Raw genomic sequence first — 72,089 nt, forward strand, 5'->3', positions numbered from 1 at the left:
AAAAAAGGTAAAGGGCAAAGAAGTAATTGAAGAAAAGGCCAAGTGTACTTGGAGACTCCACGCATATAGGGCAAATGATAATGAGTACTGGTTTGTAAAGACATATAATCACAATCACATCTGCCTTTAGTCCCAAAAAATCAAATCTTGCACTGCCACCTTCATTTCCAAACAGATTATGGATCAGATTGAATCAAATCCTGGAGTGCCAATTCGTTCAATTCAAGAGGAGCTACAGAGGAAGTATGAGGTTAGTATTTCGGGTGACAAAGTTTTTAGGGCTAAATCTCTCGCAACAAAATGGTGGTCGGAGACTATACTAAACAGTATGCAGTTTTAAGAGATTATGTGTTAGAGTTACAAGCAACAAATGTGGATACAACTGTAAAAATTCAAGTGGAGTCTGAGACTAACTGTAACAACTCAACCAGGCAATTCAAAAGGATGTATGTGTGCTTAGGAGCTTTAAAGAAAGGGTTTAAGATTGAGATGAGGGATTTTTTTGGGTTTGGATGGTGCATTCATGAAAGGACCATTCCCAGGTCAGATTCTTACAGCTGTTGGGGTTGATTCCAGCAATGGAATCTAACCCCTAGCATATGCAATTGTGGAGACTGAGAACACCGATAGCTGGAAATGGTTTTGGGAATGTCTTGGAGATGACTTGGACATGCATGCTAACTCAAACTTCGCATTTATCAGTGACAGACAGAAGGTACTTTTGTGGTTAACATATTTTGCTAGACAACTAACTTATGCTTATATACTAATTTAGCTATTTCCTTCATGTAAATAGGGTCTCATACCTGGTATTGCACACATATTTCCTTGTGCTGAACATAGATATTGTCTAAGGCATATCTATGAGAATATGAGAAAAGTATGGAGGACTACGGAGTACAAGGAGCATTTGTTGAATTGTGCTAAAGCCACAACCATCCCGGAGTTTGAAACACTGATGAGAGAGTTCATATCCTATGACGTGGAAGCATATGCATGGCTTATGAAAATCCCTCCCCATCATTGGGCTAGAAGCCATTTCTCAGGTAATTACTTATTTGTATAATTTTATATATTTTCATTATTTCCCATTGATTTTACTTACCAACATGTACTATATAATAACAGGCAGGGCAATGTCAGATATGTTGTTGAATCATTTGTGTGAAGTTTTCAACAGTAAGCTCGTAAAAGGAAGGGATAAACCAATAAAAACCTATTTGGAGTTCATAAGGGAATATCTTATGAAAAGAGTTTGTAATGTGATGAAGGTGATAAACAAGTGCACAGGTCCACTAACACCTACTGGTGAAAGGTTGTTACAGGCAAACATATCAAGTGCTTTACAATACACTGCAAGATGGAATGGAGTGAGTAAGTACCAGGTTAAAGGGCCATGGCATGATCAACATGTTGTGGACATGGGGCAGATGACTTGCAGCTATAGGAAATGGGAGTTGACAGGCATGCCTTGCAAGCATGCAATTGCAACAATCAATGAAATGGCAGACTATAACACCCTGTTCTGGATTATTTTGTGATTTAAGGACCGTGGGCCTTAATCCAAGTATGAGAAGGTTTTGAGGCGTTGAAAGAGAAAGGTTATGCCCTTTTGGGATGTATATAAGGTAGGTTGTGTATTAAAAGAGTTCGGTTTGTGCTTTAGAGCCCAGATGTATTGTTAAGGAGCTGGTTCGGGCTTTTCATGAATTTTGGATTTGAGTTCTAGTGGGATTCAGGAGGAATAAAGTTGATAGAAGTATAGGGCTTCTCGTTAGCTTTACGTGGATATAAGGATCGTCGGAAACGGACTTATAACGAAGAAGTTATGGCCTTCAGAAGTTTTGTGGTTTAGCCGAGTACGCCGGGCGTAATTTGGAGTACGTTGGGCGTACTGACCAGGGAGGGTCGCGAATGTTCTTCAGAGTACGCTGGGTGTACCATATGAACGATGGGCGTACGCCAAACAGACCTGAACGCTATTTTAGGGTCTTGGACCCTATTTAAGGTCCTTATGTCATAACCTAACCCTAATACCTTCTGCCTCCATCCCTTTAAACCCTAGAAATCGACCCTAAGCCTCCATTTGAGTGATTCTTGAGCATTTTGGTGATTTAGTGAGTTTTTGGTGCATATTGTGGAAGAAGGAGTTTCTTGAGGAAGCATTGCTTGGCTTGGAGCTTGTGGATCTAAGCCCTAATCATGTTGATCTAGCTCCAGAAAGCATAAAGTTTGAATCTTGGTGGTTTTCTCATATGGATCTAGTGGGGTGATAACTTATTATGTTTGGCCTTTGAAGAAGAAGGAGCTTTGAAAGAGAATAGCTTGAGCATCTAGCTTTTGGATCTATGATCTACTCTTGTTGGTGCATCTTCCAGAGGTATCAAGTTTGAAACTTGCTTATTGTTGTACTAGTTTTGTTTTGGGTCCATTTTTGGGGTTTTTGGTCCCAAAAATCGAAGCTTTATGAGTTGTTAAGCTCCATAGCCTAATATATGTCCCTTTAAGTGTTTCTAATGGAAAGGATTCATAAAAATGAGTCCTTGGATGTTGGAATCAAACCATGCATGAGATATGAGAATTTTGGGTAGTAAAGAGTGAGAGTTTTTGTGTTTGGGACTTAATCAGCCATGCAAAGGCTTAAAGTCACGAACTTTATTGAGTGTGAGCCTTTATGGAATCTAGATCTAAGAGTATAGCTATGGTCTTAACTGATTAAGACCAAAAGAGTTGAAAAGGTAAATTTGGGCGTACGCTAGTACACCCCGCGTACTAGGTTGGTGTCCCCGATCAGGATTTGTGTACGATGGAGTACGCTGAGCGTACCAAGGGAGGTACGACCCGCGTAACCCCACTGTGGACTTTTTAGGCTGAGTCTTATACTGGGCCTTAAGTGTTGGGCCTGAAGTTCGGGCTTGTTGTGCTAGAGATTTGGACCAGAGGAATATGTATATGTGCCTTGGGCCCTTGAGTTGGGCTTGCCTCTTGGACTTGAGAGTTGGGCCTCGGTAGAGTCCATTTATTATTGGGCCTTGGTGGGCCCAATGGGTTTTGGGGTTATTTATGGACTAGTTAGTGGACTACCTTTAGACCTAGAGAATGAGGGTTGGGACTTAGATCCTAATTTGAGATCATTGTAGATATGGCTCAGAGGTAGAGGCTGGTGCACAACGACGACATTTGTAGGAGTCGTTCATCATTCGAGGTGCGTCTTCTCACTATACGTTACCTAGAGTGGTATTTATGTGCTGACCGGAGGGTCTGATGTGTTATGTATGAGATTTGGGCTATGTATTATATGTATGCTATATGATTGTACAGACCGGACCGGAGGGTCCAACGATACAAACCGGGCCGAAGGGCCCAACGAACTATGACCAGACCAGAGGGTCCAACGAGCTATGACCGGACCAGAAGGTCCAACGAGCTACGTGACTGGAGGTTCGTACTGTAGCCTCGAGTGGCGTATGTGTTGTGTGCGGTATTTTGGGGAACTCACTAAGCTTCGTGCTTATCGTGTTATGCGTTATGTGTTTCAGGTTCTTATCAGGATCGCGGGAAGGCGGCGACTCGATTGTAAACACTAGAGAAAAGAGTCACGAATGGGGATCCTAGATTTTGATAATGTTTTGAAAACTTTTTTGACTATTAAATGGTGTTTATTTAAAATGAGATGTGTTTTATGAAATTAAAAATGAAAAATTTGTTTCAAAATTTACGGTGTTACAAGTTGGTATCAGAGCCTTGGTTTGAGGGATTCGGATACACCTTCGGGTATGTCTGGACTCAAACTGAGGAGTTGATAAAAGTTTTCAAAAGGAATGGTTTTTCTAAAAATGAGTAAGAGAATTTTAAGAGAAAGAGGAAACGAGTAGTGTGTACAATCAGCCAGCGCCCGAACGGTGATTTCCCAAAATACCCTTACGTTGTGTGTTATGAATGATATGTGATATGTTATGCATGCTAGAGATTAGGCTAGGTACTTCATATTTTAGGGCTAGAGTGGCCTGATTTGTGATGCCTTAGCCTAGGAGTTACTGTTATCTATGAGTTGCTTTTGAGTATGTGGGGAGTATGAGTTTCCAACAGGAATCCTTTTAGAGAGGGGTCTAAGTAGAGGAGTAATCTAGGAGAGATACCTAGATGAGCAGTTGAGGAGCCTACTGAGAAGATAGTCGGATACCCACAAGGGGTGGAGTTGCTTGAGCTCGGTGATATCTTTTGAGTACGAGTGTAGCAAGCGGAGTTGTAACCTAGAGTGGTGATACGTGTTGATAGAGATTATTCGATGCCCGAATGTTGCTTGCTTCGTGCTTTGTGGAACTCTCGACGATGGGAGTCAGCTACTAAGTGAATATGACGATATTCAGGAGGTAGACGGTTGGCATCATTAGGAGTTCTTCAGCAATTGATGGCAGGGAAGTGTGAGCACCTAGGAAGAGCCTAGGGGTGACCGTGGTCAGATGAGTGCGCTGACAGGGTAGATCTTTTCGCTAGGGAGCGAACACATGTAACGGGATGGACGAACGATAAAGTTGAGTAACTACTTAGGAAATCTAGGATGGTCTGTGTGGAAAGTATGGGTAGATATGGTAGGTAGTATGGGCTCGTACTACTGAAAGCAGAGGACCCATACTTGATGTAGGGAGTATTCTGTAGATTTTAAGTAGCAGATTAAGTGGTGAAGTCATGGTTCGAGTACCATGACTGGTAGCAGGTTGAGAAGTGATTTCATGGTTCGAGTACCATGATTGGCAGCAGGTTGATAAGTGATGTCACGGTTCGAGTACGATGCTTTGTAGCGGATTGAGAAGAGATGACATGGTTCGAGCACCATGATTTATATCAGACCAAAGGGTGGTCACTTGGTTCGAGTACCATGATCGTGGTGGGTGGTTAGTGTTACCGGTTCTACCATTTATTCCGTTATGTTTGGTTATACTGAGATCAAATATGAAAGGTTATGGGGATAGAGGGCCAATTTGAATGAATTTCGATGGACCATACCTTAAGAGGGAAATCGAGTTAGTTCCCGAGGAATTTTTGGTGAGATGTCATTTGGAGTCGCAAGACTCAAGGATAAGTAGAGGTGGTGTTTTTTTTAGGATTGCGGTCTGAGCTGAGCAGTCGGCCGATAGCAGAGATGCCACTTTATGTGACTAGAGTTGTGCTATTTTTTGTGAGAAGCAGGAGGGATATTGAGCTTCCGGTTTCAGAGTTGGAGGTAGACGCAGTGGGGTAGCAAGGGGTTGTGACCTTTTCACCAGAGTATTTGGGTAATATGTTTGCTGCGAGGTATTCTTATCCCATGAGAGAGTCATTAGTGGGACTAAGATAGATAAGAACAAAGAGGTGCTTTATTGAGGGTGATGTATTATTTTTTTTTGGCAGTTCCCGGTGGCTAAGAGGAGTATATCGGGGCGGTGGCCCCGTGGTCTACATTGTGTATCGACAATGAGAGTGAGGTCTATTGATTTTATGAGTATTTCTGATTTGGGAAAACGGGTCGAGGAGTCAAAGTTGAGGTGTGTGATTGTGCATCATTTCCAGACCGAGAGTCAGATCTAATTCGAAGCAGTGAGGTACCCGACGGTATATCGGTTTGAGGCTTCGAGATGAATAGAGGTAGTCACGCTGGGAGGATTCTGAGATTTTTGGTCAAAGTTGAGATATGTGGAGTTTCTTGGTTTCCATCGGGAAGATCATTAAAGCGATTATGTGACACGTTCCAAGAGTCAAGTGTGATATACCTGGTGAAACAGTCTATGGAATAGATTGTGGGTATACCAATTGGTGACGGTTCGAACCCTGAGTGGGGGAGAACTGGGTATCCTATTGAGAGGATCAACAATCCATTAAAGTGTGGTTATAGGACTGGTTATGAAGATTTGCGGTGCGGACACAAGAAACCTGGGTATTTGGTGAAAGAGGTGAGGTTCGATGCAAGATGATGTATGTGTATGTGCTTACGAAAGGGCGAGTGAATCCTCGAGGAGATGGGGTCGATGAGTTTAGGGTGCAATAGCTGAGATTTGCGGGTACAGGTATAGATTGTGACCTATACTTCAGGAGGGGCAGTTGTGGATTTTTCAACCAATTTCAGAGTCGGAATGAGTAGTTTCGCTTGGGTGGTGATCAGTAGAGGATGCAGCTTCGGAATTTAGTCAACGTGTTTTCAGTCGGTGATCTTTCCTCCGTGTTTCAATGTGTGAGATGGGAATATTCTGAGGTTCCGAGTGCTTGAGTGGAAGAGGGTATCAGGATACTACGGGGAGCCGAAGTCCTCACTAGTCAGCAATAGTGTGTCGTGATACTGCGGGGAGCCACAGTATTCGCTGGTTAGCGAGAGAGTGTGGTGATACTGCGGGGAGCCGTAGTATCTACCAGCCATCGAGATGATGTGGCGATACTGCAGGGAGCCAGAGTATTTGCCAAGCAGTGAGGGAGCATTGTGAAACTGCGGGGAGTCGTAGCTTTCACTGGTCAGTGAGTGAGCATTGTGGAACTGCGGGGAGCCGTAGTTTTCACTAGCCAGAGCATGACGCAGAGGAGTTCCTAGGCTTGGGTAGCCTTATCAGTGAGTCTGTGGGAATCTGGTAGACAGGACTTGGGCGAGACCGAGGTCTCCCTAATGGTCGGGAGTTGTTGTATTCTGAGTTAAGGTGTGGTTATCACATTCAGAAGGAATTAGATGTAGTGATGTACGCGAAAGTTGCGAGTCATGGGTTATGAGTTGAGAGCTTCATTGGGACGAGTGATTCCAATTTCGCGTCGAGCCAGACTCTTGAATTTGATTTGGCTCTAGTGGTGTAATGCGAAGGCAAGATGAGATTCCGAGCTTAGAGGTGGATTCCTTTTGAGGGGTATTGTGTGTCATCTGATGTTTTAGACCTGTGTGTGACAGTTCGTTTGTATGGGACGGAACGCGAGACGTATGAAGCTAATGAGTAGTAGATGACAGGGGTTGAGGGTGAGACGATTTCAGTTGGGATTGTAGTATTCACTTGCGATAAAGCGAACTTTGTGACTTGTGTGTCACGATGGGCCGAGATAGTTATTGAGAGAAGGAAGCCGGTAAGTCGTTTTATTGGGTGTGCAGTGGGTAGCCCTTGAAGGTCCAACTGTAGAGTCGGGAGTTGACCTGGTGTTTAGTGTCGGATGGAACATTTGAGAGGAACTGGGGCTTATGATTCAGGGTGCCAGAGGATCGTTTCGAGTCGGCTTGACCGCTTTCGTGTGTCCGAGGATAGAGTTTTGAGGATCATTCCATCAGAAGAGTTATGATAGTTGTTCAGGTAGTGGGTCCTGATGGGTTTTGAGCATTCTAACACTTCCTAAGTGTACATGCAACCCTAATAACCTTGGATCTATGTTTTTCTAATTCTCATGCAAAGTTGATTTCCAAGGTTATGATCCTATCTAGCATACATGGGGAACAATTTTAACTTGAATGAAAGATAGAACTACATACCTTGTTGTTGATTTTGATCCTTGAAACCTTGTGAGCCTAGCACCTCAAGTATGATGCCTCAAATGCTTCACACAACACCAAATGCTATGGAGTAAACTTGGAGAGAAAGTATAACACTCTAAAATCGGCTCTAGCCCTCAAGCATGCATGTGTAGCCGATTTTGGGAGAAACATGAGCTTTATATAGTGTTGACAGATCTAGGGTTACACCATGTAAACCCTAATGTGTCATGACTCTTCATTTCCATGACCCATGGGTTTGTAAATCCCATGGAGCCTCCATGGAGCATCCAATGGGTTAACCCAACTTGATTACCAATGGAGCCCCTTAGCCCACTATATAAGTTATGGATGATTTACATAATCAACCCATATATTTAATTAGTTACAATCTGATCACTTAATTAATTCTAGATTAATTCTTGATCAAAATAATTAAATAATATTATTAATATATTAGAACTTATAATATATTAATAAACCATAAGAGTAATATTTCTCTCATTTAGTCTATCCAATTGCATGGTTCCATGCAACACAAATGGACCATGTCGGGTCGGGTCAAGTACATACCAAAAATAGTTATGGACTTAGACATCTTATCCAACAGTCTCCCATTTGGATAAGTCTAATAACTATAACTGCAAGTATGACTTCAGGAACCGATCGGCAATCGTAGCTCTTTTCAAGGTTCTCGGAACTGAGAAGATGATGGTACGCCATTTCAGATAAGGGGTCATATAATCCTCTGTTCTAGATATCAGCCGGACAAACACATGGAACATGGTCTTGCTTATTATCCAGCAGTTTGTTTCCCGATTTCTGATTTGTTTGACATAGAACTTAATTGAACACATCAACTTAGTTCTGACCGGGCCCGATACATGGGTCAAAACAACATCATCGAGGGGCCCAGATATCAGCTTCTAATCCAATGCGTTTTCATACGATCAATGCATAACTAACTCATAGTTAACAAGTCATATCTCTAGGTTTGAAGACTTATATGATATTACTGTCTCGCGATCACTCGAGATAAATTCCATGAAGTGATACCAGCGATCGTGGGTTGAATCCAATACTCAGAACTTATGAGCACTCATGAGTGTTGAGGCCATGTCCAACACCTTAGACCTCTACAACCAACTCATGACAGTCTTAATTCATATCTACTCCTGACATATGACCAACTGTGGATAATTTGAATAATATGTAAAAACACAACATAAATATCCGGGAAGTCAAAACATGCAAAAAAAATAATAGTAAACGATTGACAAAAGATAGCAACACTTTACTCATAAATAAACACACCTTTTATTCATCATCAAATGTCAATTAGATTTTACATATTTCAGAATTATCTAACTACTAAAACTAATATCATCATTCAGGCTTATGCTCCTTGCATGTTGGAGATGCTTAACCCTACCCAGTCCCTTCGTGAGGGGATCTGACGGGTTCTCATCTGATGATACCCTCTTTGCCACGAGGAGTCCTTCTATACGATGTCTAATGAAATGATATTTTTTGTCAATGTGTCTGGATCTCCCGTGATCCCTTGGTTCCTTTGCTAAGGCAACTGCACTTTCACTATCACAGAAAATTTCTATGGGCTCCGATATAGCTGGTACAACTCCAAGGTCTCCAATGAAGTTCTTTAGCCATATAGCCTCTTTTGCCGCCTCGCTTGCCGCTATATACTCTGATTCGCAAGTTGAATCAACCACTGTCTCCTGCTTGGAACTTTTCCAAGAGATTGCTCCTCCATTTAAGGTAAAGACCCAGCCCGAATGAGAGTGGAAATTATCCCTATCAGTCTGGAAGCTAGCATCACTATACCCTACAACTCTCAAGTCATCACTCCCACCAAGGGTAAGGACCCAATCCTTAGTCCTCCATAGGTACTTGAGAATGTTCTTTACCGCTGTCCAGTGAGCCTTACCAGGGTTCCCCTGATACCTGCTAACCATGCTTAACGCAAAGGCTACATCAGGACAATTACAGGTCATATCATACATGATCGAGCCTACTGCCGAAGCATAAGGTACCCGACTCATTTCTGCTATCTCAACCTCAGTACTCGGGCTCTGAGTCTTACTCAGTCTAGTGTTACTCTGGATGGGTAACTCTCCTTTCTTGGAATCTTGCATGCTGAATCTATTCAGCACCTTATCCAAGTATGTACTCTGACTAAGTCCAATTAGTCTTTTACTCCGGTCTCTCAAGATCCTTATCCCTAGAATATAGGCAACTTCTCCTAGGTCCTTCATAGCAAAACACTTCCCAATCCAGGACTTAACTTCCTGCAGAGTTGGGATGTCATTTCCTATGAGTAGTATGTCATCCACATACAATACCAAAAAGCTAACTATACTCCCACTAGCCTTGAAATATACACAAGATTCATCTTCACTTCTCGAAAAGCCAAACTCTTTGACTTTCTCATCAAAGCAAAGATTCCATTTGCGAGGTGCTTGCTTTAATCCATAAATGGATTTCTCAAGCTTACACACTCTATTAGGGTACTCTGTGCTGACAAAACCCTCTGGCTGATTCATGTAAACATCTTCAGCCAACTTTCCATTAAGGAAAGCAGTTTTGACATCCATTTGCCATATTTCATAGTCATGAAATGCGGCAATGGCTAACAATACCCTAATAGACTTAATCTTGGCTACTGGTGAAAAGGTCTCATCATAGTCAACTCCTGGAGTTTGAGAAAAGCCCTTTGCAACCAGTCGTGCCTTATAGGTGTGTACATTACCATCCATGTCGGTCTTCTTCTTGAAGATCCATTTGCACCCAACTGTCTTACGACCTGGTACATTGTCAACCAAGTCCCAGACCTGATTGTCATACATGGACTGTATCTCGCTATCCATTGCCTCTTTCCATTTAGCAGACTCAGGGCCTGCCATAGCTTCCGCATAGCTGTTAGGTTCATCCAGACTTACCAGTGTCTCACCTTTTGCAGTAATATGGAAACCATAGTAATGCTCAGGTGCATTCCTAACCCTTGTGGAACGCCTCAGAGGTACATTTGGAGGTATAATTGGATCAACAGGAGGTTCCTCCTCAAGTGCACTGCTAGGGTTTGAGGCTCCTTCACCACTTTGATGGGATTTATGCATAAGAAACAGTCCTATGTGCTCATACAAACCCTAATGCTTGGATCTAGGTTTCTCTATTGTACATGCTTTGAATCCAAGACTAATAAACTTAGATCCAACATATTATAAACTGAATTAGGGTTTATAGAATTACCTTTGATTGTTATATAGCAATAACAATCAATTCCTTGCTTGGATTGGCCTTAGAAAGCTTAGTGCTTCAAGTGTTGCACCTCTAATGGAGTCACAAACACCATATACAACTTGGATGAAGAGGAGAAGAAGAGAGGCTGCCCAAAAACGGCTGGAAACCCTAATGGAAGACTTGTCCACGTTTTTGGGGCATAGGGGCCCTTTTTATACATGTAGGCTATTAGGGTTTACAACTAGGAAACCCTAATTTGACTGCTTAGGCCCTAAGCAGCCCATGGACTCCTTAAACATATCCCTTGGACGATTTCTAATGGGCTTCCCATAGAATTCGTCCAACCTATATATTATTAGGTGATCCATAGCCCAATTATAATTATCTTATAATTACAACTTCAGTCCCCTAAGTTTAATTAATCTCTTTTAGCCACAAAATTAATTAACAATTAATTCTTGACTAATATTAATTAAACAATATGATTTCTCCTTTAATATATTATTCTCATAATATATTAATAAATCATATTTAAACCTTTCTCTCCTTAAATCATCCTACATATTGCTATGGTGAAGGCAACCCAAAAGGACCATGCTCATAATCGGGTCAAGTACATACCAAAATAGTTATGGACTTAGACACTAATCCAACAGTCTCCCACTTGGATAAGTCTAATAACTATTTTCCGTATGACTTCAGAACCTGATCAGCAATCGTAGCTTTCAAAAGCCGCTGCCAACTCTGATCTTATCAGATAGCGTGTCCTCTAGATAAGGGATTATATATTCCTCCATTCTCAAGATATCGTATAGACAAAAGACATGAATTTCAATCATTCTCTCTATACTGTTTCCCGACTTCCGACTTTAGACGATTGATAACAGACTACAATTGAACACATCAACTTAGTCCCGGCTTGGCCAAGCGCTTAGGTGTCATCACTAAATCATCGAGAGGCCCATAGATATCGCTTTTATCCTACTTTGGGTAAAAGGAATGGATAAACTTCGACTCATATGCTCGCTTGCATTTATTAATCGAATCACACACAACAATAAGTTTTATAACACCAAGTTACCGGTGCGTTTACTTATTATCAATGTGTAACCGACCAACAAATAACAACTCACACGTCTCGGTTTCAAGAATATACAATATTATCGTCTCACTAATCACTCGTGATAAAACCATGAAGTGATCCAAGTGAGCGTGGGTTTAATCCAATACTCTAATCTTATCAAAGCACTCATGAACTCTGCAGCAAACTTGTGCCATGTCTAAACACTTCAGACAATCTACAGACAGATTCATGACAGTCTTCCTTCATACTTACTTCCAACGTATGACCGACTGTGGATGTTTGAATAACCTAGTTATTATGGAAGTCAAAACATGCAAATTGAAACATAACAATAATATTTAATCCTATATGGCCTCAAACTTGTGAGAGTAAATAAAACACTTCTATTTAACCACCATATTGATTACTCATTATTATCGTTTACTGTTTCAGAAAATCAACTTATTAGTTAAATTACAACAACAGTTGTCCCATGCATAAAGCATGCACACTATGTTTCCTATGGTCCTTACTTTGTGAAATAGATCATTGAAAAACCTTTTTAATGATGCTAATTTCAAAATTCTCAATCCTTATCATTAGTGTAAGAACACAAGGTTCTTGGCACTACTAGAATATGCTAGATTCTAACATTTTACGCAACGATCCTTTCGTAAAGTCATAGCACAAAAGTCACCAAAACTTGGCTAATGAAATTACAAAGTGCTTTCTTAGAAATTGTTACATGACAATTCCATAGACGTGAAGTCTCACATTCAAAGTACATTCCTTTGAACATCCTTCTTGCATAAAAGTTTCTAATCTAGACATAGATTCTTAATATCCAACTCCCAATATGGAAACATTTCCATATTTTCCATATGACAACTCATTCTTAATAGAATCTTATCTATTCATAATAATGTCGATATGGTCCATCCAATACCATACTTCCAACTACTCACAAGCGACCAATCCTCAGCGAACTTTGGATCATCCTTTGATAGTTGTTTAATTATTTTAGTCAAAACCAATTCTAGTCCTTTTTCCCTCTTAATGCGCTAGACATTTAGAAAATTTTAGAATGGTAAAATATTATAGCATTTGCAATCTATCCTATACCCGAAGCGTATGGGACACAATGCATAATGTCTTACATAAAGATATGATACTTTACCAATCTTTTGCCATAATATTTTATGTGTCATGTTCTCACAATTCGAACTATGAAGAGGGATGCCGTAATCATAATCGAATTTTAAGAACACACAATGTATCCTTTGACTGAAAATATTAAAATTTCTCAATCTAAGCTTTAGATTTTGAAACGAAGTATAATATTCTCTCCCTTAATTATATTAAAACAACTTTTCAACCCATAATATTCTCTCCCTTAATTATATTAAAACAACTTTTCAACCCATGCAACTTTGCAAATTGAATCTTTGTTTTTCTATAATTAATATTGCTAACTTGCAATACTCGCCATAATAATCATACAAGCATAACACTTATGCTCCCACTATCATGATTATTATCATATAAGCATAACACTTATGCTCCCACTAGCTTTGACATGTATTCAGAAAACAAATGAACTTTCCAAAAACAATGCCTATTGAATTTCTGAAATTCATATTTCTAATACTAGATGCTTCGATTAGCCTTTATCTAGGCTTCTTAACCTTATACACCTTTGTCTTAGATAACTCATATGTGTGTTTAAACAATTCAGAACTTATGTTACTAAGTTCCAAATGTTGAAACTAATTGCCAAATCTCATAATTCGAACTATGGAAAGGGATGTCGTAACCATAATCGAATTTTGAGGATACAATTTTCACAATCGCTATCTTCTTAAAATCTCTTTTAGTGAAAGCATTTCCTCACAGTCATTTTCATGAAGGAGGGAATCTTATGACACTTAGATTTTATGGTGTATGAGTTCCTATCCATGTGAATTTGCCAAAACCAAGGTTTGCGACAAATCCAAACTCATATGGACTGAACTTTCTTAATCTTGATTTCTTGCCTTATGGTAACACGAGTGCCCACCATGTCTTCCAAGTAGTTTAGTAACTTGTCCTTACACATCAATGTACTTTCCATCGACTAAGGCTCTAGTATGCATTCAAATGAGAACTCATAGAACTCACATACGCAATTAACTCAATTGGAATGGCACAAAAACAAAATAATGTCAGCACGATAGGTTGTAAACCTCAAGTCGTGTGCTAGTGATGATCGATAAGGTTTATTCTTGATTTGTTCTTGAAACCTTTCAAGACCATTAATACTCCCACTGACTCCTTGACATATAAGATTCTCTTGTCAAGAAACATTTCTTGACAAAGCAAATATTCAAGAGTTAGTGTAGTTCTTATCAAGACAAAACACTTCACAAATTGGTCCTAGTTGGTCTTTTTCTTATCCAAGACATCACAACTTACCAATTTCTAATGTGCAAGAATAAGAAAACTTTTCCAAATTTCACATTTGATGAGTGTTATAAACCTACTTAAGACTTGTCACTCAATGTCACAATCTTGGAGTATGACTCTAAGACTTGATATTGGAACGAAGTATGATTGACTCTTTGATTTAACCATTTCTACAATTCTCGATTCCTCTTCTTAGACATGCAATTGCACTAAGACTCACTTAGAGGATCAATTGAGACATGGTTCTTAATCATAAAGACTTATCATAAAACACAATAAAAGGTACTCTCCCTTCTTCTTAGAATAGAGAAACTTTTATCTTTCTGCCTTCTTGATTCTTCTTTATTCGTTCTACTATTCATTGAAACTCTTTCAATCAACTTAGAATTATACTTAATCTTATAAGTATAACCATATTTACTAAACTTTAGTAAATCATGACGAATATCTTTGTCACTCTTGTGGTAGACTTGATCAACGTACGACCTAGTGTACTCGATCTCCTAGTCCTTCAATTGACACTTTGCCAAAGAATTAGTCTAAGTTTCCCAAATGTGAAAGTTTTTCATTCATCATACAATGCACATTGCATGATTCCAAGTTTCTGTCCAATTGAAACTTGGGTGATGAGAAACTCTCCCTATTTGGTAAAATTTTGACATTTCCACAAATAACACAATTAAGAATCAAATCCATTATTGCTAATAATAGAAACATTCAAACATTAATTCTTTCATACATGCCATTGCAAGGATAAATAAATAAGATAAAGTCAAAATTCATTTTATTGCGGAAAAATTTTGTCCTTACAATTCAACTCAATTGAAAAACTATGTTATTACATATTTCTTAACAATCTATTCTAACTCCAAGTAGTAGCTCAAGAATCCAATCTTCAAGTAATGCGATCGAAATCCATTTCTTCACGATCAGATTCAGCTCACTTCTTCCCTTAAGCTTCCTCTCTTTTCTTCGATCCTACAAAACATCAAAATGCAATCTTATCACATCATGTATTAAGAATCTAGAATAGGAACTTAAAAGAGTTAGATAATGGATTTTACCTGAAGTGGAGCCAAACGACTTGACTCTCCCATCTCTTAGATCTCTCAGGTAATTTGGGCAGCTTCGTCTCCAATGCCCCTTCTCTTGGCAATAAAAGCAAATGGACTCCTTTGGCACAGCACATCGGACAATCACAGACTTAGTTCTTTCTGCACTTCCAATGTTGCCAGTGTCCATTGAAATTTGAGAGTTTGATTCACCAGACAAGTTTGCTTGATTAGCACGCCAAATCATTGCTGATTCAGCAGCTATAAGCAAATAGGTGAGATCAATAAGGGTCACGTCGTGATCCATCATATAGTACTCTCTAACGAACTCACTATATGATTCAGGAAGTGACTGAAGAACCCAGTCAACAGCCAACTCACTTGAAATCTCGACACCCAACATGTTTAACCTATCAATGTGTGTTTTCATCTCTAAGACGTGCGCACACACAGGTTTCCCATCTTCGTGTTTACTCGCCAAAAGGGCTTGAGTGAGCTTGAACTTTTCAAGCCTTTGAACTTGTGGGTCAGGGAGAACGATTGGAGGAGGTGGAGGAAGTGAAGCATGACTCTCATTTCCTTGATCGTATCTCGAAACGTCATCTTCATTTGGAAAGCTTGTTCCATGGGATTTGGGAAGACCATTGTAAGATTCAGACATCTACAAAACGGGAGAAAATTCAAGTTATGTTGATTAGAATTCTTGATGTAACACCCAAATGAAACATCAAGCTAGGATCCAACACAATACTCTACAACCTAGAAGAGGGATGCCGTAATCTAGTTGCAGAATATTTGAAGGTAGGTAAATGACGATTTACCAATTTCCACCATGAAAAACGAAAAGGAAGATTAAGTTTTAAATGAATTGAAACTCCTAGATCTTTTGAGATTCATTGAACTTTTTCAATGGCATGTTCAGTCTCGATTATGCCCTACTATTTGTGACTGGGATGCCGAGGATCACAAACAAGGTGTGAATAACCATACGAATCACGTGGTGCACCCAATGCTACAATCACCTAATCAATGTGCCGGTTAGCCACACACGCTCCATTGATCTATGACAAACATCGAGTCACCCTTCGCTACCAATGTCATCCCCAAATTAGTGTGCCGGTTAACCACACACGCTCCACTAACGTTTGACAAGGGTACGAAGTGTAATTCCATGGGTTAGCATACAATTTCACATTTTTCCTAAAGTAACTATGATTTGGGAATTTGAAAAAGCATTTAGTTACTTTGTACTTCATTATACTTATAATGGAAGGTTTATGTCCTATCCTACCCGTTCGGCTAACGACCCTCCACTAGTCAAGAGTGCGGTGGGTAAGAGTGGATACCCATTCAATCGCCATTTTATAGGCAATTTCCTTAAACACCCCTTATAGACCAGCTTCGTGAATGAGGCCTACTAACGGCAAGACTGACTGTTTACTCATACATATATATAATATTAGACTTTTAATGTTATATATAGTATAGGGTGTATTTTACACTTTTAAAATACTAGGTGGTTTAACTTAGTAAAAATATACTTTTAATTTAATTAAATGTGAACCAAAACTTTATGGGTTTATTAAATCACTTTTAATTATACACTTTAATTAATTAATAAAACCATAAGGGTGTGATTTGAACTTTTTCAAATTACTAGGGTTTTAGAATTTAATATTTCAAAATTAAACTTTTAGTCAAATTTTAAATTTCAAAACTTGAGGGCAGGTTTTGAAACATTTCAAAACATAAGGGATCAAATGACAAATAATTCAAATTAAACAATTAATTTGGAGATTATCTATATTTGACTTAATCTCATTTTATTTTTTAAATGTATGGAAAGGATAATACAAGATCTTCAATTATCCAGTTTAAACAATTAAATTGATAATCACAAAGATAGCAATATCCAAATCCCTAAAATCTTGGGATCTTATCTTGGGGGGCAAGGGATTTTCGAAATCCCTAGGGTTTCCTAACCCTAATTTCAAAATTTGGAGGCTAGGCAAAAAAAAAATTTAAGAACCCTATCAAAAATCGCCAACTAGGGTTTTGCAACCCTAATTTGCGAAAAACACCATGCCTTAGGGTTTACATGCCATAAACCCTAATTTGTCAAATTCATAAAACATATAAGCATCAAATACAACTGAAACCAATCAAGGCTCTGATACCACTGATGGGATTTATGCATAAGAAACAGTCCTATGTGCTCATACAAACCCTAATGCTTGGATCTAGGTTTCTCTATTGTACATGCTTTGAATCCAAGACTAATAAACTTAGATCTAACATATTATAAACTGAATTAGGGTTTATAGAATTACCTTTGATTGTTATATAGCAATAACAATCAATTCCTTGCTTGGATTGGCCTTAGAAAGCTTAGTGCTTCAAGTGCTGCACCTCTAATGGAGTCACAAACACCATATACAACTTGGATGAAGAGGAGAAGAAGAGAGGCTGCCCAAAAACGGCTGGAAACCCTAATGGAAGACTTGTCCACGTTTTTGGGGCATACGGGCCCTTTTTATACATGTAGGCTATTAGGGTTTACAACTAGGAAACCCTAATTTGACTGCTTAGGCCCTAAGCAGCCCATGGACTCCTTAAACATATCCCTTGGACGATTTCTAATGGGCTTCCCATAGAATTCGTCCAACCTATATATTATTAGGTGATCCATAGCCCAATTATAATTATCTTATAATTACAACTTCAGTCCCCTAAGTTTAATTAATCTCTTTTAGCCACAAAATTAATTAACAATTAATTCTTGACTAATATCAATTAAACAATATGATTTCTCCTTTAATATATTATTCTCATAATATATTAATAAATCATATTTAAACCTTTCTCTCCTTAAATCATCCTACATATTGCTATGGTGAAGGCAACCCAAAAGGACCATGCTCATAATCGGGTCAAGTACATACCAAAATAGTTATGGACTTAGACACTAATCCAACACACTTGACTCTTGAAGTTCTTCAAGGTCAATTTGCCTCCCACTATTTCCTTGGCTTATGAACTCTCTTTCTCAAAAGACAGCCCTCCTTGCTACAAAGAACACATTCTCACTAGGTCTGTAGAAGAGGTAACCAAAGGATTTTTGTGGGTAGCCGATGAAAATACACCTCTCACTTCGAGGTTCAAGCTTGTCGCGAGTCTCGCGTCTCATGAAAGCCTTGCAACCCCAAACCTTGATGTGGGCTAGACTAGGAGCTTTTCCGGTCCACATCTCATGAGGTGTTTTGGCAACCTTCTTTGTAGGGACCAGATTAAGGATATGGGCGGCAGTCTCTAAGGCATACCCCCAAAATGAGATTGGTAGCGAAGCTCAACTCATCATGGAATGAACCATGTCCAACAAGGTTCGATTATGCCTCTCAGCTACACCATTCAACTGTGGTGTCCTGGGAGGTGTCAATTGTGAGACAACCCCACATTCCCTTAGATAGTCGAGGAGCTCTGTACTAAGATACTCACCACCATGATCGGATCGAAGCATCTTAATGTTCCTGCCCAATTGATTCTCGACTTCCTGTTTAAACTCTTTAAACCTTTCAAAAATCTCTGACTTATGCTTGATTAAATATACATATCCATATCTACTGTAATCATCAGTAAAGGTCAAATAATAACGATTAGCATCCCTTGTGGCATGTTTGAAGGGTCCACACACATCCGTGTGTACAAGATCCAACAAACCTTCACCCCTCTCACAAGAACCAGTGAAGGGTGACTTTGTCATTTTTCCAAGTAAGCATGATTCACAACTATCTTCTGACTTTATGTCAAATGATTCCAAAACTCCATCCTTTTGGAGTTGGCCTATGCGTTTCTTGCTTATATGTCCAAGACGACAATGCCATAATGATGCTTTATCCAAGTTATTATCATTAGTAGAACCAATACACAATACATTATTTCCTAAATTATCTACAACAGACACAACTTCATACACACCATCACAAGGTAATGCTTTAAAATAAAACACATTATTAAAGAAAGCATTTATTCCACCAATTTCATTATCAAAGGAAAAGGTAAAACCTTGTTTATACAAAGCATGAAAGGAAATAACATTTCTTGCCATTTTTGGCGAATAACAACATTTATTCAAATCTAAAGTAAATCCGCTACTAAGCAACAAAGTATAAACTCCAATCTTGGTGACAGGTGAAACTTTCCTATTCCCCATGATCAAGTTTATCTTTCCATGCTCCACATTCTCACTTCTTCTTAGTCCCTGCAACTCAGAACAAATATGAATACCGCAACCGATATCAAGGACCCAAGAGTTAGAATAGAGTGAATTATTAGATGATATAGTGTAAATACCTGCATGGTTGGGTTTCACTTTCCCATCCTTCAAATCTTGCAAGTACTTTGGGTAGTTTCGCTTCCGGTGCGACTTTTCATGGCAATAGAAGCATTCAACCTCTTTGGGATCAGAAGAAGGTGTAACGAAACCTTTCTTGGTTCCGCTAGAAGAGGAGCCATCAAGGGTCTTCCCCTTGGTACCCTTCGAGGGAGTCTTCCTCTTCTTCCCTTTCCCTTTCCCGATTGCCAGGACAGTTGTGGAGTTTGGAGTAGGAGTAGAAGTTGTAACAACCGACTTACCTTTAATACCTGATTCTGCGGTCTTAAGGAGTCCCTAAAGTTTGCTAAGTGTAACTTCCTCCTTGTTCATGTGGTATGTCATGCGGAATTGATCATAACACGAAGGTAAGGAGTGCAAAATAATATCTATTTCTAACTCCTCAGGAAAGTTCACATTCAACTTCATCAATCGGTCCACATACCTTTGCATTTTCTGCATGTGGCTTGTGATGGGTTCACCATCTTTCATTCGGGTTGTTATCATAGAGCATATGATTTCATATCGCTCTTGAGGAGCACTCTGATGGTAGCGGTACATCAAATCCCGGTGCATCTCAAAAGGATAGTAGTCCTCATAGGACTTCTGGAGCTCGGCTGTCATGGTGGCCATCATGATGCATGCCACTTTTGTAGCATCTCTTTCATGTACCTCATATTCAGCAAGCTCTTCAGGAGTAGCAGTTGGCTCAGGCACCTTGAGCTCCTTGTCAAGAACATATTCCTTGTTCTCGTAACGAGTGACCATCCTGATGTTTCTGATCCAGTCAGTAAAGTTGGATCCATCAAAGATGACTCTCCCACAAAGGTTCATGAGAGAGAAGGAGCCATTAGGATTTGGGCTAGGAGTAGCATTATTGGAAGACATCTGAAAAGAAGAAAACAAGTTTAGTTTAGATATAGGGATAGTCCTTAATAAAACACCCAAATGTATTATTAAGGCTAGGATCCAATCACAATATGTTATAGCTTTAGAAGAGGGATGCCGTAATCCGAACTATAACATAAAGGTAGGTGAATGACGATTCACCAATTTCCACCATGAAAACAAAATATAAATTATTAGGTTTTATTTGGTTTTTAGAAATTCCTAGATTCTTTGAGATTCATTGAACTTTTCAATGACATGTTTCAATCTCGAGTGTGTCCTTCATGTTTTGTGACTGGGATACCGAGGATCACAAAACAAGGTGTGAAGTAACCATGCAAATTACATGGTACCCTTAATGTTTTTCACTTAACCATTGTGCCGGTAAACCACACGTGCTCCTTCCGACCTCATGAAAAACCTTAAGTCACCCTTTGCCTACCTTTTTAAGTCCAAGTTAGTGTGCCGGTAAACCACACACGCTCCACCAACGACTTAAACAAGGTGCAAAGTGTAATTTCATGGATTAGCACCTTATTCACATTTTCCTAAAGTAACTAAGATTGGGAATTTAAGAAAACATTTAGTTACTTTATAATAATCATTATACTTTTAATGAGAATTTTTAAGTCATTGTCCTACCCGTTCGGCTAACGACCCTCCACCAGTCAAGGAAGTAGTGGGTGAGAGTGGACACCCATTAATTTGCCATTTTATAGGCAACAACCTTATACCCCCCTTATAGACCGGCTTCGTGAATGAGGCGTACTAACGGTAAGACGACTTTGATCTTATACATATATATATATATATATATATATATATATATATTATTAACTTATAATATTATAAGTATAAGGGTTGAATTTTAACTTTTAAAATTCTAAGGGTTGGAACTAAAGTTTTAGTATGACTTTACTTGTTCCAAAACTTGAGGGCAAGTTTTGTAAACTTTCAAAACTTTTCATTTCTTATAACTTATGAAGTTAATTGAGTATTAAAATGAAGAATTTTCATTTTTCTAACTCTTGTGTTCTTTTAATGGTTTTAATTCAAGTGTGACTCTTGGTTTTTCCATAACTTGAGGACAAGTTATGGACTCCATTAAAACACATTATGACCAAGAATTAAACTACCAAGTAGGTTACAAAGAATTCCTATGATCATCTAATCTTCATAAGTTCAAGAACATCAATATGAACATTTCAAGAATCATAAATTACTCATAAAACTTGTAATTTTTGATTATAGCCATTGTAAATGGATTAGCATAAAAATTACACCATCTAAAACGAGTTTTATAACACCAAAACAGTTTAGGGTAATGTTTCTAGTCCATTTCCAGCAGCAAAAGTCGAAAAACTGCATTCTGAGGCTCCTACTCGTCGAGTGCACGAACCTACTCGGCGAGTAGGATGAACTTACACATGAACTCGGCGAGTTCATCAGGCAGATTGCAAGATTTCGAGTTTTTCCAATATTTTGCATCAAGTATCAAACAAACAAGCCTAGGCTCTGATACCACTGATGGGTTTTGAGCATTCTAACACTTCCTAAGTGTACAGGAAACCCTAATAACCTTGGATCTATGTTTGTCTAATTCTCATGCAAAGTTGATTTCCAAGGTTATGATCCTATCTATCATACATGGGGAACAATTTTAACTTGAATGAAAGATAGGACTACATACCTTGTTGTTGATTTTGATCCTTGAAACCTTGTGAGCCTAGCACCCCAAGTGTGATGCCTCAAATGCTTCACACAACACCAAATGCTATGGAGTAAACTTGGAGAGAAAGTATAACACTCTAAAATCGGCTCTAGCCCTCAAGTATGCATGTGTAGCCGATTTTTGGGAGAAACATGAGCTTTATATAGTGTTGACAGATCTAGGGTTACACCATGTAAACCCTAATGTGTCATGACTCTTCATTTCCATGACCCATGGGTTTGTAACTCCCATGGAGCCTCCATGGAACATCCAATGGGTTAACCCAACTTGATTATCCATGGAGCCCCTTAGCCCACTATATAAGTTATGGATGATTTACATAATCAACCCATATATTTAATTAGTTACAATTTGATCACTTAATTAATTCTAGATTAATTCTTGATCAAACTAATTAAATAATATTACTAATTTATTATAACTTATAATATATTAATAAAACATAAGTGTAATATTTCTCTCATTTAGTCTATCCAATTGCATGGTGCCATGTAATCCAAATGGACCATGCCGGGTCGGGTCAAATACATACCAGAAATAGTTATGGACTTAGACATCTTATCCAACAGGTCCTTAGTGGGATATGAGCTTTCCATCCCTTTTGAGTTGCGACCGAGATCGATTAAAGAATCAGAATTGGTAGAGTATTCTTAGAGTATGTTATTCGATGAGCGATTAACATGATGATAATGCGAGGGTGGTCTTGCAGGGAGACAGACCAGTAGAGTTTTCAAGTTCTAGAGAGGCAAATTGAGTACCGCAACGGCAGAAGGGTCTGTCCTTCTTCGGGGTCGAGAGTTCCTGTTGGGTTTAGGTGTTTTTGGAAGAGATTTTTGTATGATATGGGGTTCTTTCTATGGTGCTTCCTGAATCATTAGGTTCGACCTATGTGTTGATAAGGAGCGATTTCGAGAGCAAAATCTATTTCAAGTGGGGGAGAATTGTAACACCCTGTTCTGGATTATTTTGTGATTTAAGGCCCGTGGGCCTTAATCCGAGAATGAGAAGGTTTTGAGGCATTGAAAGAGAAAGGTTATGCCCTTTTGGGATGTATGTGAGGTAGGTTGTGTGATAAAAGAGTTCGGTTTGTGCTTTAGAGCCCAGATGTATTGTTAAGGCGCTGGTTCGGGCTTTTCATGAATTTTGGATTTGAGTTCGAGTAGGATTCAGGAGGAATAAAGTTGATAGAAGTGTAGGGCTTCTCGTTAGCTTTACGTGGATATAAGGGTCGTCGGAAACGGACTTATAACGAAGAAGTTATGGCCTTCAGAAGTTTTGTGGTTTAGCCGAGTACGCTGGGCGTATTGACTAGGGAGGGTCGCGAATGTTCTTCAGAGTATGCTGGGCGTACCATATGAACGTTGGGCGTACGCCAAACAGAACTGAACATTATTTTAGGGTCTTGTACCCTATTTAAGGTCCTTATCTCATAACCTAACCCTAATACCTTCACCCTCCATCCCTCTAAACCCTAGAAATCGACCCTAAGCCTCCATTTGAGTGATTCTTGAGCATTTTGGTGATTTAGTGAGTTTTTGGTGCATATTGTGGAAGAAGGAGTTTCTTGAGGAAGCATTGCTTGGCTTGGAGCTTGTGGATCTAAGCCCTAATCATGTTGATCTAGCTCCAGAAAGCATAAAGTTTGAATCTTGGTGGTTTTCTCATATGGATCTAGTGGGGTGATGACTTATTATGTTTGGCCTTTGAAGAAGAAGGAGCTTTGAAAGAGAATAGCTTGAGCATCTAGCTTTTGGATCTATGATCTACTCTTGTTGGTGCATCTTCCAGAGGTATCAAGTTTGAAACTTGCTTATTGTTGTACTAGTTTTGTTTTGTTTGGGTCCATTTTTGGGGTTTTTGGTCCCAAATATTGAATCTTTATGAGTTGTTAAGCTCTATAGCCTAATATATGTCCCTTTAAGTGTTTCTAATGGAAAGGATTCATAAAAATGAGTCCTTGGATGTTGGAATCCAACCATGCATGAGATATGAGAATTTTGGGTAGTAAAGAGTGAGAGTTTTTGTGTTTGGGGACTTGATCAGCCATGCAAAGGCTTAAAGTCACGAGTTTTATTGAGTGTGAGCCTTTATGGAATCTAGATCTAAGAGTATAGCTATGGTCTTAACTGATTAAGACCAAAAGAGTTGAAAAGGTAAATTTGGGCGTACTCTGAGCGTATATCTAGTATGCCCCGCGTTCTAGGTTGGTGTCCCCGATCAGGATTCGTGTACGATGGAGTACGCTGAGCGTACCAAGGGAGGTACGACCCGCGTAACCCCACTGTGGACTTTTTAGGCTGAGTCTTATACTGGGCCTTAAGTGTTGGGCCTGGAGTTCGGGCTTGTTGTGCTAGAGATATGGACCAGAGGAATATGTATATGTGCCTTAGGCCCTTGAGTTGGGCTTGCCTCTTGGACTTGAGAGTTGGGCCTCGGTAGAGTCCATTTATTATTGGGCCTTGGTGGGCCCAATGGGTTTTGGGGTTATTTATGGACTAGTTAGTGGACTACCTTTAGACCTAGAGAATGAGGGTTGGGACTTAGATCCTAATTTGAGATCATTGTAGATATGGCTCAGAGGTAGAGGCTGGTGCACAATGGCGACATTTGTAGGAGTCGTTCATCATTCGAGGTGAGTCTTCTCACTATACGTTACCTAGAGTGGTATTTATGTGCTGACCGGAGGGTCTTATGTGTTGTGTATGAGATTTTTGCTATGTGTTATATGTATGCTATATGATTGTACAGACCGGACCGGAGGGTCCAACGATACAGACCGGGCCGAAGGGCCCAACGAACTATGACTGGACCAGATGGTCCAACGAGCTATGACTAGACCAGAAGGTCCAATGAGCTACAGGACTGGAGGGTCCCGCTGAGACACATCGACCGACGGGTCGTACTGTAGCCTCGAGTGGCGTATGTGTTGCATGCGGTATTTTGGGGAACTCACTAAGCTTCGTGCTTACCGTGTTATGTGTTTCAGGTTCTTATCAGGATCGCGGGAAGGCGGCGACTCGATTGTACACACCAGAGAAAAGAGTCACGAATGGGGATCCTGGATTTTGATAATGTTTTGAAAACTTTTTATGACTATTAAATGGTGTTTATTTAAAATGACATGTGTTTTATGAAATTAAAAATGAAAAATTTGTTTCAAAATTTACGGTGTTACACAGACAATGGTGAGCAAGTAGGAGAACTATACACCTATGTGCATAAGGTGTATTGGCTAGAAAGTGGAAAAGCATGTACTCTTTCACAGTCGACCCTATCAAAGGAAGGAGCATGTGGCCTAAGAGTGAGTGTCCAACAACCCTTACCCCTCCACCACACTACAAGCAGCCAGGAAGACCAAAAAAGAAAAGGAGGCAGACTGCTGATGAGAAGAGTGTAAGCCAAAGTCAGAAAGAGAACCCACAACAAGGTCAATGTGAAAGTCAGAAGCTAACTAGGAAATTTGTGAGTGTGACATGTAGTAAGTGTAAGAACAAGGGCCATAATGCCAGGACATGCAAGGGTAAGCGGGAATGGAGGTACCAATCAAGCAAATGAAGTTTGAAGTGTTGCAAGGGTAGGCTACTAGATTTTGTGTTTTATTTGTGGTTGTAATAGTTGGTAATGTTTTAAAACTCTAGTTATTAAGTAATATTTATGCCCTTTTGAACTTGGTTATGTAATGGTTATGCACTTTTGAACATGGTTATGCAATAGCTATGTCATTTTGGTACTGCTTAATGGTAATGTTTGGTTTTTGTTTTGTTAAAGCAGCTATTGGTAATGTACTTTCTGGTATTCTGTTATGGTTAAAATCATAGTCAATATTTAACATTTTCAGCATTGCACCATACACTATTATCATAACCATTTCAACTGAGACAATTTATAACAAAAACTACTGAGACAATTTATAACAAAAACTAACACTTTCATTAAAAAAAGTTACCATTGATAACCAAAAACTAACACTTTCAGCTTACAGTTTATAACAAAAACTAACACTTCCAGCTTACAAAAACCAACACCAAAACACAACATTACACCAATCTTCCAAAAACTACACCCTAACATGTAAGCCCTAATTCCTAAAGTAGATAACCAAAAGAAGCAGAACCCAGCTTATAACCAAATACATTTTGAGTTTTGTTGAATCACGTTGCATATTCCCCAAATCCAGCTCATGCCTGTTGATTGTTCTCAGCAATCCTGGTATTATAATTTTCGATCTTGGACACATGGGGAGTCAACTCACCCAATAAATCCACATTTTGAATCCTACAATTATACAGAAAAGTGGATGGATTATTAAATCAAAATCGTTGACCTAATTTTGCACATTGTTACCTGTTTAGGGCATGCAAAGAAACGACGACCAGGGTTTAAATCTGTCCAGGAGGTTCGCACAACAACATCTCTTCCACAAAAACACAGTTGTTGCACCATTGTGAGTGAACAAAGAAATCGATCAACCAAGAAAGAGTAAGAGAGAAAGATGCGTTATCTGAATGAAGATGAAAGAGAAGAGAGACGTTGTGGGTTGGGTCTTAAAGGAGTTTTCAAACCACAGGGACCAATAGATGAAAAGACGAAATTACCCTCACATGGAGGGCACGTGCTACGCTAAACGGAAGGAAATAGACGGGAGTTAACTCCAGGGACCAAAACAACAAGAATTTTCATGTTTTGGACCAACCATGCAACTTGAAAACATTTTGAACCTTATCCACAATTTTTGGATAACCACAGGGACGAAAAATGCAGTTTTTTCTTTTAACAACTGAAGGACCAACTATACTTAATTTTGAAATCACAAGGACCATCCATGCAACAGTTTCCAACGTTATCCTCAATATGCTACTTTTCTGAAACCATAAGGACCAATCTTGAAATTTTGTCTTTTTTATATAATAAATCGGTTCGTTATAACTTAAAATTATTGGAAATAACTTATTTAAAAAAAACAGTATTAACCCATTTAAAAAAAATCGTGTTGGATAAACCTAAAGTATAAAAAAATCATTGATCGTACACCTTGACATCAATAATCTTAAAACAATGATGAAATCATATAATACAATACCTTGCATAGGTCCTAATTTATAGATTGTTCGACTTAATTGGAGATAAAAAAAAAAAAAAAAAAAAAAAAAAAAAAAAAAAAGGACATGTGCTTAAAGGTAGATAAAGCTTCATAAATGATAACATTTTTATGTAGTAAAATATGTTAAGTTGGGATAAAAGTTGAAATTCATTAAAAAAGTTTAGATTGCAACAAAAGTATCAATACCTATCTCGTTTTCGATTTTCAAAGAAAGAGTGGCCGTCAACTTTATGGAGGACATGTATTTTCTTTGTTGAAATAGGCAAAATAGAACTAAATCTTATATGTAAATATCTTGGACGTATGTTTATAGTACAAGTAAAAGTCAAAAACGTTACAAATACAACCAAACTCATAAAACAAGCAGCTTCAAGACTTAAACAACCAATTTAGTTCCTTTTTTTTTGTTCAACCGGATCGGTTTTATGTTGTTTTTTCAGTTGCATGATTCAATAAGTAAAGGATTCGAATAAATAAACTTGTTAAGGTAAAATCCATGAAAACATAAAAAATATATATATGTTGAATTTCATAATATATCATAGCAATAAAGAATTTGAAAATTTAGATCTAACAACACAAATAAATGCAGTGCAATAAAAAAAAACAAAACACCTTAAATATTTAATCAAGTACGTATATGTATCTTTTTTTTCCTTATTAAGTGATCTATGGGTTGTACCATTTTATCTTTATGCATAAAAATAATGCTGAAATAAAAATGTCTTCATATCTAAAAACTATTATGTTTTGTCCCTAAAGTTCGTTAAGTTAATATGAACGAGAATAAATAACCATTTTATTTTTATGCATAAAATCGGTTAGAAAATTCTTTATTAGTAATTGTTTTAATATGAAGAAATTTGTGATTTATTTTAATAGTGTTTCATAAAATATAACGTTTGCTTTTAATTATATATCTAATTTTCATTTTATATTTTCCATCTAGCTATATGATATAGTTTTTACCAAACATTATTATTTTATCAGTTACCAGAGCTAGTTGAACAGACAAAATCTAGCTTTTCAAACATTGCACCAAACACAATCTAAGAAACTTGCATATGTTACAAAACCAACGTCCAATCAAGAAACTTTTCGGCTCAATTTTCCACCTCAAATCACATATCTATATGTAATGTACAAGATTATACGCGATCGAAAAGATCTTATAGTAATTATTTACAACAAAAATTTTAGTTTTTCATATAAAAATGAAACATAGCTATGTAAAGGAGATGCTAGCTTTCCAAAAGGAGGTCTTAATGTGGTCAGGTGTAGGAAGAAAGCTTAACCCAAAAAGTTCTTTTGGCGTTTGGTTTAGTTCAACAATACCAACTAACTTTGCAACCATATCCGCACTCTCTTTGATGTGATCAATGTCGTTTGTTTTTGACCATAGTAAACGTGACAATTGTACTCTTCTATGTTTTGAGTCTAATGGAATCCCCCATTTTCGAAAAATGAGGTCTCTTTGCGTTGATGAATACTTTTTTAAGAGTTTCTTGCTTAACATTATTCTTTCACGACTAAGAGCCCTTTCACTGTTAAATTTGTAATAATAGTATTAGCAATTTAGTATCACGGGGAACCTAGAAATAAAATGGAAGAAATAGCAACGTACTTTTATTTGTTTGTTGATTATAGCATTTTACTTTTATTTTTTTGTGTTACAACAATGTTAATTTCTACCCAACTATAGCAATGTCTTTAAATAGGGTAAATCTCATAAAAGACCTTGTGTATTGTGTGCTTTCCGGATTAAACCTCAACTTTATTTTATTTTTATTTTTTGAAAAAGACCTTGCATTTTTCCATTTTTTCGGGGGTTAATCTCATAAAAGAACTTATATTTTGTGTTTTTTTTGTGTTTATATATATATATATATATATATATATATATATATATATATATATATATATATATATTCATTTTTTCCGAAAAACCCTCAACTGTCTTTTTCTTTTCCTGGAAAAAACCCCTTCGATCTTCTAAATGTTTCCAAATAAATCCTCAAACTTTTTTTTCATGAAAAAACCCTCACATTTTACAACTTTTTTTTTTGGAGAAAAATGACTAAAAGGTCCAAATAGGAAAAAATGAAAAAATGCAAGGTCATTTTCATGAAAAGAATAAAGTTGATGTTTAATCCGAAAAAAAAAACACACAATATAAGGTCTTTTATGAGATTGAGCCTTTTTTCAGTATGACCCTTTTAGTAGTTTTTTTCTTGTAAAATGTGAGGGTTTTTACGGGGGGAAAAAAAAACCTTAAAACGTTGAGGTTTTTTCCGGAAACAATTATAAGGTTGAGTATCTTTTTGGAAAAAAAAAATAAAAAGTAAAGGGTTTTTTGAAAAAAAAATGGAAAAAATGTAAAGTTTTTTTCAAGAAAAAATAAAAATTGAGGTTTAATCAAGAATATATATATATATATATATATATATATATATATATATATATATATATATATATATATATATATATATATATATATATATATATATAAGGTCTTTTATGAGATTAACCTATTTAAATACAGACCGTTTTTCACTGTTGTAATTTAGTAGATTTTTCAAAGCATGATGTACTAATGAGAAGTTCAATTGGAAGAAGAATGTTATAATTGGGTAGATTATTCAAACTATAGTGTCTTAATAAGTAAAAAAAAACTAGAGTACAATGTTGTAGAAAGAAATGAAAGTAAGATGCTATAAAAATGAATAAACAAAAGTAGGTTGCTATTTCTTGCATAGAGAATATGTAATGTACCTAGTGGCAAGAGAAGACGTGTTTTTTAGGAAAGCTAGTCTTCTAAGCTCCACCTCCATATACACCGAATCAGATTGTTCTCCTTTGAATAGCAAGAAAAAATAAGTTCTATGAATCAAAGGCGTATTGCATTCATCCCAAAGTTTAATTATATCCCCTCTTTGTTTTTCAAACACCATTGACCAATCTTTATAAGGTGTTATAGCCATCACCTCATTATTAACTTCTCCTGATTCATCACCTTTTACCTCAGCCTCCTACACATGCCATTACAATTTATATAAACAAAACTTCATTCTTTAAATCATGAGATATTTACAAGCTTCATTCTTTTGGTTATTTTTGATAGAAGTTAAATTAAACAAGATGGATGCATACATACCCTTTCATCATTGAATACATCTTCTAGTTTCCTGATTGGTTTATCAGTAGGAGAATTGTGATCGGAAACATCTCCTTCATTTGATGATTTGATGCTGTTTTCTGTTTCTTTTTCATCAATGATTGTGAGAGGATTATGAGTGTCTTCTTTCAGGTTTATTGTTTTAACATCCGCTTCTGATTTTGATTTTGGTATAATTTGTTTAATTACAGAAAAGTCCTTTTCAGATTCGTTGCTGTTTCTACTCTCAATCACCATTTCATCATCAGATGGAGGAGCTGATGATGCAAACTCGTTGCAGCTTTTGCTTCTTGTGAAACCATTGATCACCCCTTCTGAATCAGATGAACATGGAGAATGAGATTGTTCTAATTTTGTCTCATTCATGTCCTCACTTTCTTGAGTATTGATGACGTCATCATCGCTAGTGACGTCATCGTGTAGGGTTGATATTTTTGCCTTTTCTTGATTGGTGACGTCATCGTCATTGATTGAAATTTCCTCAAAGTCTCGATCTTCTATGAATGGTGTTTTTTCGAAATGTTGATCTTCCTTGAAACCTCTTTCGGGATGTATTCTGAATTTGTAATCTGTGTTGTCGATATGTTGATCTTCATTGAAGTCGTCTTCTGAATTTATTCTGATTTTATCGTATGTGAATGATGTTTTCTCGATGTCTTCTGGATTTATTCTTATTTTTTGATACATGTTATCCGTTTCTTGATATGGGTCGGGTACGGAATATTCTTTCAAGAATATCCGAGGGGAGTTTTCATCAGGAGAGCGTTGACTTTCTTGACCATGTATGCGCAATGAAGCACCAACTCTAGGAGGCTGAACTGCCTCATACGTGTCCTTATCCTCCTCCTACATAATAGGAAGGATTAAAATAAAAACAAATAACTATATTATATATTTTAGTGTAAAAGATTAACAAAACCACCATCTTTTGAACTTTTTTCAAAAAAATACCGATTTTGCAAAATAGATTTCAAGGTTTTTTTCTTTTGAAGAAATTTCTTTATGAAGTAGTAGTACCCACTTTTAAACATTTCGATAATATATATTCATTTTTTTTAACTAAATGATGATTTCATTTTGTAGAAAAAGGCAATTTTCACATAAAATTTGTAATACAACCGGACTCTTTTTTATAATTTTAGTGATTGAACACATATTTTATCTTTCTGTTTTACTAAAATGAAAAAGATTACTCAAAGCATACCCATGGCAAAGAATTTCGATCTATTCCATTTACTTGCATTAAATGCTCAAGGCGAGATTCAGCTAGATCACGTTGCTCAGTCAGCTCTTCCATCTTTTCCTCCATCTACATAATACAAAGCATCTGTATTATCTGTTTTGTCATGTCATGAAATAGATGTTTGTATTATCTGTATTATTTGTTCTGTCATGTCATATTATATCATGAATGTCTGTATTATATGTATTATTTGTTTTATTTGTTCTGTCATGTCATGAATGTTTGTATTATCTGTATTATCTTTGTTATTGTTATATTATGTGATGTCATATGATGTCATGAATGTCCAATGTACTAAGTGTGAGTGACGTGATTTGCATATTTGTTACCTTTTCAAGTTGAATTTCAAGATCTCTAATTATTGATGTAGAGTCATTCGAAGGAGGAGAAACTTTTAACTCACGTTCCAATCTAGCTAATTCTTGTTGCAACTGCTTCACTAATGCTTTATCTGACATCACTACATTAACTTGTGCATTTGTGTTAACATCTTTAGCACAAGAACCAAAAAGAAGGGTGTTTCTTGATTGTTCAGCATGACTATGTGCAGGGCACACAGTGCATAGTATTGCAGTTCTTGCATTGCCTCCAAGAGAGTTTTGTAGTATGCGTGTTAGCTTCGAGTTTCTATAAGGCACATGCCCATTTCCTCCTTTACTGCATCCAAAATCATAAAACTTGTCAAACAGACAGACGCAACCCCTCAACTGGCCCACACTGTCCTACACCAAGTCCATCATGTGAGAAAGACCCCTACTATGCTACACCCTTTGGAGTAATTGTGTCATTTCTACAAAAAGATTATTTTTCAAACAAACCCTAGATGGCCCATATGTCAAGTGAGATGTAAATCAAGTACACAGACCACTAGGTGACTGACATAAGACCAGTGGGACCAACTTTGTTATGGCTTAGGGGCCCTTTTGTCATTTCAGGAATTCCAAAAAGTAAAAATAAAAGTAGAAATTAGAAAGTGGAGACCTCAGTTTACGAATAACAGTTCCTAGTGTTAGCAAACTGCGATTAATGTGACAGCCTTCTTTGAGTCGAGTGCCAGCTGCTAATGTTTGAGAAGCACGCTCACTTCCAGCTAAATCTACAAAACTCTGCATTGTAAACCATTTTTTTATTTAATCTTTTGGTCATTTTAATATCTATAAAAATAAAATCAACAAAATATATAAGGTAATGGTTATTAGAAGGGAAAAAAACATCCATATTGCATACCACAGTAGCTGAAAGAGTTCTTCCACTATCACCTCCTCTATAATCAAGGGCTGAACTTTCAACTGTCTGAAAGATTTAATATCTTGTGAATGATTAAGATTAATCTAAATTGTATTCTTATTCATGTTTATAAAAGTTATTTTAAGAAAAGAATATATACCAGTCGTAAAATCTGATGAGATCTTGAACTCATTTCATTCAATGCAGTCTCCCCAATTTGTCTCTCAGCTATATTTTACATCTTCCATTATATTATCAAACATATTTTTGTGTAATGAGTAAAGAACATGAATGGTATTTTTAGTATTTACCTTCTGACACATAGATAAGTTCCTTTAAATGGTTGCAGTCTCTCAAATTAGCTTCTGTTAGTTTTTCTACAACTGTCCCTTTCTAAAGAACAAGCCATAAAGATTAATGAATTAATACTTTTTGATTAATTGGAGAAATGACAATTCTAACCTCTGGGTCATCAAGGAGTCTAAGTTGGGTTCCATCTGAACTGAGAAGATCTTTGACACATTCATTGTAGATTTCTATGGCGGAAAATTTCAACACAAATTCTCTATCATTATGCTGAAACATAAAAATCCATGTTTAGAAGAGAATGGGTGTTAAGAATTTAAAAAAATTTTAAAAATTTTCAACAATTACCCTGTTTATGTAGTCATATATGTCTGCTATTGCAAATTCAGTAATTCCAGACATGGTGTATGTCTTCCCACTGCTTGTCTGCCCATAGGCAAATATACTTGCTGGAGTAATAGTTATTAAATTAAGACATAATAGTTGATTGATCATATAAAAATATAATGATATAGAATGTGATAACATGAGAAAGATGCTTACAATTAATGCCATTAAGAACAAAAAGAGCAATTGCTTTGACTCCATCATCATACAGTTGTTTTGTTGTACTATCAAACCCGTATACTCGGTCTATTTCAATAACATTCATCAATCAGGATTAAAATTAAAAAGGGGGAAAATGTATTATAATTTATAAGACAGATAGTTTAAAGATAGATTACCAAAAGTAAAAGCGTTTGGGTACATGGGTCGATCTGATTGGTTGCTCTTGTATACAATAGTGGTTTTGTTTATGCATTCCCAATCGGATAAATCGTTTTTTGTAATTTCTTTTTCATTTAAAGGCCTAAGTCTCACTGCAACGAAGATCTTCTCTTCATGTGCAGGTGACTCTTGTTCATCATCTAATTCATACTCATCTCCAGAAATTGACTCCATCATCTTGTCTTGATGAGATTAAATGCAGTGAAAGAAGATTAAAAGGATAAAGAACCAGATAAAAGATCACAAACCAATCACTTTTTCTCCTGATGACATGAAGAGTGATAAAATTTGCAGAACCTGAAGGCTCTGGTTTTATCCCAAATCATTTCACCACAACATCTGTAAAAGAACAGAAAAAGAAAATCAACATACATATCTAATATTGCATAATATTGGCTACAATTTACAAATCTTATAGACTTTCTACATTTAGGAGCTTCATGACTTAGTAGCCAATGTTTGTGAGTGTTTCTGTTTAGTTTCGATTCTATCTCCCACATGTTTTAGATTTGTGCAGATCAATTACACAAGCTTTAGCTATTTGTTTCAGAACACAAAAAACCTGAATAGCGTATTCAGTGCTTACCTTGAATACGAATCCGGCATTCAAATTCAAGCCATATACTATGCAACATCGCATTTCATATATGATCATAATACACAATTTCCAATGGATTCAATAATGCACAAAGATCAACACAGCTGCAGTTAGATTTCTCATATAAACCCTAGCTTAATTAAAACTTTTAAGCATCGACATTGAAATTAGAATCATCAGCAGAAGAATCCAGAATCAGAAAATCGCCACGACAATGAACGTTAGTTGGGTCATAAATTTGGAAATCAACGAGGCTCAAACTCCATCTATCGAACAACAATTTTAAAGAAAAAACCTCCTATACTGACCATCGCTTGCAATAAAATCGATTTATCTACCTTAAAACTATTCAGATAAAGCTTACTAATCTATCAAACAAAGCCATGAATTCAATTACGAAAACTAGTTCCATTCATATAACATAAAAAGCTGCAAGAACATTATATCTCGCCTCATTATAATCGACTCAGCGAACAAATAACGCGCAGACTATAGCGATCTTCAAACCGATCAAAACTGCAAATCCAATTAAAATCAACCCCATTGACGTGATCGTAGAGAGAGAAAATGCTGCAGATTAGGATGTAGAACCGAATGAATGAATCAGAGAATTTCGAACGCAGTCTGTTGATACCGATAGCATCTACGAATACAAAGGATTTTGGAAAATTTTAGTCCGTGTATGTTGGACTTTCTATGGACCTTTGAAAATAAACCGCCAATTTTCAACGACTAACTGGAAATGAAGATATTTTCGAGCTTGAGAAATCAATTTGCATCAACACTCCTTGAGCTTTACAAAAATTACGTATTAGAGTAAACTGCTGTTTTGGTCCCTTTGGTTTTCTGTTTGTAACGCCTTTAGTCCATACATTTCATTTATTGAACTCTTAGTCCCTAACTCATAGTTTGGTTGCATTGTTGATCCCTCACCCCAACTGCCGTTTAAGTTGGAACCTTTAAGACCCTTTTTTGTGCCATGTAATAAGGTAATTTGACTTTTTCATTAAGGCCTTTGATTTCCGTATTCGATTTGATCACATTTACCTACAGAACTAACAAACCAAAAAACACACATGCATGACGCGTACATAAAAACACAAATAGCATACATAAATATTAATATCAAGAACACACATAAAGTGTTGCCCATGAGGCCGGACGGAGTGGAGTGGGAACAGTGTGCGGGACTCATTCCCGTTTGGAGGAACACCGCACCGCCGGTGCGGGGAGGAGGTGGGGGAGGAGTTGCCGCACTCTCACTCTTCTTGTGAGTGGCTGCAATTTTTTTTTTTTTTTCCTGAGTTGCAGGTTTTAACGGGGAAGAAGATGAAAGTTTCTGGAAATGGCATGTTTGGCCCCCTATGTTTTGGTCTAATACACCTAGCTTTGAATTCTCTTCACAAAAATAGTTTTTGAAAATTACAAAATAGACCCTATACTTTTAATTTTCTACTTATTTAAATATTAGGTTTAATGTAATTTTTATTTTAATTAATGAAATGATTTTTATTTTTAATTAAAATTTATGTTTAGTATTAATTTAAAAATTATAAATCATAAAAAAAAAAGTAATTTTATTTAATAAAAAAGTAAGGAAAACCCTTCTCATCCATTCCTTGGGTTTTAGGTGAGGGAAAAAAATGAGGAAAATGATGGTATGGCCCACAAAAAGTGAGGGAAGCTTCCCTCCCATACCCTTCGGTTGAGAAACATGTTTGCAAAAAATGCATATAGTTAATTAATTAACAAAGGAGATGAAAAGATAGTCTAACGAATATTAATTTTTTATTCTCTAACTGCTATGAACAACCAACACCAACAATAATAAAATATGCATTTGAATCGTTTAAACTTATATTATATCAGAAGAGAAGAAAGGGTGAGGTGGATAAAATGGATAGGGAAACCAAAAGAAAAAGCGTATATAATTTTTTTTTCTCAAAAATCAGCTAATAGGTTTGATAACTTTTTTTACAAAACAATCTTTTATAAGGTATCATCATTTAAAATGTATGGATTTTTGCAATGGTGACTCTAATTTTCACAGTATAATCTATGATTTTTGCAGTCAAAATGACAAGACAATACATGTTTTTAAAAAAAATGTTTTTGCAAATGACTTCACTTTTAGCATATGGTCATTTGCAAAAATTAAGGCTACTGGTAAATTTTCACTTTTGTTGTAAAAAGTTCTTTTATAGTCATTTTCTCAAAACAAAATTGCCTGCTACAAAAAGAATTGGGTTCATACCCGCACCCAGTCGTGAAGAAAGAGGATGAATATAGGAAAGGAGAAGAGGAGTGTTTGTAGGGTGTTGGGACCCATTTATTTAAAAATGAGAATATGATTGTAATAGCTTTTTTATCTACAAAATAGCTAAGAAAATGAAAAAATGACTGAAATAGCAACAATTTCGCATGTCACATCTACGAAAATCGTGTTGCTTTGTGATTTTTGTTTTTGAGCTTTTCGTATGTCAAGATTAGCAAAAATCTGGGTGGCCTTCGATTTTTTTTTAAAAATTTCGTATGTTCACACCGGCAAAAATAAAAATCCAGGTGGCCTACAGGTTTTTTTTTTCTTTTCTTTTCGAAAATTTTGCAGGTTACCTTTACAGTTATGAAAGTTTAAACAGAGTGATGATTGTTATGAAGTTTGTATGCAAAAATTATGAAGTGTTTTTTTTTCATAATTTTCATCGAATAACCTACTTTTGTGCTAAAATTTATGAATTTTCAATCTCCAAACTGGAAATGTAATATGTTTACAGACGAACCTTATTACAAATACCACAATGAAAAAAAATTCAACTCAAATGAAGTTAGTATGTAGAATTTATAAAGGATAAAAAGTTCAGGGTTTTTTTTTCATATTTTCCACTAGATACCCTACTTTGAAGCTAAAAAATATGACTTCATTACATTCAAATTTGGAGTGTAATATGTCAATGAAAAACTCGTTTGAGTTCATTTTTTTGCATTATGTTCTTTGTAACAAGGGTCATCTATCAACGTATTATATCATTTGGGTTCTCCTAATTATAATGGTAGTCTGTAAAAATCTAAAAAAAATAATAAAGAAAGAAAAAAAATTTGCATGCCATTTACATTTTCCTTAGTATGGAAATAAAAAAAAATAAAAAAAATCTTGTACGCCCGATGATTCCAAGGTATTAATTATTTATTTAATAATTTATTTATTGGTTTAATCATGAAAGTTGTTGTTGGGCTTAAAAGACTCGGGCTTCCATGAATGGGCTTGTTGGGGTAGTATGTTGGGCGTAAGTGAATCATTAAGAACCGTGGAGGCATGCATGTACGCTTAGCGTACGAAGTGGTACACGCAACGTACATTGTCAGATCCCAAAAACCCTAATTTTAGGGTGCAAGCCATATATAATGTCATTATGTCCCATTTGTTAGCCTCCTTATTAGCCTCTTATGTCCAAAAACCCTAAAATCGAGTCCTATATTCCATTGTTGAGTGTGTGAGCTTTTGGAAATCTTTTGGTGTTCATCTTTATGAATTTTGAAGGATTTGAAGAAGCTAGAAGTTGCTTAGCCTGAAGAGGAGGTCTTGGATCCATAAACTCTACCTGTTTTGCAAGAAGTTTGAGGTGTCACAACTAGGAAATTCGATGCCTTGTAAACATTTAACAATGATAACAAATGTGAACCAATAATGTGAAAGCATGTAGGATGCTTATTCAATAACAACAAAACTTCAATCAAACACTTCATACAAACGTTCAAATAGTCAACAAAGAATTGGAGAACCCTAGAAATCCTTTTTTAAGTCCATTTTGGACTAGGATTTCCTTATTGGGCCCAATGGACCAATAAGCTTCCAATTTGACTATCTTGGGCTTAGAACTCTTAAAAGGGCTCTAATTGGACCCACTTTCATTTATTTTAACATTTTGGGCCATGTTGGGCCTAGAATGAAATAAAATACCTAAATGGACCTTATTGGACCATAACTAACCTAATTTAGCCCTAATAGGTTATAAAAATCATTTCTTGATTTACTTCGGGCTAAAAGTTATCTAAATTATCTATAATTTGGGATTAAGCATTTAAGGGCCCAAATTCTTTCCTTTTCCCCCTCCATTCTCGGCCCAAGCCCAAAAGAAAGGCAGAGTTGACTTTTTGCATGCCACATCATTTTTGTATGTGGGATAACTAAGCATTACACTTCAAACATCCATGCACTTCTCATATTTCCATGCAATCTCACTCTCTCCTCTCCTCTCTCTTTTGCTCTTGGCCTAAGACACAAAAAAAACACACACACCTCACAAAAATTCTCTCTAAATCACTTAATACACACCTCTTCCTCTTCATCCAAAAATCTCGAGTTTTGCTTGTGATTCAAGAGGTTTTCATCAAGTAGTTCACATCTTTAATAAGTTATCTGTTTGATTCATAACATATCTTCTTCATTTTCCCAACAATCTTCCTTATCTCATACAACACTTGTGATCTTGCACCTTAGAAACATCTAAGTTCGACATCCTCCAAGAAAGGTTGCTAGGATCGAATTCTTCTTCATCTTTTCCTTCAAAAACTGAAACCACATTCAAGGTGAGCTTCATACCCCTTTCTTTTCGGTTTTCATGAGTTTTATGGGGGAGAATACAAGAAAAATATGTAGATATATGTGTATATGTATGCTATGTGTGATTTGATGCATGTATGTGTGTGGTTTCATGTGTATTGTGATGAATATGTTACCAAAAAGGGTGTAAACCCGAGATCTAAGACATGAGAAAGGAAACAAACATAACTTAATCTATCTTACACTAAACAAGTCAAGAACAATAGCTTATAAGGTCATGATGAACAAATTTTAACATAAAACCCATTTTTGGGCTTAAATTGTCAAAAATACAAACTTGGGGTAAAGATCAACAAGTCACGGTTTCTTGAAGGTTAAAAGGGTCAAAACAGTTTCTATAAATATTTTTCTGAACATTAGGAATTTCAAGGGACTTAAAATGTAAAATTTTAGCCTAATGGGCTAATTATGGGCTTCTCGGCCCAATAAACCTCAAAATGCGAAAATGATAAGTTTGAGGGGCTGAAAATGTAACTTTATGTAAAACAGGGCGTAACTAGCATAACAAAATGTTTATAAGGGTCAAAAATGCTTTTCACTATCAAAAAGGACCAAAAATGTAAACTTTTTAGATTTTGGGTCAAAACTGTAAAAGTTTTGAAAATGAGTTCCTAACCGTGAAACACTATTTTGAAGGGGCTGAAGTTTTCAACAAAATAAGTTTTGGGTTAAAAATCGTGTTTTCTTCAAATAAATAATACAAAAGTGTCAAGAAAAGGGTTTTAAAGACTAAAAATGAAATTCTTTTATATGAGAGGACCAAAAGCGTTATTTTATGAAAGAAAGGTGGTGAAAAGGTCAAATTCCATTTTCTAACAAATTAAATTCATTAATACAAAATACAAGATCCACGGCTACCGACGAAACGGAAAACAATTACGCTCCCAATAACAAATATCGTTACAGGACGAATTGATTCGGTCTCGAATCAATAATAAAACAAAATCGTCAAACAAAAGCCATTCGTTAGACACGCGATAACTATGATAAGCTAACTTATAAACTTTGGGCTTGAAAGTTTCAAATCATGCTTGTTGGGCCTTGCTAGCCCATTAACATGATCTTTGGGCCCAAAGGGAATGTGCTTATGTGTTATTGGGCCTCTCATGACCCGATTTCATGTAAAAGGACTTTCGCTGGCTCTAATGTGTTGTCGGGTCCTATTGGCCCATTAGTACTGCTAGTAAGGTCAAGAAGTCAAATGTGAGTTGGGCCAACGTGTCTTTTGCATTCCCGATAGCCTTAAATAACTCATGGAAATAACGGGGCTTCGTACTCTCCTTTCTCCTCGGTTGTTGGGCTTATGAGAAATCAAAGTAAACAGATTCAGGGCGTTAAACAAGAGTAATCATGGTGGGTGGATTAAGTGAGTAGTAACGGCCGACGCCTTTAAGGATCGTTCGTAATCTGTAGTTATAAACTAGTCATTTTCTTTAATGCGTGATTATAACAACTCACAAACCCCAATTAATCCAATGTCACCCGGGTAATCAAAATCATTCGACGTATCGGTATAACAATAGAGAAGTCATTGTATTTTATGTATTGGGAAAACATCGGGTTTTCCTGGGAAATTCAACATTTTCACTTGCGCGATCTATACAAAAGTTCAACAATTATACATGTTTTGAACAATCAACGAGCATATATTTACGGATCTTCACACTTTTTTTTTACAATAATCTTTTCAGAAAATATCGGATTTTCTGGGTTTTACAAACTACTCTAAATCATTTTATCACAACATTGCTTATGAACTCACCAACATTTCATATGTTGACGTTTTTCAAAAAATGACTTGTATTCTCAGGTGGCAGGTAAACCGAAGAATAAGTACCAAGTAATGTTAGGGTGTCTGCTTATGATATCCACCAGACAATTTTTGTTATGAAGTTGTAATGACTAAAACTATGTACCGGATGTAAACAATATCGGTTGTATTATTTCAATGCACTATGATGATTTATGTTATGCTTCATGTATATTCATTGTGACGGTATTCAATTTAAGTCACAAGAGCCCTCGGACGTTTCCGCCGTCTGGTTCGGGGGTGTGACATGAGGTATCAAGTTCTTATCTTGATTGCTAAATGTTTAGATCTCCTTTTTTGGTTTAATAGTTATGTTTTTAGCGATGGTTTGGATGGATGTTGGGATTAGGACGTTCGAAAGTCTTATTCTTTCAGATCCAAGGTCTTCATGGACTCCTTTGGCATAAAGGTGCCAACTTTATGGAGTTAGAGGCTTCATGCATCCATTAAGCCATTCATTAGGTCCTTTTTGATCTTCTTATGGTCATACATTGACGTAAAGTTAGCAACTTTACGTGACATTTTAGCTTAGAGGGGTCAGATCTGCATTTTGGAGCAAAGTCTTAACAGATTAGGAGCTTAATCTCGAAGTTGGCTGAATTGATTAAGGATGCTGGGTGTATAAGCCTGTACGTGCAACGTACAAGCCCTCGATGCAATACGCTTAGCGTAGCAGCTGTGTACACCCGGCGTACTCAGTTTGATGACTTTTCGTTAATGGACTTTCAGTTTGGGCTTGGAAGTTTAGGGTTAGTTGGGCCATCTGACTTTGGTAGTTTTTGTGCCAAGTATGTTATTGGGCCTTGGGCTAAGGCCCATGTGAAGGAGTTGGGAATTAGGTCATATTTTGGGCCTCGATGGATTGTGGATATGGGCTTCATTCTTGGGCCAAGCTAGAGTAGGGGTAAAATGGTCTTTTTACCCTAAGTAGAGATTGTTGGTTATAATGTAGATCCCAATTCGTTTTATGTGGCAATTGATAGCTCGGGGAGCTGTATGGCCAGCAGCCAGGGATTATTCGTTTCAATCAACTTTTCGAGGTGAGTTTCATAACCGGGTTTAGCGGGTCTAAGGCACCAAGGCCGACCCTTGATTGATTATGTTGATATACTTGTTGTTTGTGTGATACTTGTATATGCATGTTTTTTTGGGCGGGGCCTGTATTGCGAGCGTGGGCGGGGCGCGTTATGCGAGTGTGGGTGGGGCTCGTTATGTGATATGTTTGGTATGCGTTATCTTGGGGAATTCACTAAGTTTTGTGCTTACAGATTTCAGTTTATATTTCAGGTACTTCTGGTTCCAAGAGGAAGAGCTTGGGTTGACTACATCGCACATACCATTGGGATTCCGCATATGGTATTTACTCTGATTTTTATAACATTTGATACATTAGTTTTGTTGAGATATATGGATGATACTTGGAAATATTATTCTATCTATTTTAAAAATGAAATTTTTGGGACCATATTTTCGGTTGTTTCAAATCTGCAAGCCAGCACGATTTTTGCAGATATGGCATACGAAAATTATAGCTATTATGGGTATTTTCCGTTTTGTGGCTATTTTATGAGAAAAAAAACTAAAAAAAGCTATTATGGACTTATCCTAATTAAAAAAAAAATTCTTTAATTCATTTTCTATTAATAAACAAAGAGTAGATTACGCAAATGGTCCTTGTGGTATTGTGTTGTTGCATGCTTAGTCCCAAAGTCAGATTTTACATTTTTACTCCTTAAATATCAAAATTGTTGCACGTTTAGTCCCTGACCTAAAGGACTATTGTGTCCTTATTAATTTCTTTTATAATTAAATTATGGTTTATATATTAATAAATTAAAAAAACATTTCCCCAATCTACATCGATTATGACCCCACATCCTTTGTTCCCCCAACGACTAGTCTGGCCAGAAAAACTCACCAACAAACCTGCAACATCAAATCAGATCCAAACTCGGATACACCCACCCAACCTACTTATTCTTACGATACATTCTTTTTTTTTTTCTCTAAACTTAGTTAGTATCTCTTAGCTCAACAAAGAAGGAAACAACTCTCAAATCACCTTCGTTGCCTTGTATGTTTTTAGGGAACCAAGAACTCCCTCCTCTCTCTTTCTCAACTCTAGTTAACACATCACCGTCAAGCTTCTCTTATCTCATTTCTCTATATATCTTAACTCTGGTAAACACCCCAACCCCCTGCAATATCGAAATGTCAGTTGTAGAGATCTAAGTCGATATAAAGAGTCGAAGGTAGTAGTGTCACATTTAGGATGGGGCGGTGGTATACACTCTAGGAGCCGAAGGTAGTGGTGGCAGTTTTAGGGAGGTTTCCGGTGATAGTGGGTTTGGTGGTATGATTAAGGTTATTGAATGTAGAGAAGATTTGATGATAAGTATTAACATGGAGGAAACTTTGATGAGAGAGACGTTGATGGGTTGTACGATGAAGCCACTGGTGCGGTCTGTGGTTTCTCCGACAAGAAAAGATGTTCATCTTAGATTGAGAAGAGGGTGGCGGTGGTAAAAGAATAAGAATATGTTGCTAGAAAGAAAACAAATAGGGGTGGGTAGGGATAAAAGGGATGAGTAGAGTATAAGTGAAACCATTTTTTTTTTAATTATATTAAAAAATAAAGAATATAAAAACTCAAGTAAAAGACTAAATGACATATTAGTCTTTTTAGTTTCGTTAGGAACCAATGATGCAACAAAAACAGATTTTAGGTACATAAAATGTATCAAATTTGACATTTAACAACTCTACATATGAAAACTTGAGTTAAAGACTAAATTTACTCACAAATAAATAAATATCAAAAACTTAAAATAAAAAATAAATAAATATCAAAAACTTAAAAATAAAAAATATCAAAAACTCTCAAATAACACAATACCACGAGGACCATAATTTACTCATAAATAAATAAATATCAAAAACTTAAAATAAAAAATAAAATGCAATACAATTTCTCTCTCTTTTTTTTTTATTTATTTATTTTTAATATTAAACTAGACGAATACCCGCGCGTTGCGCGATAATACAATTATATAGCTAAAATAATAATTTTTACCAAATTATTATATAATATTTCTTCTTTGAAACAAAATGCTAGTAAAAAAGCAAACATATAGTTAACATATTAGTTTCATTAAACATTATAGTTTTAATTATTTCAGGTCATTGTGATATATATAATTATTTGATAATTTTATAAACCGTTTAAAATTATGTAAATTATATATCAAACGTGTGATAATTTATATATAATGAGTAACAAAATGTATGAAAAAAAATATGAACTACAACTTTTAGCAACATAAAAATACAAAAACATCTATTATAACATTTTTATTAAGATATATATATATATATATATATATATATATATATATATATATATATATATATATATAACGAATAATAAAAAATATGAAAAATAAACACTACAACTTTTAATAACATAAAAACACTAAAACATCTATTAGAACATTTATATTAACTCTTCATATTTAAATCACTAATCTCTTCAAATACATTAATGTTTTTAATGAGCAAAACTTTATAACCTTATATAAGAAAGAAAGAAAAATAAAAAGTTATTAGTGATTACTAATTAATAATCATAAGTTAAAAACTCTTCGGTTGTAACTAATAAATATACTTAAATTAGAAAACTCTTGAGTTGTAGTGTAAGTTTCAAATTAATGCGGTACTTAAAAATGTGTATTTATTATTATTATTATTATATTCTTCTAAATAATTGGTTTTGATGCATCTTTTAATCCCTTCAATTATTAAACATAAAGATATTTAATTATAAATTTACAACACACACACACATACATACATACATACATACATATATATATATATATATATATATATATATATATATATATATGTAACGTCCGGGTTTCAGGGCTAAGCATTTTTGTCAATGTAATAGTCTAGGTCAACTCTTGTAACTCTTTTTGAAGTAATAAAGATGAAATATTTGAGTATTATGTGAATTATATGTGTTTATTATTTAATTATAAATGTATAATTAATAAAGAATAAAAATGAGCGTCAAAATTAAAGTGTGAGATAATCCCGATATCTCTACATAAAGTTGTAGAATATGTCTCAAGGTTTCCGTGCATATAAGGAACGCCGAAATCCGAGTTATAACGAAGAAGTTATGACCCGTCGAAGTTTCACGACAGAACCGACACGATACCGGGAAGCGTGAATAGTGAATTTACGATAGAGCGAGATTTAGTCTTAGTGATCTAAACGAAAGTCGTAGAATATGTTAAACTAAGAACATCGATAAAAAGAACGCCCAAATCTGACTTCGTATGAAGAAGTTATGAGATTTTAAACAGACCAATCCTATCCCGGCTTGTTAAAAATATAACTTTAAAAATAAAGTCAAAATTAGCCGACGGAGTCTAAACGAAAGTTGTAGAGTACGTCTTCACCTACGCGTGGATATAAAGAACATCAAAAACGGAGTTCGTATGAACGGGTTACAAATTATAATAGCATATTTACGTATTAAAATAAAGTATAAATCATGTATACGTACACATATATATACATATGTATATATCATTAGAAAGGTATCGACGATGCGGTCATTATAAGACTAATGTTGAGTTCTTTCGACATTAGTTTAGTACAAATATCATTAAATCCATTTATAATAGTATTATAGAGGGGTGTTTAGTTGTTTATATAACTAAAAGGTCATTAAGTAATTATGGAGGGTAGTTTTTGAAAATTCAATTAGTATAAATAAGAGCCTTGGGCTCTCATATTTCTTGCACCATCTCTTGATTCAAGAGTCTTTCTCTCCTTATCCCCCGAGCATTTCGGTCCCTCGTGATTCGACTTTTCTTTCTGTAGTTTAGTATAGTAAGGTGAGCGCTGAAGCGCTGCACGAATCTTTCTTAGAAAGATTCAGCGACGAAGTTCTGCCCCTGCAGAGCCCGACTCCTAGCTAAAACCCCCTTGTAAGTAAGTTATGCTTACCTTATTTTAATATAGCTTATATTTAAAATTAGTATTGTTATTATGAACTTATAATAATTATTTGAGCTATTATTATAACTTATATAAGTGTCGTTATAATATTTTTTTTTAACTACTCGCGGTACGGGGAATCTGGTTTAAAGGGCCGCATAGGGTTGTTGGATTTCAGAAGTGCTATATGCCAAAATGGTCCTGCCCTTCGGTGTTTTATGTCTGGCCTCTGTCTGTACATAGTGGTTGGAAAATATTGTTTAACGCTTATATAATAATAATAATACTAAGACTAATAGTTGGTCACGGTAAATATTAGACTAAAATTTAGCGATAATAATGCTAGGTTTCGTCGAAGGAAAATAGAATCGTTAGAAGCAAGCGCTGCCCGATTTTGGAATCATCACCTTAACAAGTGAGTGCATAGTTACTTTCAACTTACACATAGATATGAAGTATTTTATATAAATTACGTGCTATGTGTGCATATTATCTGAATACTTGCTATCTATGCTAGATGAACGTTGTTATACATGTTTTCAATGATTTAAACTGTATATGTATTTTATATCTACGAAAATGTTGGGGTAAAACATGGGTAGATGCAATAGGTGATGTGTGATAAAATGATGAGAGGCCTCGATGTTGATGTTGTTGATTCTGTCATCTAGCGGAGTATGGATGACGACCACGGACTCTTCTAGACAGTCCAGTGGAACACTAGCAGGCTCGCAACCTGTAGGTGTTTGTGAACGATATGTTCACCGGTGTACTCCATCCCCCACATGGTTGCCTTTAGGACATTTATTGCTGAGGAATCCCCTTAGCAGTAGTGTCCGTCCCGATGATGATCCTTAGGCTAGGTCCCTTATGATAGGTGTTTAGGGACGTAAAGTGAGGATAACGGGAACGGGTAATCGGGTTATTGTTGATCGATGAAATTAATAAACTTATTTATTGTGGGTTGAAAACCCTATGTGCTCACCAGGCTCCCAAGCCTGACCCACTCAGTTTTATGTATTACAGGTAGTGGCGCATGAGCATAGGTGTGATGTTTTGGACGAGGGATTACGGATATAGGCCTGTAGATATGAAATAATGTAGTAAGGCTTATATTGTACTGTTTATGCTTTTGATCTGTACGAACATGACATCCCGAGTCTTTTAATGAAATACATTTCTATGGAAATGCTTTTGATAAATCTTTATCATATTTTTGTTTTGGGACAAATTCCGCAACACTTTCATTTAAAATGTAACTCTGCTTTTTAAACAAAGCATAAACAAACCGGTCTTTTCTGGCCGTGATTTTGGGGATGTCACAATATATATGTATGAATACATATATGTTAAACAAATCACATATAATATATATTTTCATAAATGTCATATGTAATTGTTGTCGTAGTATTATGGATAAATTACTTTCATATAAAAAACATATCATGATAATTCTTCATAATTACATATCAAATGTCAAAAATTATGCTATCTTTTAAATATTGTCTTGTAAATATGTTGTGTAGAATAATCGAACAAAAAAATAATAGAAAATAAACATAATCAAAATAGAAAAACTACAATCAAATAATTAAGAACGTTGGGTTGTTGAATATATAAATAAAAATGTTACATAAATATACATTTAAATCAAAAGAAAAAACTAACATTCGTCTATTTTGCTCAAATAAAAAACCTTTATCCATTTTTTGAATCTTATTTCTTCATTTAATACCATTCAACCATAGAAACTTGATGAGAATTCTTCATTAACCTGCAATCAAAATGTTTTTCTTAAAAAAGAAGAATCAAAAAGATATTTCAAGTAAAGCATTGATGTTTGGAGAGTCACATTCAAGATTGAGTAATACGCACAAATCACATATAAAGATCAAATGAGAAACTGAATAGAAAGAAAGAATAGAAAAGCCTCATTTGTGTTGTTTCAAAGAAAAAAAAATCATATTACAATTACCATCGATGCGACATAACTCATTTCTTCAAATCATCATATTTGGATCATGAATGCTTCAACTATATGAAAACATTTGAATTACAATATCTTTAACCAAATGACGACTTTTTGTAAGAAAAATATACTAATATAACTACATATATAATAAGAGAATGCAAAAAATTATTAGAAATTTATAAATATTATAAATGCTATTAATGAAGGAATATAAAAGTATTAATATTTTCTTATCAAAGTATTAATATTCTATTTAGTTTTACTTTAACTTTAAGGTGAAGAATGAATAGGAAAAAAAATTGACTAATGTAATAAGATATAATAGAGTACTTATTTTTATTACTATAAAAAACATTTAAAAAATGGATACATACATATAAATTTTTTGAGAACATAATGAAAGTATTTTTATAACACACAAATAATCTTTGGTTTTCAACAATAAATCCATATCATATTTAAAATCATTCGTTCTAATTTATCACTATCACCAACATTTTGGGATAATAAGTGTAAACTCCTTTTATCAAAAGTTCCATCAATGTTATTTACACCAAAATAAACGATAGAAACTAACATAGTACATAACTAATAACATAAAATACATGTTGAATAATGTTCTCTTGGACAGAAAAATAGATTGTCTTAACATAAAAGAGAAAGACGACATAAAGATACATACATGTTAACAAAGTTAATTGCTCTAAATGATAAATAGCTTAAAGATTGATTTACCAAAAGCTCATGAGAAGCAATTATTAGTCTCACTTCATCATCTTATGATTATAAAAAGATCCATAACACATAAAATTAAAAAAAAATTGTCAGTATACCTTTATACACAAACCCAAATTTGAAGCTTGGTTAATATATAAAACTTTACATGCACCAAATTTACATTTACATTTAGAAAAGTTGCAATTGTTCTCTTACATCGATGGAACAAATCGTATAACTCTTCAAGCTCTACCAATATAATCTATCATTTTGTGTTGACATACATGCAATATGCAAGCTACAATGTTCTTATATAGGCTAAATATTTCATTTAATCCATCAATTAAATAGCATGATTTGAAGAGTTTTGGAAGTTACAAATCATACCATTTCAATTAATCATAAATTAAATTATATAAGTTGAATAGTCTTTGGAGTTTCAAATGCATGAGGTTCAAAGAAAAATGTTTTGGAGGTTTCAAATTAATATGATGCAAGAAAAAATGCATCTTTTATAAGTATGTAAGATAAATGAAAAACATATAAGACAAAACTTCAAAAATGGTCCTTGTGGTTTTCGAAAATATGAAGTTTAGTTCCTAATTTACAAAAACCTCATGGATCGTCCCTATGGTTTCAAAACTTTTAACAAATGTCTTTTTCGTTAACTCCGTTACAATTTGGCCGTTAAGTGAAGGGTATTTCTGTCATTTTATTTTCATAGGGATCATTTATGAAGTTTTGCGTTATTTAAAAAAATAATTATTTAATATAAAGGGTCTCTCTCTCTCTTTCACTCTCTCTCTCTCTCTCTCTCATTTGAAAAGAAGCTAAACCATCTGGACCACCATTTCTTTACTCTAAAGCTTATATACAACAAGAAAAAGATAAGATAGGTATCAAACAAGATCCATATCTTGTTATTCACCCGACTTTCACCATGAACCACCTCCCATAACCATATTTGCAATCGATCCCACTGTCGGAGCCATAGCTCTGAATTTAGACCTCAACTCAGTATCATCGAAGCCACCACTGATTAGAAACATGACCAGAACCCACTGAATAATCCATGGATCTTCATTTCCTCTACCTATGTCACCTCTCTCTTGTCTGTACTCCTTCTCCCCTCGATTTCCCTCTACACCATCGATTTTTCTCTACGTAGTCGCTTCTCTCTACCATCACCAGCTTCATCGATTTCATTTATGAACTCCTCTTCTAGCTCTTTATGAGCTCCGGTAAACACTAAGCTTTGGCCAATATCTGAACGCCGACGATCGCCTCCTCCTTTTAGATACCTCTTCTTGTCGGTTACCACAACAGTGCCATCAAAATCAAACGATTGGTTCCTATTGAAATCGATGGAGGAAGATCCCAACCTGGTGAAATAAATCAAGCCTTAGAGTTTGTTGTTGGTTCTTGATGGAATTGATGGAGTCATAACCGATTTCATGAGTTTTAGATGGGTGAGCTTGTGTTGACAAAGCTTGCAAATGCAGAGCTTTTAGAGGAAGGCGAAAATGGAGATGAAGCTATCGATTTAGGTAAAATACTATAGGTAGAGCTTAAATCTAGGTTACAATTTTAGATGTTGATTTGGGCTTACCAATTTAGGTCAAATATGGTGATCTTGCAAGAGTACGACATCTTTCAGATGATGTTGAGGCTTATATCGGGTAAAATTGTGAGAGAGACAACAGCAATGGCGGTGGTTGGTGGTCTGAAAATTGTAGTGGCGATGGTGGTGCTTCACCACTGGTAGGTGGTGTCTGATCGGAAGGAAAAAAGAGTGCATATTTGGGATTTTTTCCCTTTGATTCTTAATCCCTAGAGAAAGAGATCCTTTAATATTAAATATATGTATTTTTTAAAGAGTAAATTACTGAAATCGTCCCTGTGGTTTGGTCAAAATTGCACGTTTGGTCCCTAACTTTTTTTTTGCACTCGGATCGTCCCTATGGTTTGATTTTGTTGCGTTTTTTCGTCCTTGTGGTTTGATTTTGTTGCATTTTTCGTCCCTTACATACATAAAGTTAGGGACCAAACATGCAATTTTTACCAAACCATAGGGACGAAAAACGCAACAAAATCAAACCACAGGGACGATCCGAGTGCAAAAAAAAGTTAGGGACCAAACGTGCAATTTTGACTAAATCACAGGGACGATTTCAGTAATTTACTCTTTTTTAAATAAGGCAAATCTTCATAAATGGCCCCTATGGTAGTGAAATGACAGAAATATCCTTCATTTAACGGTCAAAAGCTAACGGAGTTAACAAAAATAACCAAATGTTAAAAGTTTTGAAACCACAGATCCGTCGTAAGATTTTTATAAATTAGTACCAATCTTCAGATTTTATGAAACCACGGACCTTTTTGAAGTTTTGTCGACATATAATGTCACTTTATTCGGAAATTCTCGAAAAGTTCTGGTAAGTTCCAGACTATACCGGTTTCTTCCAGACGCCTCCCGAGTCCTTCCACATGTGTATAAAGCGTTTTATCACCGTCATTCTTCATCAGTTATCAAAAAAAAATTCAAATACTTAGTAAATTCGGACAACCAAATCTCCATAAACGAGCACTGATACTCACTAATTCGAGTCGTTTGATTCTGATTAATTTCGTACGCTATTGAAGGACTGTTTAAGGTAATAATAAGATATTCTCTTCTCCCCCTGTTTTGTTATGAGTTTTTCTATCTGTATTGTATTGCACGAATTTGCTTGATATGATAACATTTTTACTCTGTATTCGTTTAATCGTAATCCATGCTCAATTTTTTATTCTGCGATTAGTCATGTACCGTTACTTATGTCTTTTATAAGTTGAAACTCATTGATTTAGATGTTTTTAGTCCCATAACAACGACTTAGGGCAAAATCTACGTTATGAAATTGACGATGTTTCTTCTACTCTGCCTATCAATTTGGTAAATTGGAAGATATATTCTGTTATTAACAATGAAATGGTGGCAAATTTCTAGTATAACAGATGATTTTTCTCTTTGTCCGGTTCGTCAATTTTGTTATCTATGTTTGTTCAAGTTTAGACACCGAAAGATCAATATTTCTACTTTGATGTTCTTTATTAAACACAAACTGATGATCTTGTTATTGCGTTTGAAGGTTTTTTAAGAGGCATTATCAAACATGAATCCTGACAAATTCACCCACAAGACAAATGAAGCATTGGCTTCAGGTCATGAACTCGCAATGAATGCTGGACACGCACAGTTCGCACCACTACACATTGCAGCAGCCTTAATTTCCGACCCTAATGGCATATTCCGGCAAGCAATAAGCAATGCCGGTGGTGAAGAAACAGCTAATTCAGCCGAGAGGGTTTTCAATAAAGCCATGAAGAAACTCCCTTCCCAATCCCCTGCTCCTGATGAAGTTCCAGCAAGTACTTCTCTAATCAAGACAATTCGTCGTGCACAGTCTTTACAAAAATCCCGTGGTGACACCCATTTGGCTGTGGATCAATTGATTTTGGGGATTCTTGAAGATTCCCAAATTTCAGAACTTTTAAAAGAAGCTGGAGTTGGTGCATCGAGGGTGAAAAGTGAGGTAGAAAAGCTTCGGGGTAAAGAAGGGAAGAAGGTGGAAAGCGCTTCAGGGGATACTAATTTCCAAGCTCTTAAGACATATGGTCGTGATCTTGTAGAGCAAGCTGGGAAGCTCGACCCTGTAATTGGGCGAGATGAGGAAATTAGGAGAGTGATTAGGATCTTATCAAGAAGAACTAAGAACAATCCTGTTCTTATTGGTGAACCTGGTGTGGGAAAAACTGCTGTTGTTGAAGGATTAGCTCAAAGGATTCTAAGAGGTGATGTCCCAAGTAATCTTGCTGATGTAAGAGTCATAGCATTGGATATGGGAGCTTTAATTGCTGGAGCCAAGTATAGAGGGGAGTTTGAGGAGAGATTGAAAGCAGTTTTGAAAGAAGTGGAAGAAGCTGAAGGGAAGGTGATATTATTCATTGATGAAATCCACCTGGTTCTTGGAGCGGGTCGTACAGAAGGATCCATGGATGCTGCAAATCTGTTCAAGCCTATGCTTGCAAGGGGTCAACTCAGGTGCATTGGTGCAACCACTTTAGATGAGTACAGGAAATATGTAGAAAAAGATGCTGCTTTTGAGAGACGTTTTCAACAGGTTTTGGTAGCTGAACCTAGTGTTCCTGACACCATAAGCATTCTTAGAGGGTTGAAAGAGAGATATGAAGGTCATCATGGTGTTAGGATTCTTGATCGAGCTCTTGTTGCTGCTCAGCTTTCAAGCCGATACATAACTGGTATGAATTGATTCCATGATTTGTTTTTATTGATTTGAACTTGTTCTTCTTAGATCATATATATGGTTCTGATGTTGCTTGTTAATTTATATAATGCAGCACGTTTCCTACCTGATAAGGCTATTGACCTTGTGGATGAGGCATGTGCAAATGTTAGGGTACAACTTGATAGTCAACCTGAAGAAATAGACAATCTTGAAAGGAAAAGGATGCAATTAGAAGTCGAGCTTCATGCTTTGGAGAAAGAAAAAGACAAAGCAAGCAAAGCTCGTCTTGTTGAAGTGAAAAAGGAGCTCGATGATTTAAGAGACAAGCTTCAACCATTAATGATGAAATACAAGAAGGAAAAAGAACGAATCGATGAAATCCGGAGATTAAAACAGAAAAGAGAAGAGCTTTTAGTAGCACTACAAGAAGCAGAAAGAAGATACGATTTAGCAAGAGCAGCAGACTTGAAATTCGGAGCAGTTCAAGAAGTGGAAACCGCAATAGCAAAACTCGAAGGAACAACAGATGAAAATGTGATGTTGACAGAAACAGTGGGACCCGATCAGATAGCTGAGGTGGTGAGTCGATGGACCGGGATCCCAGTGACTCGACTCGGAACCAATGAGAAAGAGCGGTTAATCGGATTATCCGATCGGTTGCATCAACGGGTCGTGGGTCAAGACCAGGCAGTGAACGCGGTGGCTGAAGCGGTGCTGAGGTCACGAGCCGGGCTCGGGAGGGCTCAACAGCCGACCGGGTCCTTCCTGTTTCTGGGTCCCACAGGTGTTGGAAAAACCGAGCTTGCAAAGGCTCTTGCTGAGCAGTTGTTTGATGATGAGAAGCTGATGATTAGAATCGATATGTCGGAGTATATGGAGCAGCATTCGGTGTCACGGCTGATCGGAGCTCCACCAGGGTATGTTGGTCATGAAGAAGGTGGTCAGTTGACCGAAGCTGTGAGGAGAAGACCTTACAGTGTTGTGTTGTTTGATGAAGTTGAAAAAGCTCATCAAGCGGTGTTCAATACGCTTCTTCAAATGTTGGATGATGGAAGGTTGACCGATGGTCAAGGTCGCACGGTTGACTTCACAAACACAGTCATCATCATGACTTCGAATCTTGGAGCTGAGTATTTGCTAAAAGGGTTATCAGGGAAAACAACAATGGAGAAGGCTCGGGAAATGGTGATGGGAGAAGTGAGGAAACATTTTAAACCGGAGCTTCTAAACAGACTTGATGAGATTGTGGTTTTTGATCCTTTGTCTCATGATGAGTTGAGGAAAGTTGCTAGACTTCAGTTGAAGGATGTGGCTGTTAGGTTAGCGGAGAGGGGTGTTGCTTTGGGTGTTACGGAGGCGGCATTGGATGTGATACTGAATCAGAGTTATGATCCGGTGTATGGAGCAAGGCCGATTAGGAGGTGGCTGGAGAGGAGGGTGGTGACTGAGTTGTCTAAGATGCTGATAAGAGAAGAGATAGATGAGAATTCGACTGTTTTCATAGATGCAGAGATGAATGGGGAGGAATTGAGTTATAGGGCTGAAAGGAATGGTGGAGTGGTGAATGCTGCAACAGGGGAGAAATCTGATGTGTTGATTCAGGTTGTGAATGCAAATGGAAATAGTGGGGCACGTAGCGAAGCTGCACAGGCTGTGAAGAGGATGAAGATTGAGGAGGTGGTTGATGATGAAATGGATGAGTAAGGTTTAATGTGTTTTGATTTTTGGATGTGAAAGGTCGTTGTAAAAAAAGCTATGAAGATTGAAGAAATGGTTGTGATTGTGAATATCAGTTGGCCTACAATGCACAAGTAGCCATTTTGATGGCCACAATATTAGCATAGTATAGGTGCTCATTGTGCTTGTAAAATTCAGGCCATTTTGATGTAATGTATTTGTGTATGATGGGGTTAGGAAGTCAATTGAAGAAACTCATCTTTTGTATATAAACCTCCCAATCATATGAATGATAAACTAGTATTTGACTTATATCTTGTGTTTGGATTTTATGTACTGTTTTTGACTTTTGTATATTGGTCTTGAACGAGAAGGGTCAACTCAACCCGATGCAGCCAAATGTATGGGTTTTCCGTGTAGCATATTATATGTAGATAAGACAAGGGACCACAAATTGTTATTGGAACCAGTGGCGGCATGAGGCTGATATGTTGGTATTTAATAAAATATATTTTTATATATTATTATTAAAGAAAATTAGCAGTTAGCTGTATATAGTTATATACAATATAATATTTTGTATATTATTATTAAAAAAATCTGCAGTTGCTATATATAGTTATACACAATGTAATATTTTGTATATTATTATTAAAGAAAATTACCAGTTAGTTATATATAGTTATATATAATGTAATATTTTGCAATCTTAAAGTAATTTTAATTGTGGAAAAAAATCAAAATCTTATTATAAATTTTATAATTTATTGAGAAGTTAAGAATATATATATATATATATATATATATATATATATATATATATATATATATATATATATATATATATATATAAAAGTTCAAGTAAATGTTATAGAATTTTATAAAACTAACCACAAACATCAAACCATAACAAACATAATAACGATGCCCATAGATTAATGGTGCGTCTCTCTCACTGAAAATTATCATTTTGCTATCTTGAATCTTGATATCTCGTTGAGTCATTAGTCGTCGCCTTGTCCTCGTTGAATCAAGGTTAATGTCAATATGATTATTATTTTAACATGAACGTTTAAGTATATAATTTTTTTTTCCAAATACACTCGTATTCGCATAATATATAAATATTAGCGGAGAGGTACGTCTAAACATTGATTCGAAGATAATGATTTTACAAATAAGCTTTAAACATGTATATATAAGCATTGCTATTAAAATGTTGTTTAAATGATCAAAGGGCTTCTAACCCAACAGTATCAGGTGTTGCCCTCTCTCTTTAACGTCGAGGGTTCAAGTTACGTCGTGGAGATAGGTGGAATTAGATGTTAGTTTAGAAGCATATTAGATTTGTCGGTTAAACAAACATGTTATCTAAATGCTTATTTCCAATAAAATTTGCAAGTTTCATAACATGTAATAATTTTAAATTTATTTAAAGATAACAACGAATGTTAGAACGAAAAACTTTTTACAAAAAAATAGATATTAACATAAAAGATTTATACTTAAAAGAAAAGTTTTCAATGATTTCTTAAATATAGATCTTCTTGAAGTTTCATTTTTCCATCATGAAATGAAAACCACATTAGTTTTCAAAAAAAGAAAAAAAAACTCTTTATGGAAAACTCGAATGTTATCAGTTGGTGGCAGACTTACTTTAATCAAATCGGTGTTGGGATGTTTGGGTATCTATTATTCTTCTATGTTTTGGGTGCCTATGTCGGTTTGTAAAGAGATGGAGAGGTATCGAGCTCGATTCTTTTAGGGTGCTGAAGATCATGAGCGTATTATTCATTAAGTTAAGTGGAATCTTATGTTAAATGATAAAGAGCATGTTGGACTTTCCATTTGGTGCTTGGGTTTGTTTAATCTTGCTTTACTTAATAAATGGAGATGTCGATTTTTGAATGATCAAAATTTGCTTTGGGTTAAGTTAATTAAAAGTTGTTACGGTAGTGATGGTGGTTTCTCGATGGGTACTCCTAATAGAACTAAAAGTGGGGTGTGTATGGGTATTGTTAAGTTAGTGTGGAAGATTCATCATAACAGTTTAATTCCTTATGATGTAAACAGATGGGGAATGGTAATAATACAAGATTTTGAAAGGATGTTTGGTATGGTGATATCATGTTTCAATCTCGGTTCCCCCTCCCTTCCTCCCCCTTATTTTTGTTGTAGCTTCTAATGGTGATGCTTTGGTTAGTGATTATTGGGATGGGAATATGTGGGATATCCATCTTTCTCGTAATATTGAAGGTGGTGCCTTACTTTCACAACTTCATAATTACTAGGCATGTTGGGGATGGTTCAATTGTCTACTCGAGATGATTCTTGGTGTTGGAAGATTGATATAGAAAACGTCTTTTTAGTGAAGGATGCGAGATCTCATTTGGATAGTTTGAACCGTATGATATGTGACTCTTTTACTAGATAGAATAGATTTATTCCAATTAAAATTAATATTTTTTTGTGGAGATTGGTGTTTGATAGATTACAAACTAGAAGTAATTTGGATAAAAGAGGGGGATCTTCATTCTTTGTTGTTATGAAGAAGAAATCGAAGATGTGGATGATTTGTTCCTAAGTGTGATCTTGCAAGATAACTATGGCAGGAACTTTCAGGTTGGATGGATTTGAGTATTCCAAGTTTTCATTCCATTTTGGACGTGCTACAGTGGATTTTTAATCAAAGATCTACTCGGTTTTTTAGGTTAATGTGGACACTGTTTGCGCTGCTTTGATTTGGGCGTTATGGACGTACCGGAATGTCATTGTCTTCGGAAATGTGAAGTATAAGAAGGATATTTTATTTGATTATATTGTTTCGTTTTCTTTTAACTGATTTTGCAATAGGAATCGTAAAGCTTGTAAAAACAGGAATGAGTGGATGCAAAATCTCCTTATGAACTAATTCTTTTTCTTGCTAGTTTTTGCTATCTTTTTTATACACATATAGTCGTTCAAAAAAACACATTAGTTTTGTTCATCAAGTTGTTTCTCTTATTTTCTTCAGAATGTACATGATATAGACATTTCGTGGTTCACTAGATTGAACACCGCCTCAAACTGTTGATACATTAATCCCTATGTTCCTCTTCCTTACGAGGGCTCTTTTTCTCGAGTTGCAAATGTAATGATGTAAGCTTCCCTTTCTTTGTATACCTTTGAAATATTTTAGATATTACAATAATAAACTTTGTTGCATGAAGTGTCCTGTAGTTGTTGTTCCCTGCTGATGAAGGAGATAAAACGTCCATGGAATGGAAATAGAAACATTGGGAAATTTATTTGGGGGTTCATTTTGTTAGTGAGCTATCGAGACCCCTATAAGGCTTAAGATCTTGAGGGTGGTACACCAGTAGCTGAAAATGGTAGTTGTTGAAGGCCAAGAGTTGATGCAGCAAGACCAAGTCGAGAATATCATACATACTTATAAAGTTAGCATTTTTTCTTGAATCTCATGCATTTGAAACCCCTATTCTTTTTTTTCTTTCACCACATTCATTTGAAACTCCCATGACTTTTCAATTTCTTTATAATAATAATTATAATTTGGTAATTAGGTTAAATAAATATCAAATCTAAAGTGTATTCATATATAAATTAATTTTTAATATTAAAATAATATCTTTAATTCTACTTATAAAATTATGTTTTTTAACTTTTAACATATTATATTCAATTTATTAGTTTTAATATATTGTTGAATGTAAACCATTATCATTTTAAATGTATAATTTTTGAACAATTTGTATAAAATACTTAAATTATTAATTAAAATATAACATTATAGGCTCAACTTAAATATAAATTTTATTTAACTTAAACAACCCAAAGATTATTTTATAAATAGTTAAAAGTGATAAATTGTAGTGTCTTTCTAATAATGATTGTAAGTTTGTTAATAAGGTTAAATAAATATCAAACCTAAAGTGTAATCATAAATAGACTAAATTTCAATTTTAAAATAATATCTTTACTTCTATTTATAAAGTTATGTCTTTAAATTTTAACATATTATACTTAATTTATTAGATTTAAAATGTTGTTGCATGTAAACCATTATCAGTTTAAAGCTACAATTTTTGAACAATTTGGACAAAATACTTAAATTGTTAATTTAAATATAAAATTACAGTGTCAACTTAAATATAAATTTCAGTTCCACTAAGAAAACCAAATAATATTTTGTAAATAGTTAAAAGTGATAAATTATAGTGATAAATGCAAAAACTAAATTGTAATATCAGTTTAACTAAAATATTTCCTAAATATATTTATATAATCGTTAAAATTTTTCAAATAAGTAGCTTAAAATAACTTATAATAACAATAGTTAAAAATAACTCTATATAAATAATTATATTGTTACCTTTAAAATCAAAAAATAATGTTTGATATTTTAAATAATTATAATGATAGAAATTAAAACATTAAGCAAATATATTTTAAAAAATTAGTTAAAAATAACAACTATAAATAATATTAAACCATATATAATATTTAATTTTATTGATGTGTAACTCGCGAGTAGAAGTTATTCAAACGAATGAGATTATGACGTTATAATAGATTTATATATTATCATATAATTCAAAATAGTCAATATATTATATCAAATTAATATACGAATTATTATATCAAATTTAACAACAACGTTAGTGTTATATTTTAAAAAATTATATATTTGTAAGGACTTCAACTATATAGGTGTTTCTACGCATTACAATGTCAACTCAAATATAAATTTCAGTTCCATTTAAAAAAACTAAAGAATATTTTATAAATAGTTAAAAGTGATAAATTGTAGTGATAAAAGCAAAAACTAAATTGTAATTTCAATTTAACTAAAATATTTCTTAAATATATTTTTATAATCGTTAAAAGTTTTCAAATAAGTAGCTTAAAATAACTTACAATAACAATAGTTAAAAACAACTCTATATAAATGATTATATTATTAGCTTTAAAATGAAAAAACAATGTTTGATGTTTTAAATAATTATAATGATAGAAATTAAAATATTAAGCAAATAAATTTTAAAAAATTAATTAACAATAAAAACAACTATAAATAACATCAAATCATATATTATATTTAATTTTATTCATGTGTAACTCGCGGGTGGAAGTCATTCAAACGATTGAGATTAATAAGTTCTAATAAATGTATATATTATCATATAATTCAAAATAATCAATATATTATATCAATTTAGTATATACAAATTATTATATTAAATTTAACAACAACGTTATTGTTATATTTAAAAAATCATATATTTGTAAAGACTTCAACTATATAGGTGTTTCTGCGCAACGCGCGGACATTCGCCTAGTAAGGATGATAAAGAGACGTGGGTTTTGGAAGTATCATTGTTAATGAGGTGGAAGGCTTTAACGGTGGGCGGATTAGAGTTACAAATCTTCTTAAAAATGAAATCATTATCATTGACCGCAACATTAAGTTCATGGAAGGAAGTGTGACATCCCCATTTTCACGGCCAGAAAATACCAATTCTTGTTTATGCTTTATAAAAATCAGAGTACCTCTTTTAATAAAAATGTTGCGGAATTTGTTCCCAATAAAACATGATAAATACGTTATCAAAGCATTTTCGAAGAAAATTATTTATATTCATTTTAAAACATTTGGGATGTCATCGTTAATACATAAACATGATGATGTCTTAGTGTAATGTCACTTAGTATAATGTCACTTCATATCAACACCTGTGATATAAATAAACTGAGTGGGTTAGGTTGGTAAACCTGATGATGTCACACCCCCGAACCAGACGGCGGAAACGTCCGGGGGCTGTTGTGACTCAATTGAATACCATCACAATGAATATACATGAAACATAACATCATACAATACCAAGCATTGGAATATTACAACTGGTAGCGTTTACATTCAGTACATAGTCTCAAAACATTACATTATCAAAAGTAGATTGTTTAATACTAGTTAAACAACAACAAGACATCACTGAGTACATTTTTCCCTTCGGTTTACCGGTTACCTGAGAATACAAGTATTTTGAAAAACGTCAACATATGAAATGTTGGTGAGTTCATAAGTAATGTTTGAAATATAGTGGTTTGTATTGTTTGAAAATCACCAGAAAATCCGATATTTTCTGAAAACAACATAGTATAAAAAGTGTGAAGATCCATAAGTATGCTTGTTTGTTTCTATAAATGTAAGAATATGATTTGTAAGACTCGGTATGTAATTCGGAGATGTATTAATTGAAAACCCTAGGAAAACCCGACGTTTCCCTATTACTTTGAATTAAATAATTTACGTTTTGTTTCTTCGTTACGACAGGTGTATTCGTTGAGCTCCGGAGACGTTGGATTAATTTCGGTTTGTGAATTGTTGTAAACGTGCATTAATGAAAACGACCAGTTGACAACCGTACAAACGATCCCTTAGGCGTCGTTTGCACTATTCACTTAACCCAACCACCCGGACTCATGTAGCCCCACAACCGAGGGGAAAAGAAGAGGGTGCGAAACCCCGGTATTTCCCTACGTCGTTCAAGGCTATCGTGAATGCGAAGGACCCTTAGTCCGACTCGCATTTGGTGAATTCTCGACTTTACTAGCAGCACCAGAAGGCCCTTGGGGTCCAACAGCACAAAGCCTGTAAAAGTCCTTTTACACGAAATTAGGTCATATAAGACCCAACTACATGTAAGCGAGTTTCCTTCGGGCCTAAAGATCATGTCATTGGGCTAGCTAGGCCCAACAAACATGATTTGAAACTTTTGGGCCCAAAGACGGTGTATCGACGTCTGGTGTATTCCCGCGTGTGTATTGAGTTCCTGAGAGTTTCATGTGTGTATTGAAGTGTCGTCGCGTTAGTAGTTTCAGATTTGTTATTGATTCGAGACCGAATCAATTCGTTTGATAACGATTTTGGTGTTGAAGGTGTATTATAATTTGCCGATAGTCGAGATGTTAGAATTTCATCATGACGGATTTATTATTTACAACTTTAGGATGTTTCATTATTGCAACCCCTTTTCTTTTGGATAATTTACACATTTAATCCTTTATATAAAATAATTTCTATTTTAGTCCTCAAACTATTTTTCTTGACACTTTAGTATCAAAACTTGTAGAAAAGTTATTTTTCAGCCCAAAGTTATTTGAAAAACAGTTTTAGTCCACCAAAAGAAATTTTTCTCGGCTAGAACCCTTAATTTCGCATTTTTTACACTTTTGGCCCAAAATAGAATATTTTTGCATTTTTGGTCCCTTTTAAATATGAAAAGCATTTTTAACCCTTGAAATGGGCTTGGAGCACTAGTAGTCCCCTGTTTTACAGAAAATCACAGCTTCAGCCCTTCTAATTTGAAAATCTCGCATATTGGGCTTTATTGGGCCGAAAAGTTCATTTTTGGCCCATTATGCTTAAAAATTGACATTTTAATCCTTCCAAGAGAATATTTCCAGAAAAATAACTTATGGAAACTGTTTTGAATCATTTCATCCTTCAGAATTTTTATTCTGACATTTTGGGCCCTTTAACTTCTTATTTTTAACATTTTGAGTCCAAAAATGGGATTTTTAGCCCAATAAGTTCATGTTAACCAAGTTGGCTATTTTTCTAGAAATGATTTGTGTATAGCAATACATCCTAATGCAAAATCTCGATTTTAAGGGCTTTTTGACTAGTTTCAACACCATAATCACATATAAACATGTATATAAGCATAGAAATCATACAAAGCATACATATACTCATAGATCTACACATTTGCTTGTATTCCCCCCCCCCCACAAAACTTGTAAAAACTGAAAAATAGGGGGTATGAAGCTCACCTTTGGGTGTGGTTTCGGTTTTGGAGAAAAGATGGAAGAAAATGAGGTGATTTTCGGCCCCTAGCACACCTTGATGAAGATCTCGGCCTTGAGGTGTTTCTAGGATGCAAGATCATGATTTTTGCATGGATTAGGAAGAGATTTTTGATAGATCAAGGAACTTAGATCATAGATTTAAGTATAACCTTACCTTGGATGGTGATTCTTGTGAAAAATCTCCTTGAAATGCCCTTGAATCTTCGAAAATTTAGTGAAGAGAGGTGAAGGTGTTTTTGAGAGTGTTTGATATGTGAAAAGTGATGAAGTGTGTGTGTGTGTGTGGGTGATTTCGGCCGAAGTCAAGAAGAAGAGAAGAGAGAGAGGTGAGTTGACAATCCTAGATGCATGTTGGTCCATGCATGGAGATATGTGGGATATAAGTGAGGTGGCAAGGATTTGGTCAACTCCTTTCTTCTTGGATTTGGGCTTTGGGCCGAGAATTTGGAAGGGAAGGAGATCATTGGGCTTTAATGCCCCTAAGCCTATATTATAGTTAGTTTGGATGATTTTTGGCCCAAACAAAAATATAATATGATTTTTACACTTTGTTGGGCTAGTTTGAGTTAATTATGATTCATAATATTTAATTTATTTCATTCTAGGCCCAATATGGCCCAAAATGTTGAAATAAATAAATGTGGGTCCAATTAGAGCCCATTTAAAGGTTCTACAACGATAGTCAAATTGGAAGCTTATTGGCCCATTGAGTCCAATAAGGAAGTCCTAGTCCAAAATGGACCTAACAAGAACTTCTAGGGTTTCCAATTTCTTGTTGACTATTTGTAGTACTTGTATGGTGTATTGGATTGAAATTTTGTTGTCATAGAGTAAGTATCATACATGCTCTTAAGTTTTTGATTCTACATTTTACTTGAGTGTAGTGATTACAAGACACAAAATTCCTAGTTGTGACATCATCCCCCCGTTAGAGGGAATTTCGTCCCGAAATTCTGTTTGAAAGCTAGATTTGAGAATGCTAGAATAGGTGAGGGTACTTTTGCTTCATTTGATCCTCGCGTTCCCATGTGAATTCTGGCCCACGCTTCGCGTTCCACCGTACTTTCACGATCGGGATGCGACTTTGCTTAGTACGCTTCACCTCCCTGTCCATGATTTCAACCGGCTCTTCAACGAACAGGAGATTCTCATTGATTTCGATCTCGTCAAGGGGAATGACGAGTGTTTCATCCGATAGGCACTTCTTTAGATTAGAGACATGGAACACTGGGTGTACACTGTTTAGCTCTGCGGGTAACTGCAGTTTATATGCCACGGGACCTATTCGGGCGACGATCTCGAAAGGCCCGATGTATCGTGGGTTCAGTTTTCCCTGTTTTCCGAAACGAATAACCCCTTTCCAGGGTGAGACTTTCAACAGTACTCGATCACCAACCTGAAACTCTAAGGGCTTTCGCCGTTTATCGGCGTAACTCTTTTGTCGGTCGCGCGATGCTTGTAATCGAGCTCTGATTTGGACGATCTTTTCCGTGGTTTCGCGAATGATCTCCGGTCCCGTTAGCGACTTGTCCGACGTATGTGTTTTTGCTAGTTGAGTATCACCTACCTCAGCCCAACATAACGGTGATCTACACTTACGCCCGTATAGTGCTTCGAAAGGAGCGACCTTGATGCTCGAATGGTAACTGTTGTTATATGAGAATTCAACTAAAGGTAAGTGGGTATCCCAAGTCTTCCCAAAGTCTATAACGCATGCGCGGAGCATGTCTTCGAGCGTTTGAATGGTTCGTTCACTTTGACCATCCGTTTGTGGATGATAAGCGGTGCTGATGTCGAGATGAGTTCCCATTGCCTTATGGAGTGATTGCCAAAAACGTGAAGTGAACCTACTGTCCCTATCCGAGATAATAGATTTTGGCACTCCATGGAGTCTCACAATTTCTCGAACGTATAAACGCGTCAATCTCTCCATCTTGTAGGATTCTTTGATTGGCAGGAAATGGGCAGATTTCGTCAGTCGGTCGATTATTACCCATATGGTGTTTAGTCTATCCGACGTTTTGGGTAGCTTGGTCACGAAGTCCATAGAAATCCCCTCCCATTTCCACTTAGGAATTACCGGTTGCTGTAATAACCCTGAGGGCTTCTGGTATTCCACCTTTACCTTGGCACACGTAAGGCACTTACTAACATAGGTAGCAATTTCCGCCTTCATGTTAGGCCACCAATAGTGTTGTTTAATATCCAAATACATCTTGTCTGAACCAGGATGAATGGAGTATCGCGTCTTGTGGGCTTCCTTCATAACTACCTCCTTATATCCTCCGATTTTAGGGACCCAAATACGGTTCATGAAGTAGTATACTCCATTCTCCTTTGCCTCTAGGTTCTTCTCCATCCCGCGCAGTGCTTCACTTGCCTTGTTTTCCGCTTTCATGGCCTCCGACTGGGCTACCGCAATTTGAGTGACTAGGTGAGATTGAATGGTTATTGAGAGAGTTTTCGTACGACGATTAGTGTACTCCTTCCGACTTAATGCGTCAGCTACCACGTTGGCCTTGCCTGGGTGGTACTTGATCTCACACTCGTAATCGTTTAGTAATTCAACCCATCTTCGTTGCCTCATGTTCAACTCCTTCTGGTTCAAGATGTGCTGGAGACTTTTGTGGTCCGTGAAGATGGTGCACTTCGTACCATACAGGTAGTGCCTCCAAATTTTCAGAGCGAAGACCACGGCTCCCAATTCTAGGTCATGGGTCGTATAATTTACTTCGTGCGTCTTTAGTTGGCGAGATGCGTAAGCTATCACCCTTCCACGCTGCATGAGAACGCAACCTAAGCCCTCATTTGACGCGTCACAGTAGACAACGAAATCTTCCGTTCCCTCCGGTAGTGATAGTACCGGGGCGCTACAGAGAGCTTGTTTCAGGGTTCGGAATGCGGCTTCTTGTTTGTCCGTCCATTTGAATGGTACGCCCTTTTGTGTAAGCGAGGTAAGTGTTTGTCCGTCCATTTGAATGGTACGCCCTTTTGTTTGTCCGTCCATTTGAATGGTACTTGATCTCACACTCGTAATCGTTTAGTAATTCAACCCATCTTCGTTGCCTCATGTTCAACTCCTTCTGGTTCAAGATGTGCTGGAGACTTTTGTGGTCCGTGAAGATGGTGCACTTCGTACCATACAGGTAGTGCCTCCAAATTTTCAGAGCGAAGACCACGGCTCCCAATTCTAGGTCATGGGTCGTATAATTTACTTCGTGCGTCTTTGGTTGGCGAGATGCGTAAGCTATCACCCTTCCACGCTGCATGAGAACGCAACCTAAGCCCTCATTTGACGCGTCACAGTAGACAACGAAATCTTCCGTTCCCTCCGGTAGTGATAGTACCGGGGCGCTACAGAGAGCTTGTTTCAGGGTTCGGAATGCGGCTTCTTGTTTGTCCGTCCATTTGAATGGTACGCCCTTTTGTGTAAGCGAGGTAAGTGGCTTGGCAATCTTAGAGAAGTTTTGAATGACTCTCCTATAGTAACCTGCTAGACCCAAGAACTGACGGATTTCCGTAGGTGTTGTCGGGATTGCCCATCCTTCAACAACTTTGACTTTTGAGGGATCCACATGAATTCCATCTTGGCTAACTACATGACCTAGGAAGTTCACACTCCGGAGCCAGAACTCACACTTGGAAAGTTTTGCGTATAGCTTTTCCGATCGCAAAGTTTCTAGGATTTGTCGGAGATGTTGGCCATGCTCTTCTTCGCTTCGGGAATAGACGAGAATATCGTCAATGAAGACGATGACAAAGTTGTCAAGGAATGGTCGACAGATTCGGTTCATTAGGTCCATAAATGCGGCAGGGGCATTTGTTAGACCGAAGGGCATTACGACAAATTCATAATGTCCATAGCAAGTTCGGAAAGCGGTTTTTGGAATATCCTCTTCCCGGACTTTGAGTTGGTGGTATCCGGACCGTAGATCTATCTTAGAAAAATAACTAGCTCCTTGGAGCTGGTCAAATAGATCATCGATTCGTGAGAGTGGGTAGCGATTTTTAACAGTGAGTTTATTTAACTCTCTGTAATCGATGCACATCCTAAAAGATCCGTCCTTCTTTTTGACAAAGAGGACTGGAGCTCCCCATGGCGAGTAACTAGGGTAGATGAATCCCTTGTCCAAGAGTTCGCTGAGTTGGCTAGATAATTCCTGCATCTCAGCAGGAGCTAACCGATAAGGTGATTTAGCAAGAGGATTTGCTCCTGGAACGAGGTCGATTCGAAATTCCACTTGTCTCTCCGGGGGTACTCCTGGAAGATCTTCAGGAAACACGTCTGGGAACTCACATGCTACGGGAATGTCTTGAACGTTAACCTCTTCCTCTAACCATCCATTATTCCCCTGATTAGGGAAGTAGGGATCTCCGGGGTGATGAAAGCCAGCCATGCTGTCTGTGTGAGTATGTAAACATGCTAACATTATTCCTAGGATGCTACAACTATTGTACAGAATAAGCAGGCATTCTCTTTTTGGTGATAAGGGGTATAGTTTTAGGTTCCCTAGCTATCCCGATCTCATCAGAACGTGTGTTAGTTATACTTTGGAGAGAATGTAGTTGATCAGGCTACATCCACTCCTTGGTACCACTAAGAACAATCCTGAATTAACCGAGATACTAGAATTATTTTGTTTGGTTCGACGTTATGTTCCTTATCCCTAATGCAAGCAAAGGTGTTTTATCATTGTATTTTACTTGTTTTGTTCAGAGTTATGTTAGTCCCTCTTTTGGTTTATAGTTGCATATCAATGTATGGTTCGATATGCTAGTTCACTATAAACAATGCTCTGATACCAACCTGTCACACCCCCGAACCAGACGGCGAAAACGTCCGGGGGCTGTTGTGACTCAATTGAATACCATCACAATGAATATACATGAAACATAACATCATACAATACCAAGCATTGGAATATTACAACTGGTAGCGTTTACATTCAGTACATAGTCTCAAAACATTACATTCTCAAAAGTAGATTGTTCAATACTAGTTAAACAACAACAAGACATCACTGAGTACATTTTTCCCTTCGGTTTACCGGTTACCTGAGAATACAAGTATTTTGAAAAACGTCAACATATGAAATGTTGGTGAATTCATAAGTAATGTTTGAAATATAGTGGTTTGTATTGTTTGAAAATCACCAGAAAATCTGATATTTTCTGAAAAGAACTTAGTATAAAAAGTGTGAAGATCCGTAAGTATGCTTGCTTGTTTCTATAAATGTAAGAATACGATTTGTAAGACTCGGCATGTAATTCGGAGGTGTATTAATTGACAACCCTAGGAAAACCCGACGTTTCCCTATTACTTTGCATTAAATAATTTACGTTTTGTTTCTTCGTTACGACAGGTGTATTCGTTGAGCTCCGGAGACGTTGGATTAATTTCGGTTTGTGAATTATTGTAAACGTGCATTAATGAAAACGACCAATTGACAACCGTATAAACGATCCCTTAGGCGTCGTTTGCACTATTCACTTAATCCAACCACCCGGACTCATGTAGCCCCACAACCGAGGGGAAAAGAAGAGGGTGCGAAACCCCGGTATTTCCCTACGTTGTTCAAGGCTATCGTGAATGCGAAGGACCCTTAGTCCGACTCGCATTTGGTGAATTCTCGACTTTACTAGCAGCACCAGAAGGCCCTTGGGGTCCAACAGCACAAAGCCTGTAAAAGTCCTTTTACACGAAATTAGGTCATATAAGACCCAACTACATGTAAGCGAGTTTCCTTCGGGCCTAAAGATCATGCCATTGGGCTAGCTAGGCCCAACAAACATGATTTGAAACTTTTGGGCCCAAAGACGGTGTATCGACGTCTGGTGTATTCCCGCATGTGTATTGAGTTCCCGAGAGTTTCATGTGTGTATTGAAGTGTCGTCACGTTAGTAGTTTCAGATTTGTTATTGATTCGAGACCGAATCAATTCGTTTGATAACGATTTTGGTGTTGAAGGTGTATTATAATTTGCCGATAGTCGAGATGTTAGAATTTCATCATGACGGATTTATTATTTACAACTTTAGGATGTTTCATTATTGCAACCCCTTTTCTTTTGGATAATTTACACATTTAATCCTTTATATAAAATAATTCCTATTTTAGTCCTCAAACTATTTTTCTTGACACTTTAGTATCAAAACTTGTAGAAAAGTTATTTTTCAGCCCAAAGTTATTTGAAAAACAGTTTTAGTCCACCAAAAGAAATTTTTCTCGGCTAGAACCCTTAATTTCGCAGTTTTTACACTTTTGGCCCAAAATAGAATATTTTTGCATTTTTGGTCCCTTTTAAATATGAAAAGCATTTTTAACCCTTGAAATGGGCTTGGAGCACTAGTAGTCCCCTGTTTTACAGAAAATCACAGCTTCAGCCCTTCTAATTTGAAAATCTCGCATATTGGGCTTTATTGGGCCGAAAAGTTCATTTTTGGCTCATTATGCTTAAAAATTCACATTTTAATCCTTCCAAGAGAATATTTCCAGAAAAATAACTTATGGAAACTGTTTTGAATCATTTCATCCTTCAGAATTTGTATTTTGACATTTTGGGCCCTTTAACTTCTTATTTTTAACATTTTGAGTCCAAAAATGGGATTTTTAGCCCAATAAGTTCATGTTAACCAAGTTGGCTATTTTTCTAGAAATGATTTGTGTATAGCAATACATCCTAATGCAAAATCTCGATTTTAAGGGCTTTTTGACTAGTTTCAACACCATAATCACATATAAACATGTATATAAGCATAGAAATCATACAAAGCATACATATACTCATAGATCTACACATTTGCTTGTATTCCCCCCCCCCACAAAACTTGTAAAAACCGAAAAATAGGGGGTATGAAGCTCACCTTTGGGTGTGGTTTCGGTTTTGGAGAAAAGATGGAAGAAAATGAGGTGATTTTCGGCCCCTAGCACACCTTGATGAAGATCTCGGCCTTGAGGTGTTTCTAGGATGCAAGATCATGATTTTTGCATGGATTAGGAAGAGATTTTTGATAGATCAAGGAACTTAGATCATAGATTTAAGTATAACCTTACCTTGGATGGTGATTCTTGTGAAAAATCTCCTTGAAATGCCCTTGAATCTTCGAAAATTTAGTGAAGAGAGGTGAAGGTGTTTTTGAGAGTGTTTGATATGTGAAAAGTGATGAAGTGTGTGTGTGTGTGTGGGTGATTTCGGCCGAAGTCAAGAAGAAGAGAAGAGAGAGAGGTGAGTTGACAATCCTAGATGCATGTTGGTCCATGCATGGAGATATGTGGGATATAAGTGAGGTGGCAAGGATTTGGTCAACTCCTTTCTTCTTGGATTTGGGCTTTGGGCCGAGAATTTGGAAGGGAAGGAGATCATTGGGCTTTAATGCCCCTAAGCCTATATTATAGTTAGTTTGGATGATTTTTGGCCCAAACAAAAATATAATATGATTTTTACACTTTGTTGGGCTAGTTTGAGTTAATTATGATTCATAATATTTAATTTATTTCATTCTAGGCCCAATATGGCCCAAAATGTTGAAATAAATAAATGTGGGTCCAATTAGAGCCCATTTAAAGGTTCTACAACGATAGTCAAATTGGAAGCTTATTGGCCCATTGAGTCCAATAAGGAAGTCCTAGTCCAAAATGGACCTAACAAGAACTTCTAGGGTTTCCAATTTCTTGTTGACTATTTGTAGTACTTGTATGGTGTATTGGATTGAAATTTTGTTGTCATAGAGTAAGTATCATACATGCTCTTAAGTTTTTGATTCTACATTTTACTTGAGTGTAGTGATTACAAGACACAAAATTCCTAGTTGTGACAGATGAGTACATAGGGTTTTCAACCCATAATAATATAATTATTATGTTTAAACATCAAAAAATCAACCCAATTACTTATCCCCATTATCTTCCTTACTCTTAAGGTTCTACCTTAAGAGTCATCTATCCTGCATTCATTCATTTCAAAATCCCTTGCTTCCAGGGTTTATAAGACATGCATTAATTCCATAGCTGCCAATGCACTAAATCCATAACTGCTGAAGTTCATTTATTAGGTACTAAATCCGTAGCTACCAGTGTAAGCACTAAGTCCATAGCTACCAATGTTTATCTAACAGGCACTAAGTCCATAGCACTAGGTACTAAGTCCATAACTACCAACACCTAACAGGTACTAAGTCCATAGCCACCCGTGTTTACCTAATAGGTACTAAGTCCATAGCTACCGGTGTTTGTCCAATAGGCACTAAGTCCATAGTTGTCGATGTTATTTATTAGGCACTAAGTCTATAGCTGCCAATGTTTACTCACATAATCTTTTATCTCTCATTATTCATCTACCCATGTCATACCCAACATATTTGTAGATATAAAATACACATACAGTTTAAATGATTTTAGAACATGTATAAAATCATTCATCCAACATAGACAACAAGTATTCAGATAGTATGCATACATAGCACGTTATTTATATAAAATAATTCATATTTATGTGTAAGATGAAATTAACTATGCACTCACTAGGTAAGGTAGTGAGTCGGCACTCGGACAGCACTTCGTTACTCTTAAAACAATTATCCCTTGATGAAACCTAGTATCATTACCACTAGAGTTTAGTCTAACGTTTGACAAGACTAATTAATAGTCTAAATATTATTACTATCATATAAGCGTTGAACAATACTTATATAACCCATAATAATAGCCCAAATACTCTGTATAAGGTCCTAATAACATTACTATATTGAAACATAAGCTATACTAAAGATAGAGTAGGCGTAGCTCACTTACAGCGGATTTTCTCGAAAACCAGGCTTCGCTGGAGCAGCGTTCCCGAGCCGAAAGGCTCTTTTCTCGGGGCTTCCTTCGGGTGTTAAGGGAGGCTAGAGAGAGAAAGTAGAGAGAGAAAGTGAAGTTGGAAGGTGTGGGAAATAACGGTGCCACAACACTCTATTTATAGGCTGGAAATCACAAAAAATCATCGAGTTGGCCTCCAACTTGTCGAGTTCCAGGCCATGTGTCACCATCTGGTGGCTAGCCTTGGGGAGGAAGCAAAGGCTGTGATCGCGCCACGTCACCCAAACTTGCACAACACCCTCCCGACATAGAAAAATCATAACTCTCGCATACTAGCTCCGTATTCAACATTCTTTATATCCACGCGTAGGTAAAAATAAGATCTACAACTTTCATTTAGACTCCGTCGGTGAATTCTCGATCGATCTTAAACTTAACAGTAGGAGGAGATTATATTGTTAAATGTCCGCGTAAAATTCATAATTCTACATACAAACTCCGTTTTCGTCTGTCTTTTTATCGTTGAGTTCCTAGTAATGAGGTCGTCAAATCTCATTTAGGTTGCGTAGGCCAAACACCGCTCAAACTAAAATTCGAGTTTCGGGTTGTGCACTGTTATGTCAAATCTTAG

The 72,089-nt window shown here is 36.1% G+C and overlaps 2 protein-coding genes across 2 annotated transcripts; one reads left to right on the plus strand and one right to left on the minus strand.

Moving 5' to 3' along the window:
* Window positions 1-28,483: 28,483 nt before the first annotated feature.
* On the minus strand, window positions 28,484-34,418 carry LOC145100541 (kinesin-like protein KIN-7E). Its single transcript, XM_079037778.1, has 13 exons — window positions 34,053-34,418; window positions 33,871-33,960; window positions 33,676-33,776; window positions 33,484-33,597; window positions 33,333-33,414; window positions 33,182-33,249; window positions 33,022-33,087; window positions 32,776-32,900; window positions 32,124-32,451; window positions 31,756-31,860; window positions 30,531-31,397; window positions 30,149-30,405; window positions 28,484-28,920 (listed from the first exon to the last, which is right to left on the minus strand). Exons 1-13 carry the CDS (start codon window positions 34,270-34,272, stop codon window positions 28,602-28,604), a joined length of 2,742 nt encoding a protein of 913 aa, XP_078893904.1. The 5' UTR covers window positions 34,273-34,418; the 3' UTR covers window positions 28,484-28,601.
* A 16,860-nt stretch (window positions 34,419-51,278) lies between these two features.
* On the plus strand, window positions 51,279-55,101 carry LOC145103276 (chaperone protein ClpB1-like). The gene is made up of 3 exons (XM_079040828.1): window positions 51,279-51,477; window positions 51,955-53,125; window positions 53,225-55,101. The coding sequence occupies exons 2-3, from the start codon at window positions 51,979-51,981 to the stop codon at window positions 54,814-54,816; spliced, it is 2,739 nt and encodes a 912-aa protein (XP_078896954.1). The 5' UTR covers window positions 51,279-51,477; window positions 51,955-51,978; the 3' UTR covers window positions 54,817-55,101.
* The last annotated feature ends 16,988 nt before the right edge of the window (window positions 55,102-72,089 follow it).

This window comes from Lactuca serriola, chromosome 4, assembly GCF_051521515.1.
Source record: "Lactuca serriola cultivar US96UC23 chromosome 4, Lser_US96UC23_V15, whole genome shotgun sequence".
NCBI classification, from domain to species: Eukaryota; Viridiplantae; Streptophyta; class Magnoliopsida; order Asterales; family Asteraceae; genus Lactuca; species Lactuca serriola.

Coding starts and splice junctions, on each gene's coding strand:
- LOC145100541 (XM_079037778.1), bottom strand. CDS start 34,272: ATGATGGAGTCAATTTCTGGAGATGAGTATGAATTAGATGATGAACAA. Junction 32,901..33,021: donor GAACTCTTTCAGCTACTGTG/GTATGCAATATG, acceptor TTTACAATGCAG/AGTTTTGTAGATTTAGCTGG. Junction 28,921..30,148: donor ACGTCTTCTCTTGCCACTAG/GTACATTACATA, acceptor CAAATTTAACAG/TGAAAGGGCTCTTAGTCGTG.
- LOC145103276 (XM_079040828.1), top strand. CDS start 51,979: ATGAATCCTGACAAATTCACCCACAAGACAAATGAAGCATTGGCTTCA. Junction 53,126..53,224: donor TTCAAGCCGATACATAACTG/GTATGAATTGAT, acceptor TATATAATGCAG/CACGTTTCCTACCTGATAAG.